This window comes from Arachis hypogaea, chromosome 19, assembly GCF_003086295.3.
Source record: "Arachis hypogaea cultivar Tifrunner chromosome 19, arahy.Tifrunner.gnm2.J5K5, whole genome shotgun sequence".
Classification (NCBI taxonomy): domain Eukaryota; kingdom Viridiplantae; phylum Streptophyta; class Magnoliopsida; order Fabales; family Fabaceae; genus Arachis; species Arachis hypogaea.
Window position 1 is genome coordinate 130,477,167 of NC_092054.1, and position 72,089 is coordinate 130,549,255.

Below are 72,089 nucleotides of genomic sequence, written 5' to 3' on the forward strand. Positions count from 1 at the left end.
TGTGTGCATTTTTAAAAGCGTGCGTACACACACCATCTTCACTGTGTGGCACGCCCTCTTGGGCTGAGCAAAGGCGTGGCATGCCCTGCATCTAACGTGGCACGCCTGATTTGGGATTGCTATCAGGGATCCTGCTTGCCTTCATTGTAACACCCTACCACACAAAGCTTTACGCTTAAGCCATAAAACAGAGGTGGTGTTGTATTATGACCTCTAAAACAAAATATATACATAATAGTATCTGAAAAAGAGTAATATATGAGGAGCCCTGGAAAACAGATAAAACAAAATTACAAAATAAAAAGCGCATCGCTCAGAAAACGAGATTACTTGCGAGCTAAGAAACCTAGAGATCATAGGTGTAACTAAGTAGAAAGCGGGAATGGAGAGTCAAAAGTACAGAATAACAAGCTCCTAACTCAACCTGCGAAGCTAAGGTTGGCAGGAGAATATTTACATATATATACATATCCCGAAAACCCAAAATACATAACTAAAAACTTAACTCTCCTTAACCCTCTAGGAGGGACAAAATAAACAAGTTTCTTTGAGAGAAAGCTAAGTACATATACATAAAGCTGTACATCAAAATAAACACAGAGACTACTCTGCTTCAAAAGTCCAGACGCCTAGCGAGGAACCTCTCGACCTGCATCTGAAAACAACAACACAGTATGGGGTGAGAACCAGAGGTTCTCAGCACGGTAAAGGTGCCACGTATATAATATATAAGGTCCTGGGAATGCCAGAGGCAATCCTAGAACGCCGACACTTAGATTTTAAAACTTAAGTTACTAAATAGAAACCACAAAGGGGTAAGTATTCTAAGGAATTCCAAATTCATCTTAAACCTAACTTTAATACTAACTTGTCCACCTTTCCTCCGTTCCTCCATCACCAATGTTATTTCACAGACAGTCAAGCAGATAAAGACAAACACAAATAGAATACAAGTTCTGCAGTTAATAGTTATACATTTAGCATAGCAAGTACATTCAGGCACACCCAGTTAATGCACAACAAGTAATTCAAGCAATATGCATACGATGCATGCCTTCCCTATGGCTGATGAGGCTCATCTGTCGGTTATCAAGCCAACCCGACAAGTCCGGTTTTCTAAACCATGGACTGCCCCTGACGCGCATCCCCAAGAGTCTATATATAGCTTTTTCTCAAATATATATGAAATTGCTCAATGGGAGTCAACCTTCCTGGGAATTTAGAGTGCCCGGTCACATCTTACGTTGTAGGGTCAACAGAGTATCGAGTGTCGACCTGGAACACGTGGGGGCAAGTCACAGTACTTTACCCAGGAAAACTCGTATCTCAAATAAATTGAGTATATAATGCCAAAACAATATTCATAACCATTGTAATCTTCGCAAAATCATATCATACATGCGTTAATATCATATATACTCCAATTTATACTCATTTCCATATTTATTTCACCAATTTTTCTACTTTACTTCACCCCCAAGTTATCTCAATTTCCTATCTCCATCCTAATACTAGACCTCATAGTATGATCTGAGACTAAAAGGATGAAAATAGAGGTTTAGAAGTTTAAAATCCAGTTTAAAAACTCAAAATCTAGTTTTGCAGAAAATAGGGTCACGCGTACGCCTTGCTCAATCACCGGCAAAATCTTATACAATTCTTCGTCATTCTGATGAGCCTTTAGGAGTTCAGCTTTGAAATCACTTGAAATCTGTAGCTGACTTAAGCAAAAAGTCCCAAACTCTTCTCTAACTCCTAGTTTCAAACCTTGGAATGCTTTTAGTAACTCTTCCTCTTGCAGCATCATCCAAGTAGCACATAGAGATTTTCGACTCAAGGCATCTGCCACAACATTTGCCTTCCAGGATGGTAGTTGAACTCGAAGTCATAGTCTTTCAGAAGCTCTATCCACCTTCTCTAATGCATATTTAACTCTTTCTACTTAAAGAGGTACTTTAAGCTCTTGTGATCTGAGAAAACTTAAAACTTAACGCCATAGAGATAGTGTCTCCAGATCTTCAGAGCAAACACTACAGCAGCAAGTTCTAAGTTGTGAGTCAGATAGTTCATCTCATGCGACCTTAACTACCGCGAGGCATATGCCACGACCTTACGGTGCTGCATCAGCACGCATCCTAAACCCTTCAGTGATTCATCACAGTACACTTCGAACGGTTCACTCGGCTCAGGCAACACCAACACGGGTGCGGTAGTCAATCTCTGCTTCAATGCTAGAAAACTCTCCTCGCACTCAGGAGTCCAAACAAAAGGTACATCCTTCCTAGTCAGCTTGGTTAAAGGTTAGGCGATCTGTGAAAACCCCTTTAATGAATCTCCGATAATAGTCCGCCAAACTTAGGAAACTCCTGATCTCCGTCACTGAAGTTGGTCGCTCCCAATTCATCACTACTTCAACCTTAACAGGATCTACTGCTATCCCCTGCTTGCTCACCACGTGGCCAAGAAACTTCACTTCAGTCTTCCAGAACTCACACTTAGATAGCTTAGCATACAACTTCCTACCTTTCAAGATTTGCAGCACATGTAAACCATGATCATCTTCTGCATGATCATCTTCTGTCTTAGAGTAAATAAGAATGTCATCGATGAATACGATAACAAACTTATCCAGATACGGATGGAAAATTCTATTCATGTAAACCATGAATATCTCCGGAGCATTAGTCAATCCAAAAGACATCACTGTTTACTCACAATGACCATAGCGCGTCCTAAAGGCAGTTTTGGGAATATCCTTATTCCTAATCCTTATCTGGTGGTATCCGGATCGTAGATCAATCTTAGAAAATACACCGGCTCCTTGTAACTGGTCCATTAGGTCGTCAATTCTTGGCAATGGATATTTATTCTTTACAGTAATCTTATTCAGCTGCCGATAATCAACACACAAGCGCATATTTTTGTCTTTCTTCTTTACCAGCAGTACTGGCGCTCCCCATGAGAAACACTCGATCGAATATAGTGTTTACCCAATAGATCTTCTAGCTGAGCCTTCAGCTTGGCCATTTCTAGAGGTGACATCCTATAAGGAGCACACGAGATTGGACCAGCTCCAGTCACCAACTCAATAGCGAATTCAACCTCTCGGTTAGGTAAAAATTTGTCAATATCATCCGGAAACACCTCTGGGAACTCACAAACAATCGGAATCTGCTCCAAGCTTTGGTCATCACCCGAAACACCCATAGTTAATAGCATAATGCCCTGATATTTAGCCCCAAAATAATTCACCATAATCGAGTTCAAATAATAGTGATTCACCATGACAGACGCTTCGGACCCTTCCGGCATAAAGCATACCGTTTTCTCAGAACAATCAAGCAAGACATGGTTCTTGGACAACCAATCTAGTTCCAAGATGAGATCAAGACCAGTCATCGGCAGACAAATCAGATCATGCACGAATTCACATTGTTTTACTCGAAATGGAACTTGTGGACATCCTAACCTAGTCACCATAGCTTCATGGGTAGCATTATACACCTTTAAATCATAACCCAAGATCCCTATTTTCAATCTTAACTCATCATCCTTTTCAAACGCAATGAATGAATGTGTTGCTCCAAAATCAAACAATGCACTTAAAATTTTACCGGCTATCTCACAATTACCTCTAATCAGTGTCTCTGACCCCTCAGTGCCTGCTGCAGATGTGGTATATACTCTCCCTGGCTGCTGCACTCTACCAGTCTCATATTTCTTCTTTTCTGGGCTACTCCAAGCTAAGTGCCTGGGTTGCCGGCAGAAATAGCACACTCCCATACCCAATTTGCATGGAACTCCTAGATGATGCTTCCTGCACCTCTGACAGTTCAAGTCCTGCTATGGCTGTTTCCCAAATCTTCTTCCTTGATTAGTATTGTGAGTTGGCCTCCTGAAGTTGCCTCGCCCCTAATTGTTTTGAGGGACAAAGCCTCCATGTTTGAAGCTCCTGCCCCTCGGTGCAAAGTTTCTCCCCTGATTCCTCTGAAAAGGCATTCTCATGCTTCCTTTCTCTGCTGTCACCTTCATCACACATTCTTCAGCCACCCTACTCTTGTTTACAAGTTCAGAGAACACTCTGATCTCCATTGGTGTCATGAAGTTCAGAATCTCACTCCGAAGACCTCCCTCATACTTGATGCACTTCTATTCCACAAAATCCCCTAGAGCGCCTTGACAGATGCGAGAGAATTGGCATAATTTCTCAAACTTATTGGTATACTAAGTAATCGTCGTCTGCCCTTGCTTTAATTGCATCAATTCAAGTTCCTTGGCATTCCTAGCCAAACTGGGAAAATAATTCTTGTAGTATTCTGTTCGGAAAAGTTCCCAGGAAATCATGACACCATCTGACTGCAGGATTCGTCGTATTCCCTGCCACCAATACTGTAGCGCCCATTCTATTTCTTGGACCCACTTATCAGCCTCAATGGGGTTCGAGGTTCCCCGGAAGGTCGGAGGGTGAACCTTCAAGAATGTGGCAAGCGTAATAGGGCCATCTTCATTATTATTCCCATGGTTCCCATTGTTTATCTGGTTTTCCAGAGCTTTGGCTGTTGCCTGCATAGCCGCAGCCATGTTTCCTAAGGCAGTCATAAAGTCTACAGGGTTATGATTATTACCTGTCGCTTCAGGAATAGCATTTCCTATTCTGCCACTACCTCGCCGACATCTGGTCCCTATACACACAAACAACTGATATCAAGTTGATCAGTCTCAATATCGTAGGTCTAGTACTTTATGTTCCAAATGCATGCTCATGAACGTTTCTGCCACATATATCAGTTAGATATCCTAATAGCACATAAACACATACACAGAGAATGCACAGAAGCATAGTCAGTCCGTCCCTCAGGCTCTATAGGAACGAACTGCTCTGATACCATAATGTAACTCCCTACCACACAAATCTTTACGCTTAAGCCGTAAAATAGAGGTGGTGTGGAATTACAACCTCTAAAACAAAATATATACATAATAGTATCCAAAAAAGAAAAATATACGAGGAGGCTTAGAAAACAGATAAAACAAAATCGCAAAATAAAAAGTGCATCGCTCAGAAAACGAGATTACTTATGTGCTAAGAAACCTAGAGATCATAGGTGTAACTAAGTAGAAAGCGGGAATGGAGGGTCAAAAGTACAGAATAACAAGCTCCTAACTCACCCTGCGAAGTTAAGGCTAGCCGGAGAATATTTACATATATATACAAATCCCAAAAACCCAAAATACATAACTGAAAACTTAACTCTCCTCAACCCTCTAGGAGGGACAAAATAAACAAATTTTTTGAAAAGAAAGCTAACTACATATATATAAAGTTATACATCAAAGTATACCTAGAGACTACTCTGCTTCAGAAGTCCAGACGCCTAGTGAGGAGCCTCTCGACCTGCATCTAAAAATAACAACACAATATGGGGGTGAGAACCGGAGGTTCTCAGTATGGTAAAGGTGCCACGTATATAATATATAAGGTCCTGGGAATACCAGAGGCAATCCTAGAACTCCGACACTCAGATTTTAAAACTTAAGTTACTAAACAGAAACCACAAAGGGGTAGGTATTCTAAGGAATTCCAAATTCAACTTAAACCTAACTTTAACACTAACCTATCCATTTCCTCCGTTCCTCCATCACCAATGTTATTTCACAGACAGTCAAGCAGATAAAGACAAACACAAATAGAGTACAAGTTCTGCAATTAACAGTTATACATTTAGCATAGCAAGTACATTCAGGCACACCCAATTAATGCACAACAATTAATTCATGCAATATGCATAGATGCATGCCTTCCCTATGACTGATGAGGCTCATCTATCGGTTATCAAGCCAACCCAACAAATCTGATTTGCTAAACCATGGACTGTCTCCCGACGCGCATCCCCAAGAGTATATGCATAGCTTTTTCTCAAATATATATAAAATTGCTCAATAGGGGTCAACCTTCCCGGGAATTTAGAGTGTCCGATCACATCTTACGTCGTAGGGTTAACAGAGTATCGAGTGTTGACCTGGAACACGTGGGGAGAAGCCACGGTACTTTACCCTAGGAAACTCGTATCTCATATCAATTGAGTATATAATGTCAAAAAAATATTCATAACTATTGTAATCTTTGCAACATCATCTCATACATGCCTTAATATCATATATAATCCAATTTATACTCATTTCCATATTTATTTCACCACTTTTTCTACTTTACTTCAGCCCCAAGTTATCTCAATTTCCTATCTCCATCCTAATACTAGACCTCATACTATGATCTGAGATTAAAAGGATGAAAATAGAGGTTTAGAAGTTTAAAATCTGATTTAAAAACTCAAAATCTAGTTTTGCAGAAAACAAGGCCACGTGTACGCGTGGGTATGCGTTTAGGCCAATACGCATACGCATCCCATGATCGTGCGTACGCATTAGTGCCAGACAGTAGCACATGGTCGCGCATGAAGATCTTGCGTACGCATAAACCCCAAGTCACGCGCACGCGTCGGCCACGCATACGTGTGGGCGAGCAAATTTTAGCCCATTACGCGTACACATAGGCATGTTCGCACACGCATGCGCAAGAGGCAATAGCTACCATATGCGAATGAGGGTTATGCGTACGCGAAAGTCTCATGTCACCGTACGCATGAGCATACGTTTTTCCAAAAATTTTACCAAGTTTGAAATCTACAGATTTGCCATTTTAAATCCCAAACTTTTAACGTGCATAACTTTTCCGTTTTAAATAATTTTTCCTCCGTTCTTCAAAAATCAAATTTCATAAAAACCTCAAAACCTCATTTTCTTTTTAAAACTCTTTCCAACCCAACTCATCATACCTATAATCATCAATATAACACAATTTTGACAATATCACAATAATCTCTGCAATCCTACCATTTCTCAATTCAATAACATCTCACTTCAACCTAAACTTCACAAGTTTATCATCAAACATCAACAAACCAACCCATATTTATATAATGCCATAATCACAAGTTCTGTAAACATCATCACATCATCATTCATCATTCCAATACCAACCAAACCAAAGGAACACCATACATACTCAAACCATATCATTGTTACTAAACATCCAATACACATAATCATTCCAGCTTATCCTATGGTTCTCTAGCCTAAGTTTTCACACGATATTATATATTATACATGAAAAACCTAAACCATACCTTGGCCGATTTCAATGTATTAACCAAGGCAATCCACAAGAAAAAAGGGCAAGACTTCAATCACTAAGATTCAACTCTAACTCCACCAAGCTCTCAAATCAAGCTTCCAATGATTTCAATGTCTCCAAATCATGCATTCATACACCTAACACATATATATACATACATATACCCAACAATTCAATATCCAACATAATCCAATCAAGAAATAACTAGGGTTTAGGACTCTCACCATGCCCACGAACTAAATGAACTAAATTCGTCAAGTTCCACAAGCTAAATTGAACCTAGAGTACCAAATTAAACAAAATCTCAACATGGGTTCTCTTTAATTTTGAAAATTGAGGGATAGAGAGGCTGGGGTAAGATTGAAGCTTACCTATAAAATTGATCCGATAGAATCGTAGAGGTCGATGCGGTGGACGCGTGGCCGCAGACGATGCGGCGATCGGAGCTCGGATGAAGAAGTTATGGTGGATTAAGGTTGTGGTGAGGGTTTGGAAGCTCTCCTCTCCCATTGGCTATTCAGCGTGCTTCTTTGCTGAATGGGGAAGAAGATGGGCTTCTGTCCATTTAAGTGATGGGTCCGGTTGGGCCCACGGTCCCGGTTTGGGCCCGATTCAGTCGATTAGGCCCGTTCGGCCCAATCTTGGGCCAAATTCTTCGAAATTAGTGTCAAAATTTTTTATTTTAAAGGGCTCTATCCTATTTTAATATAATATTTTTATTTCTAATTTTTCTTATTAAAAATTCAATTTATTGACTATTTATTTACTAATTTTAGCGGGATTTACATTCATGTGTGACACGCCTGGTGTTGCTCGTGGCACGCCCCTGCCTAAGCATGGCACGCCTGTGTCTCAACATTCAAGGCATGGCACGCCCCTACTTGGCCTTCCAGGGTGTGTCATGCCTCAGCCTTCCTTGTCTCCTGCATGGCTTGATCTTAAGTGCTTAACTCTTGACTCTTTATGCAATACTTTGCCTCTTGATTATCTTCCTTTACTACTTGATTTGCCTTCGTTTTAACTATATTTTCTTGAAAAATCTTAGCAAATACCTTAGTAGCAAAAGATAGCTAAAAGTAATGAGATTAGAAGCTGAAACTATAATTAAACCTATGAAAACAAGAATCAAAAGCAAAAAAAATAACAAAAGATGTGAATGCATTAACACCCATAGGTTATCGGTATGTCGGTAGAGCACATATAGCCACCAATGATCATTTTGATATACTAGAACAAATCACTTCATAGTTGAAAAAGCATGTTAGCATATAATTTTTTTTATGAAATGATTGTAAAGAAAAAAAGATTTTGTGTAGAGTTGTTAAGGAGTTAATTACATAGTTCATATCTTTCACCTTTTCCTCATCAAACCAGTGCTATCTGCGACTTGTGGTCCGACAAAGAACAATAATGAATCCTTTTTTGTGCCCACACATCGTTCAATATTTTCATTAGTCCATATTAGCCGCTACAAACCCACTTTTTGATTATTTAAACAATTGTTTAGAGTTATTATATTATCTAACTAATTACAATTTACCACTTAGTAAGTAACAACCAAATATCATCAAGATATCCAAATAACATCCTTATTATACCCAAAAGTCATAACTAAAGATTTAGTAGATCATCAAAATTTCTCTTTACTAAGGCAGTTATAAGCACTAGTGATATTAGTTGGTTAAGGACAATTTGTACTAACCATTAATCTCGGCAAAAGACAGTAAAAATTCTTGCAAAACCTTATGATGCTCGAAGTAATTAACATGACACATCAGTAATCAACCACCTGAATAAAATAGAATAATGTATTTTATAGCTCTATAACACACAATCCATATTCATCAAATTTTGACGCCATTTTTTTCCATCACATCGCATTGCTTACTCTTCTCTGCCAACCTAATATTTGCAGGTCTGCTCGTCGCAACCCAACATCATCACCATTTCAAATCCACGCGAGTGTGGTATGTTGTGCCGTCCTAAGATTTGTCACCCACCTGTATATCCTGTTTATGTCATCACTTGTAGGCATTGCAACACTCCCTGATGGCGTTGGTGTTTTTACCATATCTTTCGATTTCTTTATATTTTCTAGTGTTCTAGGTTCCAGCATCACATTCTGGTGAGTCTGGTAGGTGCTTCTGAGTGATGCCAAGTAAGAATGATGGGATTGAAAAGTCGACCTGAATTGATATTCTGGCACAACATAAATACCATTGCAAGTTCTCCAAAATCCCTGCACATAAATTAGCACTTAAGTCATTTTAAGTTAGTCCCTATTGCAAGTTCTCATGCAAGTCTTTTATACTTTATTTTATTAGGAAAACTTGTCTTTTCCAAAGTGTTTTTGTTGTAGACTAAAGTAAAATATGAAAAGTAACACCCGTATTTTCATACATTTAATATCCATAATGTTATATGAATAACATCCTATGTAAAATACACATAATATCCAAATTTAAAGAAATTAGAAGTAACAAATACTAATTTTGACTATAACTATCAATGTTTCGTATCAATTCATTATCAAACCATTTTACTTAAAGGCGAATCAAGAGCAAGAATATTAGTTGTTGGATTCGTATTAAAGCTAAATGTAATTAACTTGCCTTTTTCTCTAAAGGACATTCATCAAATTTACCATCTGCTTCCTTTCCAGCAATTGTGTTAGGCATAGGCTCAACCCTCTTGAGCGTTCCCTTACAAGTCTTCTTCTTAGAGCTGGGATTCCTCCCAACACATCCTTTTCTTGATGCGTAAATGCGCTTTCTATTTAAATAAATTTGTGGTGGAGTAAAAGAAGGAGATAAAAATAAAGGAAGTAACACAAATCTAACCTGCTCAAGTAAAGCTAGTGCTCTCAAATCTATATAGGGTTTGAATTCGAAAATTTTTCCAAATTATTTTAGTGTAGAATAAAGTAAAGGAGGAAGATTAACACCTTGCAGTTTCATGAGTTTAACATCCATAAGGTCATACATATAAGATCTTTTGTTAAATACACATAACATTTGAATTTTAAAAAAAAGTAATAAATACAAAAAACTTATTCTAAACAAAAATATCAAAAATCAATATCAATTAATTATCAAACTAGTAATAGCAAATCAAAAAGAAGAATATTATCTATTCTAATTTGTAGTAATGCTAGAATATCATTAACTTGCCTTTTATCTGAAGGACCTTCATCAAAATTATTATCTGCTACCTTTCTAGCCATTGTGTCGATCATAGACACGTCCCTCGTGGGTGTTTCCTTATGTCTTCTGCTTACACCTTTGATTCCTCCCAACACATCTTTTCTTGGATACGCAATTGTTCTTTCTATTTAAATAAATTTGAGGTTGAGCAAAAACGGGAGAAAAAAATAAAGAAACTAACACAAATCTAACTTGATCAAGTAAAGGTAGAACTCTCAAAACTATTTAGGGTTTGAATTCGATAGTTTTCCAAAACTATTTTAATGCAGAATAAAGTAAAAGATGAATAATAACACTCGTAGTTTTATGAATTTAATATCCATAAGGACATACATATAACAACCTTTGTTAAATACACATAATATCCAAATTTTAAAAAATCATAAATACAAAAAGCTGATTCTGAACATAAATATAAAAAAATTAGAATTAATTTATTAGCAAACCAATAATGGCAAATCAAAAAAAAAAGAATATTAGCTATTCTAATTTGTATTAATGCTAGAATAACATTAACTTGCCTTTTATCTAAAGGACCTTCATCAAAATTATTATTTGTTGCCTTTCTAGCCAGTATGTCGGTCATAGATAGATGAGAAAAAATTAAAGCTCACGGATACCAGCAAGTATACCGGATCATTCAAGTAATACTACGGTGAGTGGATATCGTTCTCAAGAGGATTAATGGAATGAGGCAAGCAACATCTAATTAAATTTCTAATTAGATTGATCAAACCTTAGATTTTGGATTGTGGATCTTGAAAAAAAGTAGAAATGGAGAATGAAAGACTTAAGAGAATGCTTGAAGTCGGAAGAAAATCAATAGATGAGAATGTTGAAGGCTTCAGAGATGTTTGATTCTTGGAAGAACAACGCTTATGCTTTCTTATTTAATTCATGCAAACATCTTTTCACAGCAAATCATTTATAATCAAACCCTCAACCCCTTGGTGTTTTAATTTCTCTGAACCCAATTTGTTGCCAATCCCTTGGTTACATAATCGAAAGAAGAGGTGAAGAACGGTTTTGATTTCAAGCCACATAATCTTCAAGAACTATCACTAGCCGAATTATATGTCACTTATTCAAACTAGATCTAGATAAGTGAAGATTATGAGATGAGTTTTAAGTTGATTCCAAAATTTTTCCCAAATATAAAATCAGAATCCAAGACAGATTTAGAATATTTTCCAATAGTTCTAACCTTTATTGATGAAGAACAAAACTCAATCTTGAAAAAGTACAGAAGCATGAATTAAAATAAATGAAACACTTACATTATTAATCCTTAAACCAAACAGAGCTCCTAACCTTCAACAGAGGACGTTTAATAACTCATGATAGAAAAGAAACTAATCCTAATGATGAGAGAGATTTGTGATCCGATGGATTCGGATCCGAAGATCCTCCTTTTGATTGGATGATCCCCTTGTGAACCTTGTTCACTTATTTATATCCTAAGTTCTATCTAGAATTCAAATTCAAAAACTCAATCTAATATTATCTTTGGGAAAGATAAGATAACTAACTATCTACTTCAAATTTAAATCAAAACAATCATTCAAATCTAACCTAGAAACAAATCCTAACAACCAAATTTTTATATTTCTAGAAGGAATTAATGATAACTAATCTTCTTGAATTTTGAATCTTCAATATTTGGAAGTGATTAAGACTTCTAATGATTTGTATAATGGATTTGGGCCTTAATTGTTGCATCCTGGAAAGTTGAAAGGTGTTAAACACTGGTGCACGAAATTGTGATACATATCCATGGCTTCAAAGGCCTGGTGCTCTGATCTAATTTTATTGTCTGTCACAACTTTGCACAACTAACCAGCAAGTGCACTGGGTCGTCCAAGTAATACCTTACGTGAGTAAGGGTCGAATCCCACGGAGATTGTTGGCTTGAAGCAAGCTATGGTCATCTTGTAAATCTCAGTCAGACGGATAATAATTGATTATGGAGTTTTCGAAAATAGATAATAAACTAAGGATAGAAATACTTATGTAATTCATTGGCGAGAATTTCAGATAAGCGTGTAGAGGTGCTTTCGTTCCTCTGAATCTCTACTTTCCCGTTGTCTTCATCCAATCAGTCTTACTCCTTTCTATGGCTGGCTTTATGCAAGGGCATCACCGTTGTCAGTGGCTACATCCCCTCCTCTTGTGAAAATGGTCCAAAATGCCCTGTCACGGCACGGCTAATCATTTGAGGTTCCCGATCATGCTGGAATAGGATTCACCCTCCTTTTGCGTCTGTCACTACGCCCAGCACTCGCGAGTTTGAAGCTCGTCACAGTCATTCAATCATTGAATCCTACTCGGAATACCACAGACAAGGTTTAGACTTTCCGAATTCTCTTGAATGCCGCCATCATTCTAGCTTACACCATGAAGATTCTGATTAAGAGATCTAAGAGATACTCATTCAAACTAATGTAGAACAGAAGTGGTTGTCAAGAACGCGTTCATAAGGAATGATGATGATTGTCATGTTCATCACATTCAGGTTGGAGTGCGAATGAATATCTTAGAAGCGAAATAAGATGAATTGAATAGAAAACAGTAGTACTTTGCATTAATCTTTGAGGAACAGCAGAGCTCCACACCTTAATCTATGGAGTGTAGAAACTCTACCATTGAAAATACATAAGTGATAATGGAGTTCATTGGTCTCCGCCCCAGAGGGGAACCGGAGTAACCAAGACTACGAATACAATGATAAAAACTTCTATTTATACTAAACTAGTCACTAGGGTTTACAAAAGTAAGTAATTGATGCACAAATCCACTTCCGGGGCCCACTTGGTGTGTGCTTGGGCTGAGCTAGAATTTTACACGTGCAGAGGCACTTTCTGGAGTTGAATGCCAGGTTGTAACGTATTTCTGGCGTTCAACTCTGGTTTGTGACTTGTTTCTGGCGTTTAACTCCAGACAGCAGCATAAAACTGGCGTTCAACGCCCTTTTACGTCATCTAAACTCGGCCAAAGTATGGACTATTCTACATTTCTGGAAAGCCCTGGATGTCTACTTTTTAACGCAATTGGAAGCGCGCTATTTGGAGTAACCAAGACTACGAATACAATGATAAAAAGTTCTATTTATACTAAACTAGTCACTAGGGTTTGCAGAAGTAAGTAATTGATGCATAAATCCACTTCCGGGGCCCACTTGGTGTGTGCTTGGGCTGAGCTATAATGTTACACGTGCAGAGGCTCTTTCTGGAGTTGAACGCCAGGTTGTAACGTATTTCTGGCGTTCAACTCTGGTTTGTGACTTGTTTCTGGCGTTTAACTCCAGACAGCAGCATAGAACTGGCGTTCAACACCCTTTTACATCGTCTAAACTCGGCTAAAGTATGGACTATTATACATTGCTGGAAAGCCCTGGATGTCTACTTTCCAACGCAATTGGAAGCGCGTTATTTTGAGTTCGGTAGCTCCAGAAAATCCATTTTGAGTGCAGGGAGGTCAGAATCCAACAGCATCAGCAGTCCTTCTTCAACCTCTGAATCTGATTTTTGCTCAAGTCCCTCAATTTCAGCCAGAAAATACCTGAAATCACAGAAAAACACACAAACTCATAGTAAAGTCCAGAAATGTGAATTTAACATAAAAACTAATGGAAACATCCCTAAAAGTAACTAGATCCTACTAAAAACATACTAAAAACAATGCCAAAAAGTGTATAAATTATCCGCTCATCACAACACCAAAAACTTGGTGCACGAAATTGTGATACATATCCATGGCTTCAAAGGCCTGGTGCTATGATCTAATTTTATTGTCTGTCACAACTTCGCACAACTAACCAGCAAGTGCACTGGGTCGTCCAAGTAATACCTTACGTGAGTAATGGTCGAATCCCAAGGAGATTGTTGGCTTGAAGCAAGCTATGATCATCTTGTAAATCTCAGTCAGGCGGATAATAATTGATTATGGAGTTTTCGAAAATAGATAATATACTAAGGATAGAAATACTTATGTAATTCAATGGCGAGAATTTCAGATAAGCGTGTAGAGGTGCTTTCGTTCCTCTGAATCTCTACTTTCCCGCTGTCTTCATCCAATCAGTCTTACTCCTTTCTATGGCTGGCTTTATGCAAGGGCATCACCGTTGTCAGTGGCTACATCCCCTCCTCTTGTGAAAATGGTCCAAAATGCCCTGTCACGGCACGGCTAATCATCTGAGGTTCCCGATCATGCTGGAATAGGATTCACCCTCCTTTTGGGTCTGTCACTACGCCCAGCACTCGCGAGTTTGAAGCTCGTCACAGTCATTCAATCATTGAATCCTACTCGGAATACCACAGACAAGGTTTAGACTTTCCGGATTCTCTTGAATGCCGCCATCATTCTAGCTTACACCACGAAGATTCTGATTAAGAGATCTAAGAGATACTCATTCAATCTAATGTAGAACGGAAGTGGTTGTCAGGCACGCATTTATAAGGAATGATGATGATTGTCACGTTCATCACATTCAGGTTGGAGTGCGAATGAATATCTTAGAAGCGAAATAAGATGAATTGAATAGAAAACAGTAGTACTTTGCATTAATCTTTGAGGAACAACAGAGCTCCACACCTTAATCTATGGAGTGTAGAAACTCTACCATTGAAAATACATAAGTGATAATGGAGTTCATTGGTCTCGGCCCCAAAGGGGAACCGGAGTAACCAAGACTACGAATACAATGATAAAAAGTTCTATTTATACTAAACTAGTCACTAGGGTTTGCAGAAGTAAGTAATTGATGCATAAATCCACTTCCGGGGCCCACTTGGTGTGTGCTTGGGCTGAGCTATAATGTTACACGTGCAGAGGCTCTTTCTGGAGTTGAACGCCAGGTTGTAACGTATTTCTGGCGTTCAACTCTGGTTTGTGACTTGTTTCTGGCGTTTAACTCCAGACAGCAGCATAGAACTGGCGTTCAACACCCTTTTACGTCGTCTAAACTCGGCTAAAGTATGGACTATTATACATTGCTGGAAAGCCCTGGATGTCTACTTTCCAACGCAATTGGAAGCGCGTTATTTTGAGTTCTGTAGCTCCAGAAAATCCATTTTGAGTGCAGGGAGGTTAGAATCCAACAGCATCAGCAGTCCTTCTTCAACCTCTGAATCTGATTTTTGCTCAAGTCCCTCAATTTCAGCCAGAAAATACCTGAAATCACAGAAAAACATACAAACTCATAGTAAAGTCCAGAAATGTGAATTTAACATAAAAACTAATGAAAACATCCCTAAAAGTAACTAGATCCTACTAAAAACATACTAAAAACAATGCCAAAAAGCGTATAAATTATCCGCTCATCAAACACCGGGCTTGCATCTTCATCTTTGGGCATTTGCCCAAGTAATCCTCCAGGGCTTGATGGCCGTCAGGCTTGGGTTGATAGACGTTTGGATTGTGTTTGGAAGCAAAGAGGGACACCGGGCTTGTTGAGGCACGCCGGGCTTGCATGCCATTTGGAGGAGGGCCATATGTTGTGAAATGAAAGGTGGATAGAGAAGAAGGAAATATGAACATGTATGTGTGTAGTGTCTGGATGCATGTTTGCATGTGAGGTATGATAACAGAAATAGAGAAGAGTGGTATGGACAAGGGTGACATGCATGCATGCAGAGTGGTCTTTGGAAGATAACAATGATGGTAGTTATAAAGCAAAACTTTTTGAAAACTAGTTTTGAAAAATTAAAATCAATAAAAAAAATTTAAGTAGAGAGCAGAATCTAATAAAAAAATTTTATTGAAAATTTTTGAAAAATAAGGTAAACCAAAAAGAGGTGAAAAAAATACAAAGCAACAAAAAAGAAGAAAAATGCAACTATGGGATGTTTAAATGAAAAAGAAAAGAAAAAGTTTTTTTTCAATTAATTAAAAGAAAACACTTAAATGGAAAAGAGGAGAAAAATATATTCACTAATTAGATTGCCTCCCACATCTTTATTACCTCTTTGTGAACAACTTGTTTCATTGTTGCATTAATCCTTCTTTTGTGTTTGCACTATGGTTTTAGAATCTTCTTCCAGTGAGATTTTGTACACACACATGGTGGAGCTTATTTCCTTGGTCTTGTTTGAGAATGTCTTCTCTATTGAACAAATATCTGCTGACTTCTTTTCTTTTTCCTCCTTGAATTGTTATGGAAAATTAGTTAGAGCCTTTTTATTGTGCACTTCTTAACTTAATGGATTAGCCAAATCGCTCTCTATCGTTTCTTCTTATTTACTAAGATATGGACCCCTTCTATTAGTTTCTTTGCATTCCTCTGTAGGATTTTGTTCGTCGGCCATTGATCAACAATATGCTTCACTTGCCCATCTAGTTTCTTGATGGAATATCCATGGTTTTTGAAATTCTCTTTTATCTCTTGTATGAAGTCTTCGGTTTTTTGAATAAACTCATCAGTGAATTGAGATAGTTTCTCTATAACAAGTTCAAGAGGACCATGTAGTTACATCTGGCTTTCTTGTTGTTGGCAGGCGACATTAGAGTACGCTTGTCTTTGATTCCACCAATTATCATTAGGATATTTCCTTTGTCTAGGGAAGTAAGGATTGTTCCCTAGCCTTGATGAATATTCTATGTAATTGACTTATTTGGTGGTGAATAGTTCACATCTTTCTCTCTTGTGTGCTCCTCCACGCAAACCACATGTAGCAATTTGTGAAGCTTGCAAGTATTCCACTTGTATTCTGAAAGACGTGAGTTGTCAGCCCAAGAGTTTATTGACTACTAGGATTGTGTCCATAGCATTTGATTCCATGATTCTTTAACAAGAAAAGATCAAACGCATCTTGCGGAGTAAAAGAGAAATAAAGAAGGAAGAAAGATTTAAACAAAATAAAGAAAAGGAAAGAACAGAAAATAAAATTAAACAAGATCTAATTTAGGATTTAATCTGATGTATATTATCAATCTCAATTAATCCCTAGTAACAGCACCAAAAACTTGATGAGCGAAAATTAAAGCTCACGGATATCGGCAAGTGCTATGATTAATAGATTAATGGATTGAGGCAAGAAACATCTAATTAAATTTCTAATTAGATCAATCAAACTTTAGATTTTGGATTGTGGATCTTGAAAAAAATTAGAAACAGAGAAGGAAAGACTTGGGAGAATGCTTGAAGTTGAAAAAAAATCAATACATGAGAATGTTGAAGGGTTCGGAGATGTTTGATTCTTGGAAGAATAATGCTGATGCTTTCTTATTTAATTCATGCAAAAATCTTTTCACAACAAATCATTTATAATTAAACTCAATCCCTTGGTGATTTAATTTCTCTAAACCCAATTAATCGCCAATCTTTTGATCAACTAATCGAGAGAAAAAGTGAAGAACGGTTTCAATTTTAAGCCACACAATTTTCAAGAACTATCACTAGCCGAATTATATGTCACTTATTTGAAATAGATCTAGATAAGTGAAGATTATGAGATGAGTTTTAAGCTAATTTTCTGAAATTAACTTTTCCAAATATAAAATCAGAATCCAAGAAAGATTTAGAATATTTTCCAATAGTTCTAACCCTTATTGATGAAGGACATAACTCAATCTTGAAAAAGTAAAGAAGCATGAATTAAAATAAAGAAAATACTTACATTATTAATCCTTAAACCAAATAGAGCTCCTAAACTTCGACGGAAGTGGTTTAGTAACTCATGACAAAAAAGAAACTAATTCTAATGATGAGAGAAATTTGTGATCCGATGAATTGGGATCTGAAGATCCTCCTCCTGATTGGATGATTCCCCTTGTGAACCTTGTTCACTTATTTATATCATAAGTTCTATCTAGAATTCAAATTCAAAAATTCAATCTAATCTTATCTTTGGAAAAGATAAGTTAACTAACTACCTACTTCAAATTCAAATCAAAACAATCATTCAAATCTAATATAGAAACAAATCCTAACAGCTAAATCATTATATTTTTAGAAGGAATTAATGATAACTAATCTTCTTGAATCTCGAATCTTCAATCTTCGGATGCGTTTAATCCTCCAGGGCTTCAAGGCCACTGGGCTTGGCTTGATGGACGTCGGGATCGTGTTTGGAAACAAGGAGGGATGTCAGGGCTTGTGGAGGCATGTCGAGCTTGCATGCCATTAGGAGGAGGACCGCCGGGCTTGTGGTGCAACCGTTGGGCTTTTATGCTGGGCTTCCAAGCATCCATGCTAAAGGATGGGCATCCGGTTCTTATACTCTTTGGGCCTGGTTGGATCGTCCTTGAACCGATTTTATGTTTTCTTGCTAAAAAGACCTTAATTCTTGATTATTTTGAGTCAAAAACTCCTGAAAATGCAACAACACTAACACAACTCCAAATACTTTATTATTTATGAAAGTCCACTAGAAAACATAAGAAATTTGATTAAAATCTAAGAAAAAAGATGAAAAAGGACAATAAAAACTGCTTAAGATAACGTGTCATAATAGACTCATCTCTCGTGGGCATTTTCTTATATGTCTTCTGCTTACACCTTTGATTCCTCCTAACACATCTATTCTTGGATATGCAATTGCGCTTTCCTAATGGAGCAATCTTCATTCCCATGAATTTTAGAAGATCTTGTAGTAGACTATTTAATCTCTATTTCATTGGAGCATAAAAGAGGTGATCATGTAAACATATATTTTACAGTTAACACTCTTAAAAAAGTTATATTTAGTCTATGACTTATCGAATGACATGTGCTTTCTTATTTATTCATCATCTTCAGATCTGCAAATGTCCAGTCTCTGATCCACGGTTCTCTCCCATTGTATTTTTCAAAATCTCTGTTCTTATTAGCATGGAGATATATTATCTGAAACTTAGAGCAATAAGTATCATCAAAGTATATTATAAGCTAGTAGACAACCATTCGAAAATAGGGATCTATGGCTCACCAGCCACGTGTACATACAACTATCCACTGTCCTCTTTCCTGCGTCCTGAAATCTCTCAACCCCCGCAATAAGCTTATTGTAAATGTACCTGGCCCAATAGATCAGTATTGTGTTCGATACATTGATCACAGCACGTACATGTGATTTTAAAGTGGGTAGCCTTTGGCAAGGGAAAGAAAAAATACTTTGATACTAGCATGATAAAGTGTCTCCGAAAAATAATTCTATCATTATCGGTCTCCGTGGAGCATATGGTAACATCCTTTTTCAATTGGGCCTGTGTCTTTCCCTTAAAGATATAAAAAATTTGGTGCTCTTTTAGTATTTTTGGTTTCTTGAAACTTGTCCCTACAAAACAGAAAAATGAGTAATCGCACAAATCTTTATTGGTTTATTTTCTATAGAACATATAATCAAAGAGATTGCTGTGATATTTTTTTTTTTGCTTCTTTTTCTATTTTTTTTTAGGCTTACTTACTATGCTTCGATAGACCGAAATACTCCGCAATTAATTCAACCATAATCGAAATTTTTCTAGTGCCAAATATTGATGATCAAACATTATTAAAATATAAATTAAAAAATTATTAAAATTAAGTGTCTTATTTAATGCTTCCAATGGTCTGTTTGATATGTTTATTAGTGTGCAGGAGGAAGAAATTAATTTTCTATTGGGTCAAAAAGATAGAGCAGCCCATTTTGGTCAAAGAATTATTTTAGTTGTGTGCAAAATCAATTCAAACATAAAGTAGCTGAAATTTGAAATGAAGATAAGCCCAAATCATAAGCCCATATTGATAAAACAAATAAAGAAGGAAATGGCCCAAGGATGCCATACGTTGATCACAAAAACAAAGGGCCCAATTTTGTTGAAGCATGTTTTGGTTACAAATTCACTTTGGTGGAATCCAAATTTTAATCAAATTGAATGCATGCCTTCCACGGATGCCTTTCTCAATGGGTGATGGAATTTAAATTTTAATTAACTTGAATTTATTGCATGCCTTGGAAACAGGAAAGAGAAAGTTCAATTTGATTTGATGGCCTTTAATATTTTACACGTTACTAGGCAAAGACTATAGGAAGTTGGTTTTAATTGATTTTATTTGATTTCATTCATTACTTCCATTTGAAAGCTTATGGCCCTTCTCTCACTTCTCTTTCTTTGCATTCAGTCACCTCACTGTCAGAGAAGAAAATAGTAGAAGCAAGCTATCAGATGAAGGAAGAAGAAGCTAGAAGAAAGAAAAGGGCTAAGCTGATGATGTCCTTAGCAAAAAGAAGATCCACAGTATGGTGTGGCTGAGATCTTTGCCACTTATGGTAAGATATGGTGAGGAAGTCTCAAGCTCTCCATAACCAAAAATGGAAGAGATACAACTCGGTCAAAGAAGAAGATCCATTGGGTATGGCTCGTCTCTACTTTTGATCAACCATCACAGAAGGTAGCTACTGTAGCTACATGGAGGAAGAGGCAGAAGATAGAGCAGATGGAGCTGTCAAGCATCAAGGAATCATCAAGGGTCAGGAATCCTTCTTGGAGAACAAGTCAAGATAGAAGGCCCGGATTGATGAAGCTTGGTGAGAAGGGATGAAGAATAGGTAATTGCATGTTGGATTTTACATTCGGTTCTCTCTCTTCTCTTTCTGGCCGAACCGGTTTTGTATTGAAGAAGAAGAAGATTAGCTCGGTTGAACCGTTTCAACCTTAGAGGCTTCCCCTTCTATAATAAGGGTGAACAACCAAGGCTTGAAGCAAGGAGACAGTGAATGAAAAGCACAGAGTTCTCATAGCTACCCAAGCTAACAGAAGTTCTTCTCCTTTAATGTTTTTCATGTTGTATTTCTCTGTTTAATTTTGTCTATCTTGAGTCTCATGGAAAAAGGAAAACAGTGAGGTTTGTATGAAAAAGCCATAGAGCAAAAAAAGGCAGAGTATACAAAATTAAAATAAAAAGCCATAGATGTCCTTGAGGTCCATTGTACATATGTGTTGTGTTTCATGATTATGTGGGAATCCCCTTGCAAGTTGGGTTAGCACTTAGCAGTTGAAAGCTTGGTAGGTGACCAAGTCAAGTTCAGGATTGGGAATAGATTCTGGACTTGTCCCGAATAGGAAGGGTAGTTCCTAGGGAGAATTGGTGACTGTAATCTGTTTGATTATGGTAAAATTCCATCATTGTTGTGATGGAGACTAAATGTAGGCTGCACTGCACTTAGCAGCTGAACCAGGATACTTCTGGGTGTGAATCTCTCTTTCTATTCTACTCAATTTCTGATTCTGTTCGTAAGAGACAAAACTGAAAAATATCACCTCACTGGTTACGAGACAAAAAGAAAAAGTCTCTTGACTTGTGACGAGACAAAAAGCAGAAATATCTCCTAAAATATTTTAAAAGGGCAGAAAAAGTTACTCAGCAAAAAGGGCTAAGATTTAACCCCCCTTCTCTTAGCCACTGATAACCATCAATTGGTATCAGATCTTGGTCTCAAAGAGATCAAGCTTTACAGCTTGGAGAAAAGATCCTGATGGCAGAAAGCAGTGGCTCAAACCTGGTGGCCTACACTCTGACAGAAGGGTAGTCAAGCAACAGACCTCCTCTCTTCAATAGAAAGAACTACACGTATTGGAAGGAAAGAATGAAGATTTTTGTCCAATCAGTAGATTACAGACTCGGGAAGATAATCTTAGAAGGTCCTCAATTCCCAACCACCACAGGGGCTGATGGTGTGGTCTCTCTCAAGGGTAAAGCCAGCTGGACCGAAGAAGACAGAAAGAAGGTGGAGCTCAACGCCAAGGCTATCAACTTGCTTAACTGTGCAATCAGCTTCGAGGATATCAAGATGCACAACAGCAAAGGAAATCTGGGACAAATTACAAGTTACTCATGAAGGCACAACCCTAGTGAAGAAGACCAGAATTGACATGCTAAACAGAGAGAAAATTTAATTGCGTTTGAAAAAACATATTTAAAAAAAGATACTAAAAGAAAAGGAATAGCTCTCAAATCTGTTACTGACCCCCTGGATGATGAATCCAGTGATTATTCTTCTGAAAATGAATTTGTTTTGTTTGCAAAAAAATTCAGGAAAATGGTGAAGCTAAAAGAAAGGAGCAAAGGATGTGGTTCAAGGAAAGCAAGGAAAGATTCTAGTAAAGTAATTTGCTACAACTGCAAAGAAATAAGGCACTTTAAATCTGACTTCCCGAAACTGAAGAAGGAGGAGAAGCCAATGAAGGAAAAGAGGAAATAACTCATGGCTTCTTGGGAAGACTTGGAGAACGATTCTGATGAAGATGAAGAATCAGAAACCAAGTCTCAAACCTGCCTTATGGCTGATCATGTTGAGCAGGTGATGACAAGTCATCCTAGCCTATTTTAACTAGTCTTTTTCTTTTGTTTTCATTAGAATTATGCACTTTCTTGAGCTACAAGCAAGCTAATTGAGTAGATTTTCATGTTTCCCTTGATTGAACCAACCATATATGAATTCATTCCATTTCATGAGGTTTTATGCTATATTTGTTGCATATTATGAAAGAATGAATATCTCATGATTTTGAGCATAGCTTTGATGAGTTTGGTTGATTAATGATAGGTGAAGAAAGCTTGGAAAAAGGTTGAAGCAAGAAGGAATGGCTAGGAGTGAAGAGAGAACAATGGAATAAGTGAAATTGAACCACGAAGCAAAAAATTGGACCTAAAGTTAGCCTCAAAGTTAGACCCCTAACTTGAAGGCTAACGTTAGGCATGAAGACTACTCCCTGGGCTCCCCACGTTTGAGCCAACGTTAGCCCCCTAACTTGGAGGCTAACGTTGGCAAGAGAAACTTCTTCCCTGGGCACCAACGTTTGCGCCAACGTTAGACCCCTAACTTGGGGGCTAACGTTGGCACATGTATATTCAAGGAAGAGGAGCAAAAGTTAGCCCCAACGTTAGCCCCCTAACTTGGAGGCTAACGTTGGAACTTGAGAAGATCTCCCCTGGGCACCAACGTTAGCCCCCTAACTTGGAGGCTAACGTTGGCACATGAATTACAAAGGGAGAAGGGCCAACGTTTGCGCCAACGTTAGCCCCCTAACTTGGAGGCTAACGTTGGCGCCACTAGCATATAAGCAAGGCCAACGTTAGGGTCAAAGTTAGACCCCTAACGTTGGCACCAACGTGCATACCAGTAAATTTTGCTTGCTGCTATGAAAAGTTGGAGCCAAAGTTAGACCCCTAACTTTGGCTCAAACTTTTGGTCCAACTTTGGCTAACCTCAAAACCGGTTCAATTGGTTCACTTTGGTTCTTCTTCAAACTTCAAGGGCAATCAACCAAGGCCTCTTTCAACCCAATTCTACCAAGAACAAAGGCCCAACTCAAGGCTTGAAGATCATTTTAGAAAGTGTATAAATAGGATAGAATTCAAGTTATTTGGAGAGCTTTCCTTTTAGAATTTTGATAAGAATTTTTGGGAAGCTTTTGTTACTGAGTGAACTTTAATTTCTTTGTTTCCATTGCTTTTAATTTCATTTTACTTTTGTCTTGGATCTTGGATTGGAGAATTGAAGAAATTATGTTTCAATCTCAATCTTGGATCTCTCTGTTTCTTTACTGTTAATTAAATTAGCATTTCCGTTTCTGTTACTTGATCTTCATCTCTTTTCTTTGCAATTTACAATTTCCTGGCAATTGTTTTTGTTGGATCTAGGAAGGCATTGAGATCTAGACTTGGTTTTCTAGTCTCTGGGTCCTGAGATCTAAATTTCCATTTCAATTCCCTGTTTACTGCTTCTTATGTTCATTTACTTTTCTGCTTGATTTCCGGTTCAATCCCAATTGCCTTTTACTCTTCTGTTTGATGCAATCTAATTTTTCCTTGTTTAAATTCTGCAAATCCACATCCCAATCCCCTTTACATTTCAAGCAATTTACATTCCTTGCACTTTAAGATTCCGCAATTTACATTTCTTGCACTTTAAGTTTCTGTCATTTAATTTCTTGTTCTTTAAGTTTTAGCAATTTATTTCTTGTTCTCTTTAATTTCATGCAATTTACATTCTGCAAATCACAAATCACCCAACCAACACTTGATTCGCTTGACTAAATCAACCACTAAGCTAAAATTGCTCAATCCTTCAATCCCTGTGGGATCGACCTCACTCCCGTGAGTTTTTATTACTTGATGCGACCCGGTGCACTTGCCGGTTAGATTTGTGGTGTTTTGGGAGAGATTTGTTTCTCACCAAGTTTTTGGTGCCGTTGCCGGGGATTGATTAGATTGACAATGATTAAGTGAAATGGTAATCTAGATCAAGCACTTTTTCTTTAATTTTTGATTAACCCACTAACTGTTTGAATTTTTGCTTGAACTAAACTTCATTTTAGCAATAGATTGAAGTGATCTTGCTAGTGTTTCTTTTGTCTTGTTTGTATGTCAGATACAGGGAGATCCGTTCCTGTTTTATCTGAAGCTGATCAGAGAACTCTTAGAAGGATAAGAAGAGCCGAAAGAGGGAAAAATATTGTTGGAGAAGAAGAATCTGAGGAAGAATACCACGAGATGGAAGGAGATACATCTAATCCAGGAGGAGGAGTTAATAATCAACCACAACAGAGGAGAGTATTGGCTTCCTATACCTTTGCAAATGCTAGACATTGTGGAAGCAGCATTCTCACCCCTAATGTCAATGCAAATAACTTTGAACTGAAGCCACAACTCATCACATTGGTCCAAAACAACTGCTCATTTGGGGAGGACCATTGGAGGATCCAAATCAACATCTATCTACCTTCTTAAGGATCTGTGACACTGTCAAATCCAATGGCGTGAATCCTGAAACCTACAAGCTTCTGCTGTTCCCGTTCTCATTAAGGGATAAGGCTGCACAATGGCTTGAAACTTTTCCCCAAGGAAGTATCACTAGTTGGGATGACTTGGTGACTAAATTTCTAGCCAAATTCTATCCACCCCAAAGAGTCATCAGGCTAAAAACCGAGGTGCAGACATTCACACAATTAGATGCCGAATCCTTGTATGAAGCATGGGAGAGGTATAAAGCCTTAATCAGAAAGTGTCCTCCAGAGATGTTCAATGAATGGGACGTACTGCAAAATTTCTATGAAGGTCTGACATTGAAATCTCAGGAGGCATTAGATCATTCTGCTGGAGGTTCACTACAACTGATGAAAACTGCTGAGAAAGCTCAGAATCTTGTGGACATGGTGGCCAACAACCAATATTTCTTCGCTCACCAAAGAAGCCGCCAACCATCACAAAGGAGAGGAGTAATGGAGCTAGAAGGAGTGGATTCAATCCTAGCTCAAAACAAGATGATGCAGCAGCAAATTCAACAACAATTTGAGCAAATGGCCAAGAGGATTGATAGTCTCCAAGTTGCAGCAGTTAACACTAGCCAACCATCAACCACATGGGGACAGAGTGAAGAAACTCAAGAAGAACAACAACAAGAGCAAGTGCAGTATATGCACAATCAAGGACCAAATGAAGTGTATGGTGATACATACAATCCATCCTGGAAAAACCACCCAAACCTCAGATGGGGAGATAACCATACCCAAAACCAACAACCATGGCAGAGGAACTCAAACCAACACAACCCAAGAAGCAACCAAAATCACAACCAGCAGCAGACTAACCAAAACCCCTACAGAAAACCTCAAAATAACTACCCCAACCTCAACCAATACCAATCTAATAACCAATCCGCCAACCAAAATGCCTACCATCCACCACCCACATCTCATAACCCACCTCAAATATCACCTGAAGCCCAAAGAATCACTCACTTGGAGGCCATGATAGACAAAATGTTGAAACACCAAGAAATGGTAGCCAAGAATCAGGAAGCCTCTATGAAGAGCCTGGAGAGACAGATGGGGCAACTCTCCAAGCAAGTATCTGTTGAGAGACCTTCAAACTCACTGCCCAGTGACACAATTCCAAATCCCAAGGAGGAATGCAAGGCAATACAATTAAGGAGTGGGAGAACATTGATAAGCAACAATGACTCTACAAAGAAGCAAGCAGAGAACGTCAAAAACCCAACGGAGGATGAGAATCAAACAAAGGCAGATGAGGCTGAGAAGCAAGTTGTGATGCCAAACAAAGGCACTAAGAAACTCAAAGAGAAGGACAACCAGCCACATAGCTCAAAGGAAGTAGCTCAGGGGCAGCAGCAAATAGGAAAAAGCATCACACCTCCACTGCCATATCCTCAGAGGTTCAACAAGGAGGTTAAAGACCAGCATTTTCACAAATTCTTTGAGATTTTTAAGAAGCTGGAAATCAATATTCCCTTGGCTGAAGCACTTGAGCAAATGCCTCTATATTCCAAGTTTCTGAAGGATCTCATCAACAAGAAAAGAAGCTGGGATGAGAAAGAAACCATAATGATTGCTGAGGAATGCAGGGCCTTGATTCAAAAGGGGCTTCCTCCCAAGCTTGAGGACCCAGGAAGCTTCCTGTTGCCTTGCACCATTGGGAAATTGACAATCACTAAAGCAATGTGTGATCTCGGAGCAAGTATTAACTTAATATCATCCTCCTTGGTGAAAAAGCTGCATATAGAGGAGGTCAAACCAGTACAAATGTCTCTGGAGCTGGTAGACAAGTCAATGGTATACCCCAGGGGTGTAATTGAAAACCTTTTGGTCAAGGTGGACAGTTTTATATACCCTGCTGATTTTGTGGTTCTAGAATCAAACAATGATGATGGTGACTCTGTTATACTGGGAAGGCCATTCTTGGCCACTGCTAGAGCTATCATAGACTTAGAGGAAGGGGAATTAACTCTCAGGATGCATGACCAGAGTGTTACTCTGAAGGTTTTACCAGAGGCACAAATTAGCAAGGAAAAGAAAGACTATATGAAAAATGACCAGGAAAGTCACAGCAACATCCCAATACTAAGGATTGTGCAGACTGATGAAAAAGCCCAAGAGGATATTAGAGTACTAGCCACTGAGAAGAGAGGTCCCCAAGGAAAGCCTACAGCCAGAAAAGAAAGATCAACAAAAGGAAAGATGAAGCGCAGAAACAAAACAAAAAGGGGCTGGAAGAATAGAAAGATTCCAACAGAGGGGCTTTCTAAAGGTGACAAAGTGCAACTGATATATCAACAGCTGGGGGCAAATCAACAAACCGAGGATTTCTACACTGTCAGCAACATACTATCATTAGAGCATGCTGAAATTGAACACCAGAGAACAAAGAAGAGGATCACGGTCAGGGGAGACAAATTGAGGCCCTACAAGCACCAACCACCATAAAAGAAAGCCTCAATGTCAAGCTAGTGACAATAAAAGAGCACTCCATGGGAGGCAACCCATGCTTTAAGATTCATGTCATTTTACATTCAATAAATTATGATCACTTGATGCATGAATTCTTTTCTCTTTTCATGAACATGCCCATTTATCGCATGCACTATTTTGAAACATATACTAAGTTTGGTGTATCTTCAAGCACACTTAACCAATATTACAAAGGATTTTGTTTCACATGCTTAAAATGTGTTGATAGAGCATATGGCCGAACACTAAGTTTGGTGTTCACATAGCTTCATGAAAGTTTGAAACTCATGCATCAATAATCATACATTTGTTATTTTTCCAAAACCTTATAAAAAAAATTTTTTTTATTCGATAATGAAGGCATTAATTGTGATGTACCCTTTGACAAGAAACAAGTTTGGTGTTCATCAAACCTTGATGCACCGATTCAAGGATACAATTAATCCTTCATGAAAAAAAAAAGAGAAAAAGAAAGTATGATGAAAACAATTCTTATGAACATTTTCACCAATTGGAGGAAGAAACTCACTTTCTTTATACATTACCAAACACTAAGTTTGGTGTCCTCCAAAGAAAGTGTCACGGTTCACATGAGATAAGAATTGATGGTTCACATTTTTTTTTATAGAAAGCACACTCTTGCTACGGTTGGATAAGACTAATGTAGGTTGTCTTGTTGTGATGACTAGGAGGTCAAAGAATCTTCAATGAAAAAGACAAGACAAAGGAAAGCATAGCATAAGGACAAAATCCTATCACATGCTTCAAGGAAGAAATCTGCCACTCCTTGAGAATGATCACGGCAAAGGCAAGGGAAGGAGCAAATTTTGTCTTCATTCATCCTTACATGCATACCTTTGATCTCCATAGTGTCTAATTGCATCCTAGCCCTTCATTGCTCATTTAAAATGCATACCACCTTCAAGCCATGCACATAACCGAATCACTCCTCAACATAACAAGCCTTGTGCAACCTTTCTTCTACTTTAAACTCCAACCACTTAAACTTCTTTTCATAACTTCTTGTCATAGCAAGTCCGGACATAATCTCTTTTTCCTCCAAACACACATCAAACTCTCCAACATTCTTCACATTCTCTCTCAACCAACCAAGTGATCATGGCATCCTCCTCAAGAACCAAACGACGAAAAGGAAAAGATCCAATAGTGGAGGAAGAAACACATGAGTATGACCAATGGAGGTTCAAGTCTTGGTCTCATCAAATGCAAATTCAATGGATGAACGAGAAAAGAATCTATCCTGAAATTCCATTCATGTTGCCGGATGATGGATGTCAAGAAATAAAGAACAAAATCCGGAAGAGGAGATGGGAGGAACTTACATCACCAGCCACTCGAATTAATACCAATATCATAAGAGAGTTCTATGCAAATGTCCCAAGGATTGACATGCGTGAACCCCCAACGTACAAGAGCTATGTGCGTGGGGTGGAAGTAGACTTTAGCCCGGATGCAATCAAGAAAGTCTTGAAACTAAAATCAGTCCGCTTTGATGAACCGGGATACCAACAAAGATTGAGTGAGGAGCAGAATTATGAGGAGATTGCAAGAGACATTTGTTTTGAGAACTCAGAATGGGAAGGAGATAACAAGAACAGATACAAGTTTCTGAAGAGATGTAACCTCACTCCGGAAGCAAAAGGATGGTATGAGTTGATGAAAAGGTCAATTCTGGGGACAGTGAACACCTCAGAAGTTAACAGGGAGAGAGCCTTGATGCTGCATTGTATCATGGTGGGTGGAGAGATAAGAGTTCATGAGATCCTTGCAAGAGACATTCAAAAGATAGCTGAAAAGAATTCGGCCGGATCTTGGTTGTACTATCCGAGCACCATTTGGAAGTTGTGTGCAAAGGCTAAAGTTCCATTGGAAGAAGAGAACCCAATGTGGTTAAGCCAAGGCATGCCCATAACCATTGAACGAATGATGATGCCCCTTGAAGCACACCAAGGCCGAAGACTACATGGAGGAAGGGAAAGAGAAGAGCAAATGGAAGAAGATGAGCCACACATAGAAGAAGAGCCACAAGAAGAGGAGGAGCAGCCACACTTTTTCCCACATGGCAATATGGATATGACTCAAATGCAAGAAGCAATAGGGAGATTGTCTCAACAGTACACTAGAATCCAAGAGAGGCAAGAGGAATACCATTCTCTGTACTTGCAAAACCAACAAGCACAAGAAGAAAGAGAGCTAAGAATAATGCACAAACAAAATGAATTCGAGTCAAGATTTCTTGCGATGCAAGAAGAACATGCCTTTCAATCTCATGAATCTTTTGGGAAGATGGAACAAATGCAAGCTGAAAGTTTGAAGGCTTTCAAGGAGTTCACAACACTCCAAGAAGCAAGGTATGAAGTGCAAGCCGATTACAATGTCAATAGCCAAATCAAACTGAACTATATTGGAGAACATTTGCACAACATGGATCCGGCGTTCCCAACTTTTGATGAATTCTTCAAAATGAGAAGTGAGGTAGAAGTAAACAGGGCTATGAGACTTGAAGATAGAGTGGAGGAGGCTATGAATAATGCTGGCTTTTGACAAGATCAACAGGCACCAAACAAGGATGGTGGGAACACTAGCAGCCAAGTGTATGAAAGGAGAAAGAAGAGGCATGACAAATGAAAGGTGGACTTGCTCCTTGTTCAAAGAAAAAAGCATGCATTCTATCTGTTCTAAGTTGTCTTTGCATTTCTAAGTAGTCCTCTTTAATTATAAGTCTTTGCATTGTGTTTGTTTCTTTTAAAATAAATAGGCTAGTTTATGTGTGTGCTTGTGTGTTTATTTTCACTTGACAAGAAGCATGTGTTGTCCCCTGCATCTTTAAATTCAATAAAAGAACAGTTTGAATGTGAAGCAAGATAATCTCTGTTAGTTAGAAGTAGAATAAAAGTAAGTGGTGGTATGTGTGTGATTGTATAATAGCTCACTTTTAGTGAATAAAGAGCTAGGATATCTCCTTCTAAGTAAAGAGTGGCCTACTGTCTATGAATCTCAATTGAAAAAAAAATCCTTGGTTAGAAAGAAAAACAAAAAGAAAGAAAAAAGGAAGTGACAAAACAAAAGAAAAACAAAAAGAAACAAAGCTGGACACCAATAGCTTGAACCTTAAAATATATGCCTGTGATGTCTTTGTACTAGGATCTGCTTGGATTAGTAAGCTCTTAGGAGTGCCTCAACACTTGGTGACTTGGGTTAACTAACCCGGGATCATCAGCTGAAAATCCACTATCAAGAGCAACCTAACTACAAGGCATTTAGTAACCCAAAGAGGTGCTGGGCATCAATGTTTTAAGAAGGAATGTGAGCCAAGTGTCTATGGTGAATAATGTGTCAAGTATAAAGAAAAGAAAATGAACTTGCTACACATGACACTCAAATAAAGCTTATGAACAAAATAATAGCCAAGGATAAAAGAATAATGAGAGGTCATAGCAGTATGTTACTTGAAGCTTGATGGAGACTTTCTAGGCCTAAGAGTCAATAAGAAGTGAGTATTTGCATATCCACATAAAACCCCATGAACTATCAATAATACTCTGCTAGCATGAACATCTTCTTCCATTTCATTCTTTCTTCTCAATAATTCATTTCTTGCTTGGGGACAAGCAAGCTTTAAGTTTGGTGCTGTGATGACAAGTCATCCTAGCCTATTTTAACTAGTCTTTTTCTTTTGTTTTCATTAGAATTATGCACTTTCTTGAGCTACAAGCAAGCTAATTGAGTAGATTTTCATGTTTCCCTTGATTGAACCAACCATATATGAATTCATGCCATTTCATGAGGTTTTATGCTATATTTGTTGCATATTATGAAAGAATGAATATCTCATGATTTTGAGCATAGCTTTGATGAGTTTGGTTGATTAATGATAGGTGAAGAAAGCTTGGAAAAAGGTTGAAGCAAGAAGGAATGGCTAGGAGTGAAGAGAGAACAATGGAATAAGTGAAATTGAACCATGAAGCAAAAAGTTGGACCTAAAGTTAGCCTCAAAGTTAGACCCCTAACTTGAAGGCTAACGTTAGGCATGAAGACTACTCCCTGGGCTCCCCACGTTTGAGCCAACGTTAGCCCCCTAACTTGGAGGCTAACGTTGGCAAGAGAAACTTCTTCCCTGGGCACCAACGTTTGCGCCAACGTTAGACCCCTAACTTGGGGGCTAACGTTGGCACATGTATATTCAAGGAAGAGGAGCAAAAGTTAGCCCCAACGTTAGCCCCCTAACTTGGAGGCTAACGTTGGAACTTGAGAAGATCTCCCCTGGGCACCAACGTTTGCGCCAACGTTAGCCCCCTAACTTGGAGGCTAACGTTGGCACATGAATTACAAAGGGAGAAGGGCCAACGTTTGCGCCAACGTTAGCCCCCTAACTTGGAGGCTAACGTTGGCGCCACTAGCATATAAGCAAGGCCAACGTTAGGGTCAAAGTTAGACCCCTAACATTGGCACCAACGTGCATACCAGTAAATTTTGCTTGCTGCTATGAAAAGTTGGAGCCAAAGTTAGACCAAACTTTTGGTCCAACTTTGGCTAACCTCAAAACCGGTTCAATTGGTTCACTTTGGTTCTTCTTCAAACTTCAAGGGCAATCAACCAAGGCCTCTTTCAACCCAATTCTACCAAGAACAAAGGCCCAACTCAAGGCTTGAATATCATTTTAGAAAGTGTATAAATAGGATAGAATTCAAGTTATTTGGAGAGCTTTCCTTTTAGAATTTTGATAAGAATTTTTGGGAAGCTTTTGTTACTGAGTGAACTTTAATTTCTTTGTTTCCATTGCTTTTAATTTCATTTTACTTTTGTCTTGGATCTTGGATTGGAGAATTGAAGAAATTCTGTTTCAATCTCAATCTTGGATCTCTCTGTTTCTTTACTGTTAATTAAATTAGCATTTCCGTTTCTGTTACCTGATCTTCATCTCTTTTCTTTGCAATTTACAATTTCCTGGCAATTGTTTTTGTTGGATCTAGGAAGGCATTGAGATCTAGACTTGGTTTTCTAGTCTCTGGGTCCTGAGATCTAAATTTCCATTTCAATTCCCTGTTTACTGCTTCTTATGTTCATTTACTTTTCTGCTTGATTTCCGGTTCAATCCCAATTGCCTTTTACTCTCCTGTTTGATGCAATCTAATTTTTCCTTATTTAAATTCTGCAAATCCACATCCCAATCCCCTTTACATTTCAAGCAATTTACATTCCTTGCACTTTAAGATTCCGCAATTTACATTTCTTGCACTTTAAGTTTCTGTCATTTAATTTCTTGTTTTTTAAGTTTTAGCAATTTATTTCTTGTTCTCTTTAATTTCATGCAATTTACATTCTGCAAATCACAAATCACCCAACCAACACTTGATTCGCTTGACTAAATCAACCACTAAGCTAAAATTGCTCAATCCTTCAATCCCTGTGGGATCGACCTCACTCCCGTGAGTTTTTATTACTTGATGCGACCCGGTGCACTTGCCGGTTAGATTTGTGGTGTTTTGGGAGAGATTCGTTTCTCACTAAAATATCTCACCAGCAGGTAGTATTTCATAACCCTAACACTGAAGATCTTCATCTCATGATTGATCATCTTTCTAAAAAATTAGATGCTTCTTGCTTGAAAACCAAAATCTTGAGTCTCAAATTGAAATTCTTAAAGCTGAAAATGGTTTTCTCAAGGATAAATTAAGGGAGGCTGAAACCGTTGTTGATCTTGTTGAAGAAAACAAGCAGTTGAAAGCAGAAATAAAAGGGTGTGAAAAACAACATTTTGTGGTTGCATATCTTAACTATTTTGAAGAAAATGAGAAGCTGCTCAAAGAGGTAAAAAGAATTAAAAGAGACTTGGCCACATTTGCTCAAAGTTCAGAAAATTTAAATCAACTATTGGCTAGTCAAAAATCTCTTTATGACAAAGCTGGGTTGGGATTTCACAAAGCTACAAAATCTGTTGAAAAACCTTATTTTGCAAACATAGCATCATCTTCAAATGATGTAAGATTTCAAAACCCAACAAGCTTTGTGATAATTACTGATCATAGATTTTGTAGATTATGCAACCGGAATGGCCACTTTCCCATTCAATGTTTCTTTGGTGAAATAATGATTGGAAACAAAGTTTGTAAAATTGTTTTTGATTATAATGGATTGGGACAAAGAAGATGGTTTAACATGAAAGGATCCAAAAAGATTTGGATACCTAAGGTCACTTGAGCTCATTTTGTAGGTTTGCCTAGCATCCAAGCGAAAGGACAATATGTGGTATATGGATATTGGATGTTCTAGGCACATGACCGGAAAGGAAACCTTCTTCATTAAGCTTGATGAATATGATGGAGGGTTTGTCACTTTCGGTGATAATGGAAAAGGAAAAATAGTGGCCATTGGAAAAATTGGTAAAAGTTTTTCTTCTTTTATAAATGATGTTCTTCTTGTTGACGATTTGAAACACAATTTACTAAGCGTTAGCCAATTATATGATCTTGGGTATGAAGTCATTTTTAGAAAATTGGATTGCTTAGTTCTTTGTGAAAAATCTGATGAAACTTTGTTTGAAGCCAAAAGATGTAACAATGTGTATGGATTGACTCTTGAGAATTTAAAAGATCAAAAAGTAACATGCTTTACCTCACTTGAATATGAAAAATGGCAATGGCATAAGAAATTAGGTCATGCAAGCATGTACCAAATTTCTAAACTTGTTAAAAAGAACTTGGTGAGAGGAATTCCCAACATTAAATTTGATAAGGATATTACTTGTGATGCTTGTCAACTAGGCAAACAAGTAAAATCCTCTTTTAAACCTAAAGATGGAATTTCCACCAAAAGGCCATTAGAAATGTTATATATTGATCTTTTTGGTCCAACAAGAACTCAAAGTTTAGGAGGTAAATATTATGGATTGGTGGTGGTAGATGATTACACTAGATTTGATTGGGTACTTTTGCTAGCTCATAAGAATGATGCTTTCCATGCTTTTTCAACTCTTTGCAAAAGAATTCAAAATGAAAAGGATTTGAAAATTGCCCACTTAAGAAGTGATCATGGAAAAGAATTTGAAAATCAAGATTTTGAAAAATTCTATGATGATTTTGGAATTGCTAATAACTTTTCATGTCCTAGAACACCTCAACAAAATGAGGTGGTTGAAAGAAGGAATAGAAGCCTTCAAGAAATGACTAGGGCTATGCTATGTGAAAATGAGGTTCCAAAATTTCTATGGGCTGAAGCTGTAAATACAGCTTGTTACATTTTGAATAAGACTATCATTAGAAAAGGGTTAAAGAAAACTCCTTATGAGCTATGGAAAGGAACCCCTCCTAATTTTAAGTATTTTCACATTTTTGGATGCAAATGTTTTGTGCTTACTAATAAAGAAAATCTTGGAAAATTTGATCCAAAAGCCAATGAGGGAATGTTTGTTGGATACTCCACCACTAGCAAAGCTATAGAATTTACCTCAAAGATCATAGGACCATAGAGGAATCCATACACATTTTTTTTTGTGATACTAATTCAATTCCCAGTGTTGTAGATGATGATACAGGTTGTGAAGATTTTGTTAATCAGGAAGTGAGTAAAGAAAATCCCAAGGCTGTCCCAAGTGAAGATCCTGCCTGCCTAGAAATGTCTCATCAGGAAGGAGGAGATATTTCAGTTTTGTCTCCTGAGCCAGTAAGAGAATCTGGAATAGAACAACCTACTGAAGCTCATCAAAGCACAACCTTACCCCGAAAACCAAGAGAATGAAAGTCTATGAGGGGTTATCCTCATGATTTTATCATAGGTGACCCAAGGAGTAACCACAAGATCCTCATCCAAGAAGCAAGCCGAGCAAAGCAATGTTGCTTTCTTGTCCCAAATGGAGCCTCACAATGTAAAACAAGCTCTTGAAGACCCCTCTTAGGTCAAATCCATGGAAGAGGAGCTTGCTCAATTTGAAAAGAATGAGGTTTGGACACTTGTACCTAATCTGAATGGTAAGAAGGTAATGGGTACTAAGTGGATTTTTAAAAATAAATTGGGTGAGGATGGCAGTGTTTTTCGTAACAAGGCTAGATTAGTGGCCCAAGGTTACGATCAAGAGGAGGGTATAGATTTTGATTAGTCTTTTGCCCCGGTAGCAAGAATGGAAGTAATTAGATTGCTTCTTGTCTATGCTGCCCACAAAGGGTTTAAAATGTTCCAAATGGATGTCAAATGTGCTTTCCTTAATGGATTAATAGATAGAGAAGTATTTGTGGCCTAACCCCCCAGTTTTGAACAAAAGGAATTTCCAAATCATGTTTTTAAACTTTCAAAGGCTCTTTATGGCCGAAGGCAAGCTCCAAGAGCTTGGTATGAAAGGCTTAGTGCCTTCTTGTTGGAAAACCAATTTCAAAGGGGAACCACCGATACAACTTTATTTATAAAAGTATCAAATGATGATATTCTTCTTGTTTAATTTTATGTGGATGAAATAGTGTTTGGGTCGGCCCATGAATCCTTGTGTGAAGAGTTTGGAAAACTCATGACTAGTGAGTTTGAAATGAGTTTAATGGGAGAACTAACATTCTTTCTTGGTCTCCAAATTAAACAAACTCCTAGTGGCATTTTCATTCACCAAGGAAAATATGCTAAGAAATTTGGCCTAGAAAATTCCAAACATATGGGAACACCAATGCATCTAAATACTAAACTTGAAAAGGATGAAAACGGCAAAGATGTGGATAAAACACGGTATAGAGGAATGATTGGCTCACTCATGTATCTTACATCCTCTAGACCGGATATTGTTCAAAGTGTGGGTGTGTGTTCAAGATTTAAATCTCACCCAAAAGAATCCCATCTTTCAGCCGTCAAAAGAATCATTAGATACATTAAGGGAACTTGTGATTTTGGCTTATGGTATCCTAGATCTGATGACTTTTGTGCAGTAGGGTTTTGTGATGCAAATTATGCGGGAGATCGGGTGGATAGAAGGAGCACCTCCGGAATGTGTTGCTTCCTTGGGAGCTCACTAAACATGTGGTCAAGCAAGAAACAAGCCACAGTTGCTCTATCCACAGCCGAAGCTGAATATATATCTGCCTCTGCGTGTTGTTCACAATTAATTTAGTTGAAAACTCAGTTGGAAGATTACAAATTGAAATCCGATGAACAACTTGCTGATATATTCACTAAACCTTTGTGTGAAGATAGGTTCTGTTCGCTAAGGAACAGTTTGGGAATGTTAGATTTGAATTATGTTGAAAATTTGTGACTTTGTTGATTCTGTTTGTTTTTATCTCGTAGGAAGCCAGGAGACAAATCTACGCAAGTGATGAAATCTTCACAGGAAGACTTGTATAAAGCCTAGAAAATTTGTGGATTAAGCATGGAGAACTGTGCCCTATTGCCCAGCATGCTGTAACCACCTTTTAGGCCTATGTAAGACAAACTTTGTTCACATGATATGGGCTCACTATCTTTTTAAATCATAAAACTCTTTTAATTTTTTTGAAATTAATTTTTCAACATGTCATCACTTCATTCCATTTCAAGTCATGACAGTTTTAATATTTTATCATTCCTCATGACTTGTCTTTTCAGTTTTCATGGTTTTAAAAAATTCAAATTAATTTTTAAAATCTGTTTTCATTAATAATTTTGCTTTAAAAGAGAAGGTTTGTTCCTAGCATTAATGACAGTTCTTTTACTCCTAAAAGCGGATCATATCAGAGGGTAGCTGTTTGTGACACCCTTGTTCTTTATGCTGTTTTAAACTCCATCCCCATATCTTTAGCTTACTTTATGATTCATCATATGCGGGATTGTGTGAAAAGTGATAAAAGGAGTAACTTGTCATATGGTATATTTTTTACTTGCTTGATTGAGAATTTTAATGTTGATTTGAGTAATGAGCCTATTGAGAATAAAGTTTCCACAATCAAAGGTGGTGGTGTACCGCAACATGCTAAAGGTAAAGAAGTTCTCTTGGAGTTTGCTACCATGTCTAAGCAAATGGTAAAATCCAGCAAAGAAGCTAGAAAGCTTGCATTGTAAAATGAAAAGGCTTGGCTAAAATCTCATGAAAGGGTAAACTTGCTCTTAAAGCATTTGGATTCAGTTGATAAGGACATGGCTCCTTTCGAGAAAGAAGATGATGTTCTGGAATCTAATAAAGAAAATTCTGATGCCTAAGTTTGCTCTCTATTGTCGTTGCTGCTGAATGCTTTGTTATTTTCAATGTTCTGAAAAATGGTTCGAACCACCCGGTCGAACCGGTTGAACCATGAACCGGTGAGAATTACGATTCGATTTTATGCCAAAACCGAAAAAAATGAAAACCGTTATTGAACCGCTAAATCGGCCGGTAACCGGTCAGTCGAACCGAACAGGGACCCGGCCGGTTTTTTGCTTGGCCCAAAAACACTCAAAACGCGCGTTTAGCTTTCAGTAACCCCCTCCCCAACTCTTGCGTTACCAACCCTAACCCACTCCAAATCTCCAACGGCGCAGCAGCACACGCTCCCTCGTCCCTCCCATCACCCTCGAGCTAGCCGTTCCTCTCAACGCCGGCGAGCTCAGTCCCTCCCTTTCGCGCTGCCACGGTCCCGCCGGTGCTAGCTTTATTTCACCGTCGCGCTCACATAGAGGAAGAATCATCGCAAGTGCCGTCGTTTCCTCCTCCTCTCGGTCAATCCGTCATCCACTTCTCTACTGTGCCGCTGTCTACTTCTCAATCCTCCTACTCGCCACGGTCTTTCATCCGCTGTCTACTTCTCAATCCTCCTCCTTCCCCTGTCCCAAATCCATGCGGCCAGACCTTCTCTTCTAGGCTTTCTAGCTCGGCACGTCTTCCTGTCTTCGTCGGTGACTTTGGTGTTCAAGGCTTCCAGCTGCTGCGCCGTCGAGTCGCCGTCGTCGTCCTGCTGTCGGTGGAAGGTTAGTGAATTTGTTTTTGAGTTTGAGCTGTCAAACCCAAAAAACCCCTAAGCTGCTTCAGGTTTTTTGGTTGTTTCCAATCCAGCACAGCCTTAGATGAGAGCGAAAGTGACCCTTGGATTTCTTTTTCCTCTGTTTCAATCAGCTTTTCATTTTTTTTTTAAATTTGTGTATTAGTCTTTTGTTATTCAGTCTTTTAAGCATTTAGTCAAATATTCAAGTTGTAGCAGCACTTCATTGCTTCAAAGTTCAAACAAAACAAAATTGAGACAATTCAAGAATAAGCTAAAAAGTGTGAAGAAACCGAGTCTTTCTACCAAAAATTACTTAGCTAAAATCAAGAAATTTGTTTTTTATTTTGAGCTGTTTCAGTGTTATGAATTTGATTTTGAATGTCTGATGAGTGATTTTTGATTTTGAATCTGAAATTAATTAATTTATGATCAGTGTTTTGAATTTGAAATTTGCGATCAGTGATTTGTTATGCTGCATTGCTGCTGTTGGTATTTAATTTGTTGTTGAAATAGTTACTGATTTGTTGAAATAGTTACTTATTTGTTTAATTTCTGAATGCTCGGTTCTTCTTCTTTCTTTTAATTTCTGAAATTTTTGTTCAAATTTTCTTGTAATATTTTGTAATGTTTTGTATGTTTGTTGCTGTTATGTAATTGCTGGTTGCTGGGTGCAGGTTTAGTGTCATCACTGATTTTGGAATGTTTTATAATGTACAATGTTTGTTGTTGTTTTGTAGTTACTGTTTTGTAATTACTGGTTGCAGGTTTAGTTTGATTATTGGTTAATGTTTTGTAATGTTTGGTGCTGAAGGCTGATTGTTGAGTTCAGATATAGTTGTTTATTTTGACTTGGGTAAAGAGACTTAGGGTCATTTTTCCTGCCTTGTACCAATTCAGATGATTATTTTCAGAGGATGAGCACTTATTTATGTATCTTGAGAAACTGTTTCTGTTTGTTATGAGCACTTAGTTTCACCAAGAAAGCTTAGTTTCGCCAAATGGTCCTCAAAGCAACTCATCCAAAATGCTACTGCACAAATCCAAGTCTATTGTCTCTTAAAGCCTGCATGCTCTTTCATTTGGTGAAGTCTTTCTAGCAGTAGTCCACTGCCAACTTTGTTATTAATAATGTTATCAAATTTGTTTATCCAAGTACTATGTTTATTTTTTTCAGTTGGATTTATGATAATTCATTTGATATTCTTCCTATTCTTGTGAGATATTTCTTTTAACATTTTGTGTACTGATGAGGAATTGTACTTGCTTGGTATCATGCTTTCATCTGGAAATTTTGTATTTACTATAAAAAAAAAAAGAAATCCTAAAAAAGAAATTTACCACTCCATTGGAAAAATTTCATACTACCCTATACCCTCAACTTAATACTTGCATATTTATAATTTATTTATTATTTTATTCTAAAACAGTTTTTTCGGTTGAACCACCGGTTGAACCGATTGGACCAATAAACCAGTGAACCAGTGACTAGAACGGTTTGATGACTGGTTCGATTCTCAGAACCTTGGTTATTTTGCTCTCTGTGTATTTGACTCAGTAGAACTATTTTCATTTGTCTTGGTTGACTATACCAAACTTAACTTTGATGCTATTTTGTTTTATGCTTGAATTATTATGGACTGCATTGCTTTTTCTCCATTTTTTGCAAGGACCCTCCTTGATGACAAAAGGGGGAGAAGAGAAAAAGGAGGAGAAGAGAAAAAGGGCTGAATTAAAATTATTATGTTTCACTGATTTATTGAGCTGTTTTGCTTTGTATGTTTCATTGATTTGTTGCCCTGTTTTGTTCTTTTTTATGCTCTGATATGGCTATGTTTTAAGCACTTTGTGTTAGGGGATTAATTTTGACTTGAGCTTTGATTGTCATTGATAAATTTATTTGCTCAAATGCATATGTGCTGACTGGACTAGGGAATTTTATTAAGGTGTTTGAAAAATATTTTCTTGTGAAAATATGGCTCGGTCTTAAAGGATCCAAATTCTTGAAATTTTTATCTTTTAGGAATCCTTTGGAGCATGTACACAGTTTTTGCATTCTTGAATATTGTGTTAATCAGGCACACATTAAGGGGGAGCATTTTGAATAATTGAAAGGGGGAGCATTCGGCCAAATCATCAAGGGAGTTTTCTAATCCAAATCCTTTTCAATTCAGCTTTAATAATGTTTGTCATCAAGGGGGAGATTGTTGAGTTTGGAAAACTTATATTTAATTAAATGATGATCAAACATTATTAAAATATAAATTAAGAAATTATTAAAATTAAGTGTCTTATTTAATGCTTCCAATAGTTTGTTTGATATGTTTATTAGTGTGCAAGAGGAAGAAATTAATTTCCTATTGGGTCAAAAAGATAGAGCAGCCCACTTTGGTCAAAGAATTATTTTAGTTGTGTGCAAATTCAATTCAAACATAAAGTGGCTGCAATTTGAAATGAAGATAAGCCCAAATCATAAGCCCATATTGATAAAACAAATAAAGAAGGAAATGGCCCAAGGATGCCATACGTTGATCACAAAAACAAAGGGCCCAATTTTGTTGAAGCATGTTTTGGTTACAAATTCACTTTGGTGGAATCCAAATTTTAATCAAATTGAATGCATGCCTTCCACGGATGCCTTTCTCAATGGGTGATGGAATTTAAATTTTAATTAACTAGGATTTATTGCATGCCTTGGAAACAAAAAAGAGAAAGTTCAATTTGATTTGATGGCCTTTAATGTTTTACACGTTACTAGGCAAAGACTATGGAAAGTTGGTTTTAATTAATTTTATTTGATTTCATTCATTACTTCCATTTGAAAGCTTATCACTCTTCTCTCTCTTCTCTTTCTTTGTATTCGGTCACCTCACTGTCAGAAAAGAAAATAGTAGAAGCAAGCTCTCAGATGAAGGAAGAAGAAGCTAGAAGAAAGAAAAGGGCTAAAGTAATGATGTCCTTAGCAAAAAGAAGATCCACGGTATGGTGTGGCTGAGATCTTTGCCACTTATGGTAAGATGCGGTAAGGAAGTCTCAAGCTCTCCATAACTGAAAATGGAAGAGATCCAACTCGGTCAGAGAAGAAGATCCCTTGGGTATGGCTCGTCTCTACTTTTGATCAACCATCACAGAAGGTAGCTACTGTAGCTACGTGGAGGAAGAGGCAAAAGATAGAGCAGATGGAGCTGTCAAGCATCAAGGAATCATCAAGGGTCAGGAATCCTTCTTGGAGAGCAAGTCAAGATAGAAGGCACAGATTGATGAAGGTTGGTGAGAAGAGATGAAGAAGAGGTAATTGCATGTTGGATTTTACATTCGGTTCTCTCTCTTCTCTTTCTGGTCGAACCAGTTTTGTATTGAAGAAGAAGAAGATTAGCTCGGTTGAACCGTTTCAACCTTGGAGGCTTCCCCTTCTATAATAAGGGTGAACAGCGAAGGCTTGAAGTAAGGAGACAGTGAGTGAAAAGCACAGAGTTCTCATAGCTACCCAAGCTAATAGAAGTTCTTCTCCTTCAATATTTTTCATGTTGTATTTCTCTATTTAATTTTGTCTATCTTGAGTCTCATGGAAAAAGGCAAACGGTGAGGTTTGTATGAAAAAGCCATAGAGCGAAAAAAGACAGAGTATAGAAAATTAAAAGAAAAAGCCATAGATGTCCTAGAGGTCCTTTGTACATCTGTATTGTGTTTCATGATTTTGTGGGAATTCTCTTGCAAGTTTGGTTAGCACTTAGCAGTTGAAAGCTTGGTAGGTGACTGATGAACGGATTTTTGCTAGTAAAGAATTCACAATAAATTCTCGTTGCTAGTATAGTTTCTAAACCAACAAAGAATCCTTTCATACAAAAACTTGTTTGTCACTAAAGCAAACCCAATAAAATAAACCAAAGTATTTAATCCTCAGATCGTCTCTCAAGGAATTGCAGGGAGGTGTTCTTGTTATTGGTTATGAGATAGTATATTTTTGGGTTTTTGAAAGGTTGAACAAGGAATGTCAATAACAAGAAAGTAAACTAATAACTAAGAAAGCTCTTGGCAAGGTATGAGAATTAGAAGTCCTATCCTAGCTATCCTTATTAATTGTGATGAGAATTGTCCATTGCTCCCACCTAGTTAACCTTTAACTATGAAGGAAAGTCAAGTGGATAAATCAATTTGATTCCTCAAGTCCTAGTCAACTCCTAAGGAAAGACTAGCTTTAGAGGGATCCAAATCAACTAGCAACTTTAAATTATCAATCAACAAAGGAGTTTGATAACTCAAGAGTCTCCAATTACTCAACCAAAACCAAAAGGAGAGAAATCTACACTAAAATCCAACCAAGCATTTTATCAAACACTTGGAAAGCACAACATAAAAACATAGAAAACTAGCAAGGAATATTAAATCTAAACCAACAATTGCAAGCATCAATGATAACAATTATAGGAAGAAGAAATAAACATGAAATACCTCGAATTGCATTAAATAGAAAATCAAATCTAACATGAGAATTCATAAACTAAATTGGAAACATAGAGTAATCAACAAGAGAAATAAATAAACCAAAATACTAGAACAAATAAGAGTAGAAGAAAACTAAATTAAAGCAAAGTAGAAATCTGAGATTAAGAAAAGTTAAACCTAAAATCCTAAAACCTAGAGAGAGGAGAGAGCCTGTCTCCCTAGAAACTACATCTAAAACCTAAAATTCTATGAATGAAAGTTGCATGCCTGAATGAATGATTCCCCTACTCTACAGCCTCTAATATGTGTTTTTCAGGCTAAAAACTGGGCCAAAAACAGCCCAGAAATCACCCCCAGCAATTTCTGATACGTCCAGCACATGGTTCGGTCACGCGTACGCGTCGCTTGTCTGCCGCACCATCCACGCGTACACGTGATGCACACGTACGTGTCCCTAAACGCTAGGCAACTATGGCAAATTTTATATCATTTTGAAGCCCCGGATGTTAGCTTTCCAACACAACTAGAACCGCCACATTTAGACCTATGTAGCTCAAGTTATGATGGATTTAGTACAAAGAGGTTAGGCTTGACAGCTCAGCAATTCCTTCAATTTCTTGTATTCCTTCCACTTTTGCATGCTTCCTTTCCATCCTCTAAGCCATTCCTGCCCTATAAACCCTGAAATCACTTAACACACATATCAAGGCATCGAATGGTAATAAGAGAGGATTAAAATTAGCAAACTTAGGGCCAAAGAAGCATGTTTTCAATCATAGCACAAAATTATGAAGGAAAATGTAAAACATGCGAATTCAATGAATAAGTGTGAGAATAGTGGATAAAATCCACTCAATTAAGCACAAGATGTACCACAAAATAGTGGTGCATCAAATCTCCCCACACTTAAACATTAGCATGTCCTCATGCTAAGCTCAAGAGAGACTATAAGAGTGAAGAATAATGGTAGAAAGTATGAAATGCAACCTATCTATATGAATGCAACTATATGCAAAAATGATTCTACCTACTTGGTTAAAAGTAAACAAATTCTCCAAGACAAACATAAACTGGATTCCACTAATTCAAATCACAAAATAAAGTACAAGTAATCTTGCAGAAGAAAATAGCTCATGAAAGCCGGGAACAAAGAATCGAGTATCGAACCCTCACCGGAAGTATATACACTTTAATCACTCAAGTGTTTAAGGTTCGATTCTCTCAATTCTCTACTAACCTTGCTTTCTAAGGCTTGCTCTTCTTCTACCAATCGACAAATACTTTGATGCACAAATACACATATCAAGAGGTCTTTTGAGGGTTGTAATGGGGTTAGGGTCAAGGTTGGATTGTATTTGGTCAAGTGGACTAAAATTTGAATCCTTAATTAGCCTAAACTTCCCACCTAACTTAAGACAATCCATATAATCACATGCAAAATCTAAATACCCATTAATTATGTTTTCCACATATTCATGCATCCCAATTTTGAGTACAACTCATATGCATTGCTACCAATATTTACTTTGGGGCATTTTTTCCCCCTTTTTATTATTTGTTCTTTTTTTTGTTTTTTTTTCTTTTCTTTTCTTTTATTTTTTCTCAATGCATATGATTAAGGTATTAAATGCATGAACATGTCCTCAACATTCTTTTCTCGTTTTCACATTTTTAATAAAAATACACAACACCCAATTCTCAAACCAAATGTTTCCAAATCCAACTTCCCCACACTTAAATCATGAACACGCTTACTAGTCTGAGCTAACCAAGGATTCAAATTAAGGACAATATTATTTTTCGCTTAGAGTTAGTGATGTGATAAAGTAAAGAATAAATGGGATAAGTAGGTGATGCGAAGAACTTTAGTTGATATAGAATTTGTCAAATGAAATCTCGTTGCAAGTATAATTCTAAACCAACAAAGAATCCTCACATGCAAAACTTAGTTTTGTCACAAGTACAAACCCCAATAAAAATTAACCGAAGTATTTAGACTACGGGTTGTCTCACAAGGAATTGTAATGAAGTGGTCAATTATTGGCTATGAGAGAACAAGGGGTTTGATTGATAAAAGGGGCAATAAAATAAAAGACAAGAAAAGTAAATCAAGCAAGTAAAGAAAGAATGTAATAAAGAGAGACATTCATGGTAAGGATTGAGATCATAGGCTTTCCATCCTAGTCACTAATAACAATAATTAACAAGAATTTATCTCATTTCGTCATCTCCAATGTTGGAAGAAGGTGTAAGTTATCTTCCATGAGAGAAAGTCAAACAAGATTAGTTAATCTCAATCCAAAAGTCCTAATCAACTTACTAATGGAATTAGAAGGAGATTAGAGTCAATGGAAATCATATTAACTAACAACTCTATATCACCAACATGAGTTGGGTCTTAGTGACTCAAGATCACCCAATTACTCTTTCCAAGCCAAGAATGCTCAAGATCTACTCTAACATCCAACCAAGCATTTTGTCAAACACTTGGAAGGCATAAAAGGAAAGTATAGTAAAAGTGCAAGAATAATAAAATCTACCAACTACCAATTGCAAGAAAAGTAAGATCACAGCTCAAATCATCAATAAAGAGAACATCAAATATTAAATTGCATTAAAGATATCCAAATCCAACATGAGTATTCATAAACATAAAGGAGACATAAAAGTGAAATTAACACTACAAATCATGAGAATGAAAGAGTAGAAGCAAGAAATCATAAAAGAAACAAGATGAAAATAAGTAATCAATTCAAGATCTAAGAGAAATTAACCTAATCCTAACCTAATTCTAGAGAGAAGAGGGAGCTCTTCTCTCTAGAAAACTAACTAAAGGCTCATCATGACTAACTAAGTGCTCCCCATGTGCTTAATCTTCAATTCTGCATCAAATATCCTCAGAAACAAGTTGGATTTGGGCCTGGGTAGCTCAGAAATTGCCCCCAACATTTTACCTTTAAGTGAGTCACGTGCGAGCATCGACGCGTATGCGTGGGTCACGTGTGCGCGTCGCTTGGCAATTTTCCTATCCACGCATACGCGTCATGTGCGCGTACGCGTCGCCATGAAACTTCACTTCCACGCGTGCGCGTCTTCTGCGCGTGCGCGTGGGTTGATGTACTCTAAATCCTTGTTTCCTCATGCATTCTCCACTTTGTATGCTTTTCTCTTCATTTCTTCCATCCCATACTTGCCTTATGAACCTGAAATAACTCAACAAACACATCAAGGCATCAAATGGAATTAAAGTGAATTAAAATCACCAATTTAAGGGCTTAAAAAGTATGTTTTTACACTTAAACACAATTTAAGGGAGAATTACAAAACCATGCTATTTCATTGAATAAATGTGGGAAAATGTGATAAAATCCCTTAAAATAAGCACAAGATAAACCACAAAATTGGGGTTTATCAAACCTCCCCACACTTAAACTAAGCATGTCCTCATGCTAAAATCAAGAAAGAAGCAAAGGGTATCAACATTTATTCAATGCAAACTAACTATATGTAACCTATCTATATGTAATCTATCTAAATGAATGCAACTACTTGGTCAAAATAAGTCAATTTCCAAGAATACATATACAAGTACAAGGGCTAAGGCATTAACAATCAAATCAAACCCACAATTGAATTGAATTATTGAAAGAATTTACAAACTTGCAAGAAAAGATTATCATGGGTGGAAACATATAATTGAGTAATCGAACCCTCACCGAATGTGTATCCGCTCTAGTCACTCAAGTGTATGGGGTTGATTCACTCAATTCTCCCCTAATCATGCTTTCCAAGATTTGTTTTTCATCTAACAATCAACAATTATTTTATGCATGCATACAAATATCATGAGGACATTCCCATAGGTTGTAATGGGGCTAGGGTTAAGGTAGGATGCATATGGTCAAGTGAGCTTGAAATTTGAATCTTTGATTAACCTAAACTTCCCACCTAACCTATATAACAACCTATACAATTTGAAAGCTAACCTAACTACCTATTCTTCACTTTTTTTTTTCACATACTCATGCATTCTCTTTTTGATCACCACACATATGCATTGATTTTTATTGAACTTCACTTTGGGGCATTTTGTCCCTTTTTTATTGCTTTTCTTTTTTTCTTTCTTTTTTATTTGTTTTCCTTTATTTATATATATATATATATATATATATATATATATATTTCTTTTTGTTTTCTCTCTTTTTTTTCAACCTAAAATATATACAAAAGCATCAATGCATATGATTTAACATTAAATTAACACATGAGTATGTACCCAATTTCCAAAATTTTTAACAAAAATTACAAAAACACACTTTTATCCCAACCAATATTCCCAACTCTCCCAAAATTGAATGATAAGCACTCTCACTAGCCTAAGCCAATCAAAGATCCAAATTAAGGACATTTATTATTTTTCACTTTAGGCTTGTAATGTATTAAAATGAAGAACAAATGGGTCATAGGCTCAAAATTGGCTAACAATGGAAGATAAAAGGTAGGCTATTTGGGTAAGTGAGCTATTTGAAACAATGGCCTCAATCATATAAGTGCATGTATACACAAAATAATGGACATAAAGAATCAAACAAATCAAAGATTGCAATCATAGAAAGAGAATAATGCACACAAAAATGAAAATAAGTGGTTATATGATGTAACTACACAATTAGGCTCAAAACTCACATGCTTGTGTTCTTAGCTCAAAACATGTTCCACAATGTATATAATCCAAGCAAGTTCTAAAATAAAAATTTTCAATCAATTGGGGTGCCCTATAGATAAAAATCCTTGGAGAATCTCATTATTTGACTAAGCTTATTATGTATATATATGCAAAATAATAAAATGCAACTAAAATCCTAAAAAGACCTAAAATGAGATGCAAAAGTGTTGGAATTAGAAAATTGTCACCCAAAAACGCCGACTGGTCAGACGACGTCCCCACACTTAAAAGTTTGCACCATTCTCGGTGCACTCAAAGATGAGCGAGGGGGTACAGCGACTTTCCGAATTGCCACATTCAGCTGGTAGGTCAACCGGTTGCTGCGTGTTCTTTCCTCCGCTTCCATTTTTGCTTATGGTGCATTAGTCATGAAAAATAGAAAATAACACCGTAAGATGAGAAAATACAAAAGCAAAGAAGCATAAATTATTGGAGTGAGGTAAATCACTAGAATGGAGTGATTGAGTTAATGTGACATTAGATAATAATGTGTGGGTTCTAAGTTGCATGCGGTTTAGAACGCACATGCTAGCATAAAAAGCTATGTCACAATTATACAAAAGACAGCATACACTTCACTCAATCTAGTGTTCTTGAGATGCTTTAAACTTGTAGGCTAAGACAACCAAACAAGAAATAAAGAAGCATGAAAGCATTCAAGCCAAAAGTCAAGCAATTGTGAAATTGGATAATGAATGGACATTGATTGATGTGTAAGTAAACTTAGTGGACAAAATGGTATATGAAACTTGCACAACAATCAATGACACATATTGAAATTGTCGCAACACCTAAGTGATATAGAGGTGGAAGACATGGATGCTATGGAACTTATAAAAATATATGTACGAGTTAAAATCAATCATAAAGCAAGCATGGTCCACAAAGCTTAGAAAGCTCAAAAATATGTCACCAGGTAAGCTTTCAATCCAATTTCACAATTCCACAATCTCAATGCATGAAATAGGTGAGGTAAATAAGGCTCAATCATGAATAAGAAACACCTAAGAAACAATGTATCGATAATGTACAATTGCCTAACAATAGATGATAAATGCATGGTGGCCAAAACATGCGATTCAAACAGTTAAGATGCATGAAGGCAATGTAACATGTACTTGGTATTCAAAAAACATTAAGCATTAAAAGTTCCAAACCAAGTAACCAAATATATCCTCAACAAAGAAATCCAACAATGAATATAAACAAAATTGATGTTAAGCTAACATCCTATTAGTAATAAGCAGCAGTAAGATAGTAAACAAGATTAGTAATCCAACACTTATAATGGAAAATAAAAATTCGACAAAAATTAAACTAACTAACTAACTAAAAAATGGTGTTATATGGTGTTTGGTAGTGTTGGATGATGTTTGAAGGGTGAAAAGAAAGGAAGAGAGGAGAGAAGAAGAAAAGAAATGGAAAGAAGAGAAAAAAAGAAGATGGTTGATGCAGGGCAGCCCACGCGTGCGCGTCAGTAACGCGTGCGCGTGGAGTGGTGAAATGGGAGCGACGCGTATGCGTGTGGCACACGTGCACGTTGATGGATTATTGCGAGAGCGATGCGTACGCGTGACGTGCGCATACGCGTGACCAGCTTTGCGCGAAAGGCACAGTGCGCGCACGCTGTTCGCGCAACTCTCGGGAAAATGGCTTGGGAGTAAAAATATGCAATCCACGTGTACGTGTGCATGACGCGTGCGTGTGGATGGTCAACAATACTTGGGTCACGCGTACGAGTGGATGGTGCTTTGTTTTTCAAAATTTTTCTATGTTTTTGTACCAAACTAAGTATTCCAAACCTCCAAACAACTACCAAAACATCATAAAACCTTACTTAACCTACTAGACTCCCAAATAAACTCAACTAATCAAACAAAACATGAAATTAAACATATATTACCAATATTCACAAAGAAGAAAAAGGAAAGATGTTACCATGGTGGGTGTCTCCCACCTAGCACTTTTGTTTATTGTCCTTAAGTTGGACTTATGGGGAGCTCCTCATCAAGGTGGCTTGTGCTTGAATCCATCATTGAACATCCACCAATGCTTGGACATCCATTATGCTTCATCATTCAAAGTTAATAACTCCAAGCTTTGATGGAGTTCTTCACAAACCATGAGCTCCCAAAGTTGATCCTCCTTTTGTAAGCCGAGATCCCATACTTTGTTCTCACACCCGTCTTCAATTTGATCACTTTGATTCCGTTCGGGTGGTAGAAAACCCTACTCTCATGAATGCACCAAACGATCCTCCTAGACCCATTCAATTGAGCACTAGTCCAACCCTTGCTCCTTGAAGCTTCAACCATAATGAGCCTAGACTTACAACGCCAACCACTAAACATCCTCCTCTTACGCTTAATTCCACAAAGCGCCCGAAGTTGGCCATCCGTTTCAAGCAAACCGAATTTAAGTGGGATAATAAAGCTAAGAGTTAGGAGTTTTACCCACTCAAATGAAGGATTGGATGACAACCTACGAGGAGGAGTTCCCAACGGTCTTGACAACGCACGCTCCACTCCCGTCTATCCTCTTCTAGAGGCTTCTACCACTTGGTAAGGTTCTTCAAGCTCTACCTCTTGCCAAGCTTCCTCAAGCTTACGTTCATCTTCACCAAATTCTTCTATCTCTTCCCCATCGCTCAAATCATAAATAGGAGGTTGAGTAAAGTCTACCTCATCATCAATTCCAAGCATAGTGGGGAAGGACTCATCATACCCAAAAGGATCATATGTTGATGTGGAATCATCATTGATAGGAGGGCCTATTACTTGGGACACTTCTTCCAATTCTTCAATCACATTGTGCCTTGGAAGTTATGCACTCTCCTCCTGAACATCAACTTCAAACTCCATGGAAGAAGGCTCTTCAATTTGTGATCCCTCTATATACTCAACATATCCTAAGGCGCCAACCACTACTTCCTCTTGTTCAATAATATCAACCTCCTCCTCTTGTTGCACTTCTTGCTTTAACTCCTCTTCTTTACCTTGGAGTTTCAAGTTCACTCCCTCACTAAGCTCTTTGGGTGCTTCTCCACATTCAACAATGGGAGTGCCTTGATCGCATAAGCTTAGGCAGGATGAGTATATGTTGCTAATGGCTTCTACCATGGTAGCCATCTTAGCTCTTAACTCCTCAAACTTCTTTTCATCCTCTTCTTGTCTCCTTAAGATATGAGATTCAAGATCTCTTAGTTCTAGCATAAGGGCTTCATCGGGAGGTAGTGGTGGAAGAGAGGATTCATTATTTGAGGAAGGATATTGTAGTTTGAAGGTGGTTCATATTGGTGAAATTCTTGAGGTGGTGTGTATGAACTTTGTGGTTCATGAGAGTATTGGTGTTGAAATGATGGTGGCTCTAGATATGGTTCATATGGTGGTTGGTATAGTGGGTATGGGTTAGGGTCATATGGATGTGAATGGTGGTGTGAGGCTTGTGAGTATGATTGTTGAGGGCTATGTTGAGGGAAGGGATCATATGTATGTGGTGATTGTGGTTGACAGTTGCAATAGGGGTCATCACACACATTAGATTGGTATGCATTAGGATTTGGATTGTACCCACAAGAATCCGGAGGAGGTTGTTACCAAGAAGGTTGCCCATAAGCTTGGGGCTCCTCCCACCTTTGATCTCCAAATCTTTGATGCAAATCCTCATTAAAGCTTCCATTTCCTACAACATAGTTTGAACCATACTCATAGCCAAAGTGATGAGAATTCATGGTGATAAGAGAAAACAAAAACAAAAACTAACAAGGAACAAAAAGAGCAAAATCCTATAACTAGCAAAAACCAACAAACAAACCAAAAATAAAGTTATTCACAATATATACAATAGCCAATAACATAGCATCATTGCAACTCCCCGGCAACGGCGCTGATAAACCCCATTTTTAGGGTTTATCCTATGCTTAATCTAGTGGATTTTATCTATTATTCTCACACTTATTCATACAATTCGCATGTTTTACGTTTTCCTTCCTGATTTTGTGTTATGATTGAAAACATGCTTCGTTGCTCTTAAATTTGCTATGTTTAATCCTCTCTTATTACCATTCGATGCCGTGATATGTGTGTTAAGTGATTTCAGGATTTACAGGGCAGGAATGGCTTAGAAGATGGAAAAGAAGCATGCAAAAGTGGAAGGAATACAAGAAACTGAAGGAACTGCTAATGCTGTCCAGCCTGACCTCCTGGTACTGAATCGACCATAACTTGAGCTATAGATGTCCAAATGACGCGGTTTCAGTTGCATTGGAAAGCTAACATCCGAGACTTCGCAACGATACATAATTTTCCATAGCTTTCCCAAAGCCAGACAACGCGCACGCGTGACTTTGCAGCAACCTGTACGTATCAGAAATTGCTGGGGGCGATTTCTGGGCTGTTTTTGGCCCAGTTCTCGGCCCAGAAAATACAGATTAAAGGCTATAAAGTGGTAAAATTCATCCATTCATTGACACAATTCATACAACATTCATAATTGACAATTATTAGGTTTTAGATGTAGTTTTAGAGAGAGAGAGAGAGAGAGAGAGAGAGAGGCTCTCTCCTCTCTCTTAGGATTTAGGATTTCTCTTAATTTTAGGATTGCTTCTTCATTCCAGGTTCAATGTTCCTTTAATTTAACTTCTCTTCTACTTTTATTTGTTCTAACTTACTAGTTTATTCTATTTTTCTTGTTGATTCTCTTTTTAGCCAAATTGGCTTATGAACTCTTCATGTTAGATTTTAATTTCCATTTAATGCAATTTGAGGTATTTTAGATTTATGATTTTAATTTAGCTTTTTACATTCTTAGCTTTAATTGATAAATTGATTAATTAGAGACACTTGAGTTGGAATGCTCAAGTGATTTTCCTTTATTTAGTAAGGGTTAACTAAGTGAAAACAACAACCTCTTTATACTACACTTGAGAAAATTCCAACAAGGATGGAACTTCCAAATTAATCATTCTTCCATTCAAGGCTTTTTATTTTAGTTACATAAAACCTCTTGTTAATTTTTATTACTTTAATTTATAATTATTTCTGTACCCATTGCCCAAACTCCAAATTTCCCAGAAAACTCATAACCAATAATAAATACACCTCCCTGCAATTCCTTGAGAGACGACTCGAGGTTTCAATACTTCGGTTATCAATTCTATTGGGTTTGTTTAAGTGACAATCAAAACTTTTGTACGAAAGGATTCTCTATTGGTTTAGAAACTATACTTGCAACACGATTATAATTTTATAAAAATTTCTTTACTAGCGGAAAATCAGTTCGTCAAAATGGCGCCGTTGCCGGGGAATTACAAACGTGTGCCTTATTATTGGTTATTGTAAATATTTGCTTTTTTTTTCGTTTCTTTGTTAGTGTTTCTAGTTTTAGGAGTTTATTTTCATTAATTTTTATTAATTTTTATTTTCTTTAGCTACTATGAATTCTCATCCCTCTGGCTTTAAGTTTGGTTCTAATGTTGTTGTAAGGAATGGAAGCTATAACAGGAACATGCATCAAGGTCAAAACAATCACAGATGGAAGGAGCCACGAGGATTTGATCAACTATTTCGGCAACAACACCTTCCAAGATACCATGGACAACGACCATCCTACAATGTATGCCAAGACAATAGTTATGGTGGACCTATTCGTGACAAACCACCTCCACTAAATTACTATGGTCAAGAGCCATTCTGAGGTGCGTACCAAGATGATAGATATAGTGGACCCCCTTGTAGTTACCAACAAGCCCCATCATATGCTTATGAACCACCTCTCCAACACACCTTTGAACCACCATACTCACAAGCCCCTTTACACTATTCACCTCCACATGACCCTAAACCTTATCCACCCTAATTCCAATCCAATTACCCCCAAGAACCACCTTCCTACCATGCACCCTTTCTCCAAAATAATGAACCCTCCTATCTACCCCAACCTCCACTGGATGACAACACCCTTGGTGTTATTCACCAAGGGCAAACAGAGCTTCATACCACACTTGCCTCTATCACTAGTCTCACCTCTACTCTTCAAGCACTTATATCCCGCATGGACCAATCCTCTACCTCGAATACTCAGCCCTCAAGCTCTGGTGCACCACCACCCTCTATGGAAGAACATCCATACCCACCAATCCAAGAGCAAGATGATACCAACTATGCTATTGACATGTAGCAAGAGAGAAGGGATCGTCTTAGGGACGCAATGGATCGGCTTCACGCAGCCATATTTCAAGAGAAGCAAGAGGTGACCCAAAAAGTAGACATAGTAGAGACCCTTGAGAAAATTTGTCATGAAGAAAAAGACATCAAGGAGGAGTTTGATTTTGTACTAGAACAACTGGAAGAAGCCGTAATTATTGAAGAGGAAGAAGTGGTTGCAGACTTAGGAAATGTTGAACCTCCATGGGAAAGTCAAGTCCTATAGCCTCCTTCCAAGACGTTTGAAATTGATGTTGAGGAGGGTGTACAACCTCCAAGGCATATCATGGTTGAAGACTTTGAAGGGGATAATCAAGAGATGGATTTAATCATTGATGAATTCTTATCTACAATTGAACCCTCTCCCATTGGACTAGACATAGAGATCAAAAAAGAAGAAGCACAACCTCCCATGCCCTTGGTGAGCAATAAAGAAGAGATTGAAGTGGAAGAAAGCTACCAAGGGGAAGAGGTTGAAATTGAAGAAGCTTACAAGGAGGTGGAAGAATTCAAAGAAGAGCACAAGAGAGTGGAGCTTGCAAGATCATTAGAAACACCTCTCCCAAAGCCATTATCATCCTTCACAACATTCAAGTGGGTAAAATTCATATCTCTTAGCTTTCTCATTCCACTTGAATATGGTTTACTTGAGACAGATGGTCAACTTCGAGCTCTTTGTGGCTTTACGAGTAAGAGGGAGATGGTTAGTGGTTGGCAACACAATCCTAGGTTCATTGTGGTAGGAAGCTCACGGCTGAAGTATCATGGTTGGAAGAATACTAAATTGTATGGGTCTAGGAAGCTGTTTGGATGCCTTAGTGAGAATTCCGATTACTTACCACCCGATTGGAATCATGATGATCAACTTGAAGACGGGTGTAGGATTAAGATTTGGGATCTGGGAATATATGAGGATCAAATTTGGGAGCTCAAAGCTTGTGAAGAACTCCATCAAAGCTTGAGAAATTTACTTGGTATTGATAGAGCTTATTGGAAGTCCAAGCATTGGTGGAAGTTTCAAGATGAATTCAAGCACAAGCCACCATGACAAGGAGCTCACCAAATGTCCAACTTAAGGACTTTAACTAAAAGTGCTAGGTGGGAGACAACCCACCATGGTATGATCGTTCAGTTTCAGTCTTAGTTTTATTTTACATTATTCTATTTTTATTTTTATTAATGACTCTTCTCATAATCTCTGCATATAGCTGCATATAGCCTGCATTTGCATCTGCATTCTGCATAAAAAAAAAAAGTACGCGACGCGCAAGCGTCGCTGACGCGTTCACGTCATAAGTGCTTTCACAACAAGAAGAAAAGAAACAGAGAGTCACGCGGGAGCGTGGCTGGAGGCGTGCCATAGGCACAACCATGCCCACGCGAACGCGTCGCTGACGCATCTGCGTCATTTTGAAAAAATAGCCTCCCACGCGTGCGCGCCGCCCATGCGCACGCGTGACCCTGCGAAATCGACGTAAAAAGGTGTATGGCAGAGAGTTATGATGGAGTGGGGCTGGAATGGTACTGGAAGCACAAACCCCATCACGCGTACGCGTCACCCACACGTACGCGTCACTTGAAAATAGCGCCAACTACGCGAACGCCTGACCCACGCGTCCGCGTCACATGCGACGCACAGCTTATCCAGATCAGCCCAGTTATCTTATCTTTTCTTTTTCCTTCTTATTTCTTTCTTCTCTCTTCTTCCCTCTTTATTCTTTCTTACTTTTTACTTTCTCCTCCCTTATTTTTCACATTCATTACCAAGGTTTTTTTTCTTTCTTTCTTTCCTTATTTTTTACTTTTCCTTTATTATTTTTATTAATGTTTTCTTCTTCTTTTTCTTTTTACTTTCATTATCTATATTTTATTTTTCCTTTCTTTTCCTTTTTATTCCTTTAATTGGTGTTAGAAATTTAATTGGGTGATTATTTTCTTTTACATTTTGCTTGTGACTTATTGTAGAATTATTTGACAATTAATATTACTTATTAAAGGGTTACTTGCATGTTTAATTTAATACTTTTAATAACATATTCACCATGCATGCTATGTGTTTGTGAAAAAGCCCGTACGGCATTCTACATTATTTTAAATTATTCTATTCTACTACTCTAATGCCTGTTTTTCACAAAACCCCTTTTATATTTTATTGATTAAATATTGTCAATACAAACAAATTGTTAGTTTGAAAGAGTTGATAATCAAACTTGGACATTTAATGCTTGATCTATGCTACTCATGCCTTTGCCAGCATGCCAATAAACATCTTGCATTTAATTGCCATCACATGCACTTGCTATATTTCCATTGATGAACTTTTCACATGTAGTCATGACCATGTGTTAACGATATCTTTCTTTACCGTGCATTGATTATCACTTGTACTATCCTCTCCCTTGCTCGAACCCTTAGCTTTACATGTACTTACCTCTTCCCTTTTCAGGATGGTCACCAAAAAGGGTAAAGAGAAAGCTACTCCCAAATCACCGGCAAGGAATGGAACAAAAAGAGCACTAGCTGCGGAACCACCCCACCCACTTGCACATCTCAGCTTGCACCGAGGACGGTGCAATCTTTAAGTGTGGGGAGGTCGATACCGACTTCCGTGGGTTAGTAATTTCCTTCTCAACACCAATGTTTTATTTTCTTTGTTTGTTCATCGTTGCATTTGCATGTTTGATTGCATATTTGCTTGATTTTGTGCATATTTCACCACTACTTGGTTAAAGTAATAAATTCCTTTTCAAGACTCTATTTTTGAACATTTTCACTAATTTAAATCAAAATTTTTTTGTGTTAAAACCTGTTTGAAGATTGTAAATTGGAACATGAATTATAGCTAAAGAACACACAACCCGTGAGATTTGAGCTTAATTACATGGTTAAATTATTTAACCATAATATTTTATTCTTGTGTGTTTCCTTCTCTATAATTGTGATCTTTACTTTGTTCCATTCTATATGTCCACTATTTAGGGTATTTACATGCTTGCATATGATTGAGGCCATTATTTGTTTTTGCTCACTTATCCCAAACAGCCTACCCTTTTATGTCACCCTTGTTAGCTACCTTGAGCCTTTTTATCCCCCTTGTTCTATATTTTACCACATCACTAGCCTTAAGCAGAAAAACAAATTAAACACCCCAATTGAATCTTTGGTTAGTTTAAGATAGTGTGTTAACTAAGTGTGGAGAAACTGTGGGTACTTGGGTTAATGAAAGTATACAGTGTTTAAATGATAAAATATTGAAAATTTGGGTACCTACTCATGTGAAACCAGAAAAATCAAATATCCATGTGATTGATATGTTATGGTTTACTTTTATAAAAAAAACAAAAAAACAAAAAAAACAAAAAAACAAAAAAATAAAAAAATAAAAAAAATAAAAAAAATAAAAATATATATTTCCAGCATAAATAAATAAATAAGTAATTAAATAAGGGGACAAAATTACCCCAATGTTAAATTTAATAAAAGATCAATGCATATGTGATAAAATTAAAGAAAAGTTTATACATGAGTATGTGAAAAATACAAAAGTGGGAATTTTGGGTAGCTAGGCATAATTTTAGAGTATGTGTGTATGTTAGGTGATAGCTCAGGCTACTCAAAGATTCAATTTATAGCTCACTAAAGCCATACATATATCCTCACCCTTACCTTAGCCTCATTACAACCTTAAAAAGACCTCATGATGTTTGCATTGGTGCATTAAATAATTGTTAATTGGTTAGATTATGAACAAAGTCTAGAAAGCATGACTAGAGAAGAGTAGAGTGATTAACCCTAAATATTTGAGAGATTAGAGTGCATACACTTCCAGTGAGGGTTCGATGCTCGATTCTTTGTTCCCGGCTTTCATGAGCTATTTTCTTCTGCAAGTTTACTTGTACTTTATTTTTGTATTTGAATTAGTGAAATCCAGTTCATATTTGTTCTTGAAGGATTTGTTTACTTTTAACCAAGTAGGTAGAAACATCTTAGCATGTAGTTGCATTCATATAGATAGTTGCATTTCATACATTCTACCATTCCTCTTCATTCCTTTATAGCTTCTCTTGAGCTTAGCATGAGGACATGCTAATGTTTAAGTGTGGAGAGGTTGATAAACCCCATTTTTAGGGTTTATCATGTGCTTAATCTAGTGGATTTTATCTATTATTCTCACACTTATTCATACAATTCGCATGTTTTACGTTTTCCTTCCTGATTTTGTGCTATGATTAAAAACATGCTTCGTTGCTCTTAAATTTGCTATGTTTAATCCTCTCTTATTACCATTCGATGCCGTGATATGTGTGTTAAGTGATTTCAGGGTTTACAGGGCAGGAATGGCTTAGAGGATGGAAAAGAAGCATGCAAAAGTGGAAGAAATACAAGAAACTGAAGGAACTGCTAATGCTATACAGCCTGACCTTCTGATACTGAATCGACCATAACTTGAGCTACAAAGGTCCAAATGATGCGGTTTCAGTTGCGTTGGAAAGCTAACATCTGGGGCTTTGTAACGATATATAATTTTCCATAGTTTCCTTGAATCCAGGTGACGCGCATGCGTGGATCATGCGGACGCGTGACCTGGCAAAAAACCCAATCCATGCTAATGCGTGGATGATGCTAACGCGTGACTTTGCAGTGACCTGTACGTACTAGAAATCACTGGAGGCAATTTCTGGGCTGTTTTTGGCCCAGTTCTTGGCCCAGAAAACACTGATTGGAGGCTATAAAGTGGGAGAATCCATCCATTCATTGACACAATTCATACAACATTCATAATTGACAATTATTAGGTTTTAGATGTAATTTTTGGGAGAGAGAGAGAGAGAGAGAGAGGTTCTCTCCTCTCTCTTAGGATTTAGGATTTCTCTTAATTTTAGGAATGCTTCTTCATTCCAGGTTCAATGTTCCTTTAATTTAACTTCTCTTCTACTTTTATTTGTTCTAGCTTACTAGTTTATTCTATTTTTCTTGTTGATTCTCTTTTTAGCCAAATTGGCTTATGAACTCTTCATGTTAGATTTTAATTTCCATTTAATGCAATTTGAGGTATTTTAGATTTATGATTTTAATTTAGCTTTTTACATTCTTAGCTTTAATTGATGAATTGATTAATTGGAGACACTTGAGTTGGAATGCTCAAGTGATTAGTTAAATTGGAAGTTGTTGGCTAATTCTGTATTTACTAACGCTAGACCTTCCCAAGGGAGAGGACTAGGATTTGCGAATAAGAATTAGCTCAATCACTTGACTTTCCTTTATTTAGTAAGGGTTAACTAAGTGAAAACAACAACCTCTTTATACTATACTTGAGAAAATTCCAACAAGGATGGAACTTCCAAATTAATCATTCTTCCATTCAAGGCTTTTTATTTTAATTACATAAAACCTCTTGTTAATTTTTATTACTTTAATTTATAATTATTTCTGTGCCCATTGCCCAAACTCCAAATTTCCCAAAAAACTCATAACCAATAATAAATACACCTTCCTGCAATTCCTTGAGAGACGACCCGAGGTTTCAATACTTCGATTATCAATTCTATTGGGTTTGCTTAAGTGACAACCAAAACTTTTGTACGAAAGGATTCTCTGTTGGTTTAGAAACTATACTTGCAACGCGATTATAATTTTATAAAAATTTCTTTACTAGCGGAAAATCAGTTCGTCTGGCGCCATTTTGATGCAAAGAACTTTAGTTGATATAGAATTTGTCAAATGAAATCTCGTTGCAAGTATAGTTCTAAATGAACAAAGAATCCTCATATGCAAAAATTGGTTTTGTCACAAGTACAAACCGCAATGAAAATTAACCGAAGTATTTAGACTCTGAGTCGTCTCACAAGAAATTGCAATGAAGTGGTCAATTATTGGCTATGAGAGAACAAGGGGTTTGATTGATAAAAGGGACAATAAAATAAAAGACAAGAAAAGTAAATCAAGCAAGTAAAGAAAGCATGTAATAAAGAAAGACATTCATGGCAAGGATTGAGATCATAGGCTTTCCATCCTAGTCACTAATAACAATAATTAACAAGAATTTATCTCATTTCATCATCTCCAATGTTGGAAGAAGGTGTAAGTTATCTTCCATGAGAGAAAGTCAAACAAGATTAGTTAATCTCAATCCAAAAGTCCTAATCAACTTACTAATGGAATTAGCAAGAGATTAGAGTCAATGGAAATCATATTAACTAACAACTCTAGATCACCAACATGAGTTGGGTCTTAGTGACTCAAGATCACCCAATTACTCTTTCCAAGCCAAGAATGCTCAAGATCTACTCTAACATCCAACCAAGCTTTTTGTCAAACACTTGGAAGGCATAAAAGAAAAGCATAGTAAAAGTGCAAGAATAATAAAATCTACTAACTACCAATTGCAAGAAAAGTAAGATCACAACTCAAATCATCAATAAAGAGAACATCAAATATTAAATTGCATTAAAGAGATACAAATCCAACATGAGTATTCATAAACATAAAGGAGACATAAAAGTGAAATTAACACTACAAATCATGAGAATGAAAGAGTAGAAGCAAGAAATCATAAAAGAAACAAGATGAAAACAAGTAATCAATTCAAGATCTAAGAGAAATTAACTTAATCCTAACCTAATTCTAGAGAAAAGTTGGAGCTTCTCTCTCTAGAAAACTAACTAAAAGCTCATCATGACTAACTAAGTGCTCCCCCTTTGCTCAATCTTCAATTCTGCATCAAATACCCTCAAAAACAAGTTGGATTTGGGCCTGGGCAGCTTAGAAATTGCCCCCGGCATTTTGCCTTTAAGTGAGTCACGTGCGAGCATCGACACGTACACGTGGGTCACGCGTGAGCATTGCTTGGCAATTTTTCTATCCACGCGTACGCGTCATGTGCGCGTACGTGTCGCCATGCAACTTCACTTCCACGCGTACGCGTCTTCTGCGCGTGCGTGTGGGTTGATGTACTCCAAATCCTTATTTTCTCATGCATTCTCCACTTTGTATGTTTTTCTCTTCATTTCTTCCATCCCATACTTGCCTTATGAACCTGAAATCACTCAACAAACACATCAAGCCATCGAATGGAATTAAAGTGAATTAAAATCACCAATTTAAGGGCCTAAAAAGCATGTTTTTACACTTAAGCACAATTTAAGGGAGAATTACAAAACTATGCTATTTCATTGAATAAATTTGAAAAAATGTGATAAAATCCCCTAAAATAAGCACAAGATAAATCACAAAATTGGAGTTTATCAGTAGGCTCAACATTGGTTTACAAAGGATAATGAAAAAGTTAAGGCCATATGGGTATGTAAGCTCAATGAAACAAGGCCTCAATCATATAAGTGCATGCATACATCAAACAATGGAAATATAGAATTAAGCGAGACAAAGATTGCAATTTTAGAGAGAATAACACACACTAAAACAGAATATTAGTTAATAAAATGCAACCAATCAAATAGGCTCAAAATCTCACTGGTTTTGTGTGTTCGAGTTCTAAACCATGTTCCAAAATAAAATTCTTTAAGCAAGTTTAACAAAAAAATTTAATTCAAATTAGTGAAATGCTATAAAAAGTTTCTTGAAAAAAAATATTACTTCAACCAAGTAGTGGTAAAATATGCACAAAATAAAACAAACATGCAATCAAACATACAAATGCAACAACTAATTTAACAAAGAAAATTTAAAAATTGGTGTTGAAACAGGAAAGTAACTAACCCATGGAGATCGGTATCGACCTCCCCACACTTAAAGATTGCACCGTCCTCGGTGCATGCTAAGATGTGCAAGTGGACGGGTGCTACACTGATGCTTTTCTCCAAAGATTGGGCAATTGGACTTATCTGTCGTCCCATTGAAAACGCCTTCCGGTTCCCTTCCTGGTGGCCATCCTGAAAGACAAGAAAAGGAAAGAAAAGTAACCCAAAAATAAAGATAGAAAACAATTAAAATATAGTTAGGTTAATGCCAAATAAGGAGGGTCTCAAGTACATGGTAGCTACAACATGCAAGTGAGAAAATAGTAGAAGCAAATGACATATCAATAGTACAAAAATTGCAATAATCGGGAAGAGATAGTAGGTAATGAAAGACAATATAAATTCATGTCAATGCAAAAGGAATATAAGTATCATAAAAGATTAGCATTGACTTAAATAATATTACCTAATCAGAATAAAACAAGTCATGAAGCACCAGAATAATGCAAGAAAAGATGCAACAGTTGAATAAGGACATTTAACACCAATTGAAAAATAATAGACTTAGAAAAGAAAATAAAAATATGAACAAAAGTAAAAGGCAATGAAGGAAAGTATGCAAATGCAATAAGAAAAATAGAATGAAAAAGAATAAGGATGAGAAGTTAAAGAAATGAAGAAGAAGAAAGTAAGAAAGGAGGAAGAAAGGAGAGAAGAAAGAAGTAAGAATTGAAAAACAGGGTGCGACGCGTGCGCGCGCATCATGCGTACGTGTGAAAACTGAAATGGCCATGCGATGCGTAAGCGTCACCCACGCGTATGCGTGGGTGCACGAAGAAGAAAAGTGACGCGCGAGCGTCGGTCACGCGTACTCGTGACAGCTCGCACGATTTCAGCACAGTGGCAACCCAACTCTCTGTTCAATTTCAACTTTTACGCTGATTTGGGTGTCCACGCGTACGCGTCGCTGACGCTTACGCGTGGGTTGAAAAAGTTGCAGGGGACGCGTACGCGTACGGTACGCACGCGCGTGGGGTTGCTTGTGCGTAAGGCACCCCTCCTGCATAGCTCCCGCGTAACTCTCTGTTCATTTCAATTGAGGGCGAACCTGCATATGACGCGTGCTCGTCATCAACGTTACACGTCGTGTGATTTTTTTTTAATGAAGAATGCAGGTAATGATGCAGAAAGTACGAATTAACACTGATAAAAATAAAATAAAATAAAACTAAGAATAAAAATGGACGATGATACCATGGTGGGTTGTCTCCCACCTAGCACTTTTAGTTATTGTCCTTAAGTTGGACATTTGGTGAACTCCTTATCATGGTGGCTTGTGCTTGAACTCATCCAGGAATCCCCACCAATGTTTGCAATTCCAATAGCCTCTGGGATCCCAAACTAGGCGTATAAAGCCTTCAAGCAAGTTAAAGCAAGTGACAAGGCCCCAAGAGTGTTGATTGTTGGAATGAATTTTGGGGGTTCCAAACCTTGCTTTTACACCCGTCTTCATGTTGATCATCATTTTTCCGCTTGGGTGTTGAGCAATTAGAATTCTCACTGAGACATCCAAACAATGTCCTAGACCCATTCAATTGAGACTTATACCAACCATTGTACTTAGACCTTGAACATCCAACCATAACGATCCTAGGATTGTATTGCCAACCATTAACCATCCCCCTTTTGCTTTTAAAACCACAAAGATCTCTGAGTTATCCATCCGTCTCAAGCAGACCATATTCAAGTGGGAAGGTAAAGTTTAAGGATAAGGAGTTTACCCACTTGAATGTTGTGTTGGATGGCAACGGCTTGGGGAGAGGTGTTTTCAGTGGTCTTGCAAGCTCCACTCCCTTGTGCTCTTCCTTGACTACTTCCACCTCTTGGCAAGCTTCTCCAACATTAACCTATTCTTCAAGTCCAATGGGAGAGGATTCAATTGTAGATAGGAATTCATCAATGATTGAATCCATCTCTTGATCAACCTCTTCAAGGTCTCCAACTATAATATGCTTTGGAGGTTGTACACCCTCCTCAACAACAATTTCAAGCTTCTTGGAGGGAGGTTCTATGACTTGAGGTCCCCTTTGAGGTTTTGCATCTCCTAAGTCTTCAACCGCTTCCTCTTCTTGGATAATTTCGGCTGTCTCCACTTGCTCTAGAACAAAATCTAACTCCTCCTTGATAACTTCCACCTCTTGACAACTTTCTTTAATTCCCCCTAATTCTTCAACTACTCCTTCATCTTCAAGGGTCTCTCCTACCTCCACTTTTTGGGCCTCCTCTTGCTTCTCTTGAAGTATGTATGCGTGAACCCGGTCCATTACATCCCTAAGACGATCCCTTCACTCTTGTTCCATGTCAATAGTGTAATTGGGATCGTGTTGCTCTTGGATTGATGGATGTGGGTGCTCTTCTATGGAGGATAGTGATGGGATGGAGAGATCATTATGTGGTTAAAAAGGAAGTGCACTAGAGCTTGAGAGTTGAATGTTGGGGGTAAATAATGGATCCATGCGGGATATAAGAGCTTGGAGAGTAGAAGTGAGACTGGTGAAAGTAGAGATGAGTGTGGTTTGAAGCCCTTGTTGCCCTTGATGAATAACACTAAAGGTATCATCTATGGGAGCTTGGGGTGGATAGGAGGGCTCATTTGTTAGGAGAAAAGGTTCATAATACGGAGGTGGTTCTTCTTGATAAGGGTATGGAGATGGTGGATATTGAGGTGGTGGTTCTGGGTATGGTTCATATGGTTCGTATGGTGGTTGGTGTGGTGGATAAGGGTTAGGGTCATATGGAGGTGAATGGTGGAAAGGGGCTTGTGAGTATGGTGGTTCAAAGCTATGTTGAGGAGGTGGTTCATAAGCATATGGTGGGGCTTGTTGGTAACTACAAGGGGGTCCACCATATCCATCGTCTTGGTACACACCCTGGAATGGCTCTTGACCATAGAAATTTGGTGGGGGTTGGTTGTCACGAAAAGGTCCACCATAACCATTGTCTTGGGATGCATCATAGAATGGTCGTTGCCCATGGCATATTGGAGGAGGTTGTTGCCGGAAGGGTTGATCAAATCCTTGTGGCTCCTCCCATTTCTGATTGTCCCAACCTTAATGCATGTTCTCATTATAGCTTCCATTCCCTACAACATAATTTGAACTAAACTCATAGCCAAAGGGATGAGAATTTATAGTAGCAAGTAAAAACAAAAACTAATAAGAATTAATGAAAGTAAACAACTAAACTAGAAACACTAACAAAGAAACAAAAAAGTAAACTTATTCACAATATTCACAATAACCAATAATAAGGCACACGTTTGCAATTCCCCGGCAACGGCGCCATTTAGATGAACGGATTTTTGTGTGGTAAAGAATTCACAATAAATTCTCTTTGCTAGTATAGTTTCTAAACCAACAAAGAATCTTTTCATACAAAAACTTGTTTGTCACTAAAGTAAACCCAATAAAATAAACCGAAGTATTTAAACCTCGGGTCGTCTCTCAAGAAATTGCAAGGAGGTATTCTTGTTATTGGTTATGAGATAGTATATTTTTGGGTTTTTGAAAGGTTGAACAAGGAATGTCAATGACAAGAAAGTAAACTAATAACTAAGAAAGCTCTTGGCAAGGTATGAGAATTAGAAGTCCTATCCTAGCTATCCTTATCAATTGTGATGAGAATTGTCCATTGCTCCCACCTAGTTAACCTTTAACTATGAAGGAAAGTCAAGTGGATAAATCAATTTGATTCCTCAAGTCCTAGTCAACTCCTAAGGAAAGACTAGCTTTAGAGGGATCCAAATCAACTAGCAACTTTCAATTATCAATCAACAAAGGAGTTTGATAACTCAAGAGTCTCCAATTACTCAACCAAAACCAAAAGGAGAGAAATCTACACTAAAATCCAACCAAGCATTTTATCAAACACTTGGAAGGCACAACATAAAAACATAGAAAACTAGCAAGGAATATTAAATCTAAACCAATAATTGCAAGCATCAATGATAACAATTATAAGAAGAAGCAATAAACATGAAATACCTCGAATTGCATTAAATAGAAAATCAAATCTAATATGAGAATTCATAAACTAAATTGGAAACATAGAGTAATCAACAAGAGAAATAAATAAACCAAAATACTAAATTAAAGCAAAGTAGAAATCTGAGATTAAGAAAGCTAAACCTAAAATTCTAAAACCTAGAGAGAGGAGAGAGCCTCTCTCTCTAGAAACTACATCTAAAACCTAAAATTCTATGAATGAAAGTTGCATGCCTGAATGAATGATTCCCCCACTCTACAGCCTCTATTCTGTATTTTTTGGGCTTGAAATTGAGCCAAAAATAGCTCAAAAATTGCCTCCATCAATTTCTGATATGTCCAGCACATGGTTCGGTCATGCGTACGCGTCGCCCACGCGTACGCATCACTTGTCTGCCGTACCATCCACGTGTACGCGTGATGCATGCATACGCGTCTCTAAATGCTAGAAAACTATGGCAAATTTTATATCATTTCGAAGCCCCGGATGTTAGCTTTCCAATGCAACTGAAACCGCCTCATTTGGACCTCTGTAGCTCAAGTTATGATGGATTTAATACGAAGAGGTCAGGCTTAACAGCTCAGCAATTCCTTCAATTTCTTGTATTCCTTCCACTTTTGCATGCTTCCTTTCCATCCTCTAAGCCATTCCTGCCCTATAAACCCTGAAATCACTTAACACACATATCAAGGCATCGAATGGTAATAAGAGAGGATTAAAATTAGCAAACTTAGGGCCAAAGAAGCATGTTTTCAATCATAGCACAAAATTAGGAAGGAAAATGTAAAACATGCGACTTCAATGAATAAGTGTGAGAATAGTGAATAAAATCCACACAATTAAGCACAAGATGTATCACGAAATAGTGGTGTATCAGTGACCAAGTCAAGTTCAGGATTGGGGATAGATTCTGGACTTGTCCCGGATAGGAAGGGTAGTTCCTAGGGAGAATTGGTGTCTGTAATCTGTTTGATTATAGTGAAATTCCATCATTATTGTGATGGAGACTGGATGTAGGCTGCACTGCACTAAGCAGTTGAACCAGGATACTTCTGGGTGTGATTCTCTCTTTTGATTCTACTCAATTTCTGATTCTGTTCGTAAGAGACAAAATTGAAAAAGATCTCTTCACTGGTTACGAGATAAAAAAAAGCCTCTTGACTTGTGATGAGACAAAAAGCAGAAATATCTCCTAAAATATTTTAAAAGGGCAGCAAAAGTTACTTAACAAAAATGGGCTAAGATTCAACCCCCTCCCCTTCTCTTAGCCACTGATAACCGTCATTTTTTATTTTGTTATTTCTGGTTTATGGTTTGGTGCTGCGTTGGGGTTTGATTAAGATCATTGCTTCTCTTCGTTTCTTAAATCAGGGGCGCCTTTTGACTAGAAATTGGGATGTGAAGACATAAAGGGCCGGTCACCGCAAGCTGCGAAGAGAAAACCAGGAAGAAAAGCACCACAGAATTGTGGGCGAAATGATTCGGTGCCGCCAAGGGTAAGCACGTTTTAAGGCTTTAGCGTGTTAATAGGTTTACTTCGCTATTGTTAATTTGGTTCATGCTATTGCTTCAAACAGGGGAGCTCAGTCGGTGGAGAGAGTAAGCAGGTATCAAAGGAAAGACGACCAAGTGGACGCACAACATCTCCACCTCCAACATGGAGAAGTTCACGACGCGCCGAACGATCAAAAACTAGCCCGAGAGTGAGTATACGTTTACTGTTTTCTACGGTTTAAATCATCGACTAGCTTTGCATAAGTTTATTAGGTTCATTTGAATGTACTTAGATGTTTCTTTACCAAACATATTCATTATGCGTAAAACAGCCTACCAGGGGAGCTACGCAAAAAAAAGGGGGCTAAAAAAGACCGATCACGTAGGTCCATCCCAAAGAAATATGAGGAAAAGGATCTCCCAAGTAGCACAGATGATGATGAGGAGAATGAGCCTCTTGCCAAGAGGATGTGCCGACTATATAACCAAGGAGTTGACCAACAAAAACCAAGCGCCGAACCAACCGAAGGCAACCTCAATCAGGATAAGGGAACCCATGAAACACCTGTCTCTATAGTTCCTGATGCAGGAACACTCTCCGTTGCGTTAGTGCAACATGAAGAATGGGAGTTCGACGGGCAAGTCTCCTAAGCAAAACTATTTCATTTTGTGGTTTATTTTTCTTGTTAGTGAATTAGGGATTGTATCCGTATACAACTGCCTTTTCTCTAACATCGGTTGAGTTTCTTGCAGTAATTCCAATTTTCTGTCGAACCGAGACCCCGAGAGTGAACGAATATGGCAATACTTTGAGCAACTGCAGAACACGAGGCCGCTGCAGACCGTGATGTCAGCCACTCCATCTTGCATGACCCTAGCCCACCAAGCAAGAAGATTTCACCTGGCATGACTCGGACAGAACAGAAGTCTACCCAACGTACTCCTATAAAGGTTCATTCACTGCTAAAAGGGAGAAAGCTGGACAAGGATGATGAGGAGCGATTGCGACGATGGGCGGCCAATGGATAGTTGGAGCAAAGTCAGGTTGTGGCGTCCTATGAAGGAAGGCAGCATTTATCATTGGTCCGGGAGGACATCTGCTCACTGCTGCCCCGGCGTTGGGTCACCAGCAACGTAAGTAGAACATACTAACACATTGATAGAATGAATATATTTCTTAATATATATCGTGCCTCAAACAGATGATCCTAACGCAATTTAAATTTTTTATGCAGATCGTTCAGTGGATGTGTTCAACCTTTAATGACTCAGAATCGTTGCGGTTTAAGGATGACTTTTACTGTATTCCTCCAGGAATTTTGGTATGCACGAATTTGTGGATTCTTATCGATCATGATTTGAGAGCTGAACCTAAATAGTGCTTTTTTAACAGGAAACTGTGTTGCAAAAGAGGAACTTAGATTCCTTCAGGGAGGTTCCTACTGTTAGTTATGTGGGGCTGGATCCTCACTTCGGTGGTGATACTAGATTTTTTGACAAGATAGCAGCTTCCATGCGAAAATGGGTAAGTTAAAGCGCTAGTTAAAAAAATTGTATGGTTCTTGTATGAGCTAATGCTTGAAGGTTGATGTTTTGGTTTAAGTGCTTACAATCCCGTGTTTATTACTTGGATGTTGCTTGTGATAGGCAATAGGATGTTCCCATTCATAGTCAATTGGATGGTTCTGAATATGGTTTTTAGTTTTCATGTTTCAGGCACTTGAATTTGCGTGTACTTAATTGAGATGTGATTGGCTTTCGTTTTATTGGATGTACCGTAACATGTTAAATATTTTTGAAATTTCACGACTATATGTATATGGTGACTAACTTGATCATGTAAATGCTTTGATATTTTTGATTCCATCGAAGTGGTTTGCCCCAGTCTGTATCGATCATCATTGGTGGCTGTATGCCTTTGAGATTGCTCAGAAAAGGCTGTGGGTGCTGGACAGTATGTATACAGGAGAGCCTAATAATGAAAGATTAAAAATACATGCTTATGCGGTAGGTATACGTCAACCAGTTAGTTCACCGTTAGACTTAGTAATTGAAAATGTATGATTGCTAACGTGTTGCTGATTTCCAGGGGAGAATCATTGAAGACATGGCGAAAGTTTCTATGCCCACATATCAGCACACGGAGAACGGCTACCTCGTTTCTATCCTAGCGTCCCAAAACAACATAACGGGTCAGTTAATAAGATACCTAACAATACTCTTAATAGCACTTCACTTGACAATGATATCATAGTTGGAAATAATATTCTGTGTTTGTACATATAGCTGTGATTGTGGTGTATTCGTCATTAAGTTCATGCAGTTTTGGAGTTTAGATAAACCCTTGCAGCACTGGGACAAGGTGAATTTAAATATGTTATAACAATTAAGTTGAACTCGATTTGCTAGTCAATTTCTTTCTCGGTTTTAAAATTACCTTCCAACACGTAATTGCCATGCAAGACGTTGTACAGGAGTTTAGGAAGGAGATCATACTAGACATAGTGATGGGTCCTCATAATTCAGAAATTGGCAAGGCGCTGTAGGCATTGGATAGTGATCATGTGCACTGAAACCAGCCAAGAAAAAAGACTAAGGCTGTGAGATCACCGTTCACAACACCGAGCACGAAGAGCATGCTGCAGCGTATAGGGTTACCCACTAGAAAGCCAAACAAAGGAGGAAGACAACAGAAGAAGACATTTTGACTAGGTAATAAAACATCAATATAGACACCTGCCTTACTACATCTATGGTTTCCTTGTGATAGAGTTATATAGCTTAATATGGCATTTTCCGGCTTAAACTCGTTTCGTATGAGCCTGATAAATCCTGTTTCACTGCATGTTTATGATTTCATGTTGCTGATTTTATCAAGTTGATGGTGACGATCAATCCAAAACCTCTGAGTGGATAGTGCTTAAGCTAGGAATTAGGATGTTTCTTTTCTTTGAACATTAGATGGTTCTGGATCTGTTTTCTGATTTATCATGTTTAAGGCATTTGAACTTGTTAGTACTTCATTGATGAGTGAGTGGCTCATGTTTTGTTAGATACTCCTTAGTAGGTTTCATATATTAGGTAAATCAGGATTCTCAAGCAATAAGTTTCCAAGTTAGTGATGTCACTAGTTCATTAAGAAATGCATTGCATATTTATAATTTTGAGTCAACTCTGATCGGTGTATATAACCCTTTTGTTCATGTCTATGCTTAAGTGTCAATTCTGTCCATTAACTAGCGTGGTGTTAACTAAATAGAGGCGTTATTTATTTTTTAATCATTGTTTTCTCATGCTGAAATTGTGAAGTTGCTGGAAATTAAAGCATTGCACGGCCTTCGGTCGTGATCAGTCTACGTAAAGTAGGATATTAAGTGGATGGTGTCTCTGGTAGGCACTCGGATATTTCTTCTCATTGTAAAATGGATGGTTTTGTATATGATTTGTTTGTTTCATGTGTTAAGCATTAGCGACTACGTGCACTTCATTGAGATGTCAATGCATTTTTTTTTATACTCTTCATTCGTTTTCACGTCGGATTTAAACCATTTGATTTTTGTGAACAAATATGTGACATTTCGTTTATTTAAAACCTTAATAAACAATAAATGGGGAAAAGATAACAACAGTTGTGCTTTTGTTTCTTTGAATGACTACTTCAAAACAGGATAAATGCAAGTGAAAAAACAGAAGAGGGAATAGTTTATTAAGTTGTATCTAAAGAATGACACCAAACTCACGCCAAGAAACCTAACTATATATGCCTAAAAGAATTCAACAGGTGCATGAATCCGCCACCATCCGATGAATTCCATATAGTAGAATCCTCCAATCTTTTATTTACAGAACCATGATGATCATTATCTGACTGAAGGTCAACCTCATCCTACAAGATGTACAACACAAACAAAGCAACATACATTAATCAAGAACAACATTTCATAAGAAAAAGTTAAAATATACGTCATTTCTAACACATACCGGATGTGATTTTCTCTTCTTTTTTTACATTGACTTCTTAATTGACTTGTCCAACTCTGCTCCAAGTCTCTTACTCTTCGGCCGTCCTTTGGTTTTGACTCTTAAGGGTCCCTGTATGTCATGTACAATAGCACTGCCTGTGCTCTATGTGGGCATGATATTCTGAGTCACAGCAACAGTAGTGGAACACATGCTGGCACGGTAATCAGTCAGCTTGGCCTTTGCATCCCAAAGGGCAGCTCGCAAGATGGCTGCTTCCTCCTCACAAGCAACAAACTCTTGAGCAACGTTATAGAACTCTGAACACAGATGCCTGAACAAGTTGTTGCTTTCATCACTCCGAGCCACGTCATGGCTACTCTTGATGTAAATGTGCTTGCGGATGACATTCTTACTCCATCGAGGAAGAATATAGCAACTCGGTACTGTGTCAACTCTGTAGTATGACCACACCGCAAGGGTGTGGCAACACAATATACCAGCGGATTCAAACTTGTTGCACTCGCACTGACCCTTTCGACTCAAAGGGTCAAACTCGACCATGAAAGTATCGTAGACAGGCTTCCCCCAGAATACCTTCTGCTCGTCCACTTTAATAAAAATTGTATCTCCCTTTTGTTCAATTTATCGAACCACGCAATCAGTTTTTTTGCTTACCTCCAGCTGAAGATTCCTGAACATACTACTGGTGTATTCCTGCTGAAACTGTCTCTCAATGCCCGTGCTCCCTATACATGGGATGACTCCTTTCGAGTCTGCAGCGTCATCTTCCAGCTCCTTTTGCTCCTTGTTTCCAAGCACATTGTCGTATTCATGGATGAACTGAACCAACCCAGTCTTGCAATGCAGGTATCCACCATAAAATGCGTGCATACTTTCACTGCGCCGTGTACTCCTCATGCCTGCCCAAAATTCACTCTTAAAGAATATTGGAACCCACTTCCTTCGATTCGCATAAAGGTCTGCCCAA

The 72,089-nt window shown here is 37.7% G+C and overlaps 1 protein-coding gene across 1 annotated transcript in view; it reads right to left on the reverse strand.

Moving 5' to 3' along the window:
- Positions 1–70,892: 70,892 nt before the first annotated feature.
- The window catches only part of LOC112778744 (protein FAR1-RELATED SEQUENCE 5-like), a 2,288-nt gene continuing 1,091 nt past the window's right edge, over positions 70,893–72,089 (reverse strand). The window contains exons 3-5 of the mRNA XM_025823035.1: positions 71,777–72,081; positions 71,291–71,731; positions 70,893–71,024 (exon numbers count right to left, since the gene is read on the reverse strand). Of these exons, the coding sequence (XP_025678820.1) occupies positions 70,893–71,024; positions 71,291–71,731; positions 71,777–72,081 (878 nt within the window). The remainder of the gene's footprint in view (positions 71,025–71,290; positions 71,732–71,776; positions 72,082–72,089) is intronic.